The sequence below is a fragment of the Bidens hawaiensis genome, unplaced genomic scaffold, assembly GCF_021521415.1.
Source record: "Bidens hawaiensis isolate Kalapana, Puna unplaced genomic scaffold, B.hawaiensis_p1.1 tig00010256_1, whole genome shotgun sequence".
NCBI classification, from domain to species: Eukaryota; Viridiplantae; Streptophyta; class Magnoliopsida; order Asterales; family Asteraceae; genus Bidens; species Bidens hawaiensis.
The window spans coordinates 822,137-894,225 of NW_027491777.1; the positions used below are offsets into that span (position 1 = coordinate 822,137).

A 72,089-nucleotide genomic window follows, 5' to 3' on the forward strand; every position below is an offset into this window, starting at 1 on the left:
CTGATCGTCAATAATGATTAGGGTTCGGAAAATAGAAGATATAGGTCAAAATCGGTTTTTCACGTTTTTTAAGACCATCGCGTATCGCGATGGCCATAGACCCTACCTGTCACGTACCGCGACCTAAGAAAACCTCATATTTGGTTCCTCTCGTCGAGAAACCCAAAATTCATATATTATGGCTCCCGTAACTCATTTTCTAGCTCAGGATATGCTCGTTTTTTACTTCAATGTCGCATTTTGTCAACTCATCTTGTTCAGTTTTAGCATTGGCTTATGATTTCTCATCCATACTCTTCCCGAATCCTTGTAACACTTCCCAAGACATCAAATCATGCTTCGGTCTTCCCGAGATATCATTCCATGCTTGTACTGGTCTCGCATTTAGCATCTTTAACGATCAATTACCTGAAATACAAAAGCACGTATGAAGTACCAAAGTTCTAACAATATACTCAATTAAACTACATAATTAATACACTAATATATATACAAAATACCCGACCATCAATCATAAAAACTTAATTTTAAATTAATTATCCATAATTTACATAATAATAATTTATCTAACATTAAATGTCCATAATCTATAAATAATAATACATAAAAACAAGTTTACTAATTTACATAAATAAGTAAATCAAGATATCGAATTTATTTATGGTATCTCTCTACATTTTTGGTATATTATTTAAATTTGAATTTTAATTTCTAATTAATGTGCATACTAATTATTTGACTAACATTTACACGAAATATTAGCATGCTTCCTATTTAACAGGTTTTCTTTAATTGTTTGACTAACATTTGAATTTCTAATTAATGTTTATTCGTTCCTTCATTTTGTATATATAACCGAATTAACATCAATATTGTAATTTATATACTTTAATACTTTAATTATCCCATAATTTATATACTTTAATTATACATAATTTACATAATAATAAGTTCCCATAAATTTGAATTTCTAATTAATGTTCATAATAATGGTTTGACCAACATTTACATGGAATATATACCAACATTCAGATTATGTTTAAGGTAACATATTAAAATTATACTTTACAAGTATGTTATTATTTTTATTTTTGTTAAAAGATTAAAAGTTACCATTCATACCATTACAAATTCAAAATTCGTTCTAAATGTTAAAACAACTCATAACTTCAATTCTTTATTTTTGTTTACCGTAATAGTTTATAGTTTTGGTATATCATAAAAAATTAATTTGAAATTAATTTACATAATAATAACTTCTCTAAAATTAATGGTCCATAATCGGTAGATAATAATAAGTTTACTATTTTATATAAATAATTAAATGAAGGTCTCGATTTTCTCTGTAGTATTTCTCTAAATTTTTGGTATATGATTTAAATTGAATTCCTATTTAATGTCCATAATAATTGTTTGTCAAACATAATTGTTTCTATATATGTTTTTCATTATTATATTGACTATAACCGTATTTTAATAATTGCCAAAAATTATAATTCATATTATGTTAAATAATTAAAATTATACTTTACAAGTTAGTTATTACTTTTACTATTTTTTGTTCTAGATATTTCAAAACGTACTACCTTAGAAAGTTACCATTCAGACTATTATTTTTATTTTTGTTATAAAATTACAAGTTACCTTTCATACTATTACAAATTCAAATTTGTAATCAATGTTAAAACAACTCAGAACTTCAATTCTTTATTTTTGTTTACCCTAATTGTATATAGTTTTTAATTTTTTTTTCCATTTTTATAAACTCATTCCTTAATATGGTTTGACCGAAATAATACCATAATTATCTAATTATTACAATTTATATGGTTTGACTTTCTTTATTTGTTAAAAAAGTCGAATGAAGAAGTTATAAACTAAATAAATTTCCGACCGATTTAAGTATTTGACCATTCACATGAAATCATTTTTGACCATTCATATTAAATCGTTTTAAATTTTAAATAACATTTACATAGTAAATATAACTTTCTTGAAATATATCAACATGATTTAAGTACTTTTAAATTTAAGATTTGCACTCACAAATTATGTCCATATAAAAATTAACATACATTTATTTTGACTATTGTAACATTTTTAATTAAATATTCTCTTAAAACCCATTATTATGTTATTAAGAGTTACTATTAATTGTATTAAGTTTGGTTTAAGCAAAAGAAAAAACAGTGGACACATTTTGGATTTTAAAAATGCATATATATTATGTTGACATTTTGAAGTCAAAATATGACATTTTAAAATTAAAAGTTAGACCTTTTAATTCAAACATGGTGCGTTAATTTTTTTTCAAGATAGTACGTTACTAACTATATTTTTTTCAAGATGGTAATATTTAATTCAAACATGGTTTACAATAAATGTTTTAAATTGATGTGCAAATAAACATGGGTACTATCTTAGAGTAATAAATATTACAGTTATTGATGTGTAATAAATGTCCTAGATATAGTTCATCTTTTAAATCAACATTGAGATAAAAGTTTTGTTGAATCGACATTGTAGAATTGTTTTATTGATTTGGAGACTAATTTCATTTGTTTGCTTATTATTGTACTAATGATATAAGTTATAAAATATTTTAACTTTTCATTTATCCTAAATCAATATTGGAATCCAATGATCTGTTTCTTTTAATAGATTTGGATCACATAAAGCTTGCTAATGTTAAAAAGAAATGGCAAATTTGAATTTGGAAAATGAAGTTAGTGATAAATGTTTTTCAAGATGGTAATATTTAATTCAAACATGGTTTGTAATAAATGATTTAAATCTCTAGCCTGAAGTCAACAGAAAAGGTAAGACATTAAAAATAATAATGGAATATGTAACAGTTTGTCTAAATATAATATTTCATGAAATCTAAATGTGTAGACTAAAAACATTTTTTAAACTTCTTCATAGGATATGTGTATGCCTTCGTCCAACCAGTTCACTCTGATTTCAATTTCTGAAGATGTTATTCCTGACCGTCTTTCATCGCTTGACGAAAAGGTTATTTCTTTACCTATCGTTGATGCAAAACTCAAGCGCAAGTTGGATGACACTTATGATGTTCATGATGACACTTGTATGTCTGCAAACAAGACGAAGGTTGACGAAGAACCAATTGTTAATGCTAATGTTGGTGAGGGAGATACCGTTGGAATGCAAAAGATATAAGATGGACGGATTTGGAATTTTCGTAATAAATGCAACGTTTTGCATGCATTTTTACTTTATTTTTTTGGTTTGAGATTGGACGTTTTTGTGTTTATTGTCCTTTATTTGACATTATCAATTTGGTTTTATTTGTCGTGTTTGAATTTCATATGGATAGCAATGAATTTGTGTTTTCCTAATGTTATGTGTTGTTTTATATTTGTATTCTCTATTCTCCTTAGTTTATAGTTCACACCAACTACTATGTTTATTCTTTCTAATGTTAGTTTAAAAATAACATATTTTTTATAAAACTTTAAATTAGGGAATCTTCATCATCGTTATCTTACTAACATTACTACTTACATTGGTACTACCAACATGCAATTTGAATAATGATACACCCATTTTGGACATCTACATGTACGTACAATATTCATCATGACATATCTTTTCAATATAACTTATGTTGTACTCTTTTCCTAAACTTAAATACCTAAACTTATTTTTTATTACACTTTCACTCTTCAACATACAATTGTAACTTTTTAAATTTAATGTATGTATTATAAGTTAACATAATTATAATGTTATTAGCATAAATAATCGACTTTATTTAGCTTCATACCATTAAATACTACTTTACACTTTATGGTGAAAGCCACTAATAATTATCTAACAACCACACATAACAAAACACATAATTTTACAAAATTTGATGAAAGCCATTAATAATATATAGTTTAATGTTACAAAAATTTTAAAAGGAAATAATGTATTTCCTATAACTCTATGTATTAGTTACCAAATAAGTTGAAAGAAAATAAAAGTAAGTCAAAGAATATTTATTACAATACTTATACGCAACACCAACGTTTATGTACGAGATACAACTATTTGTTTATTTATTTTTTTTCAAACTTATTAACATTAATATAACTATAAGTTTATTAATCCTTTAATATTATAAAAAATAAAGTTTTTAACTTATCAATATTTAAACATCTTTACTTTACTAAAACTATTTTGATTGTAAAAATGTAACATTTAGATTTGTAAAACCAACAAAAACGCGTGTTTTTTCACCACTGACTTCCTGTTTTTTGAAACCTAACATTATCAAACTACAAATTTACAAACGAGTTATAAATTTGAGATGTCTTTTTGAACCGTTTTTACTTTAAATGGTAAACAAGCATATAACAATACTGACAATTATAAATGTTTCATAAAAAAAACTACTTAATTTTAAAAACGTCATATCATAAAAAAAATATCTCATCGTATACGAAAATATACAATCTATATTTGTAATTCATATTAAAGAATTTCTTACATATTAAAGTCTAGAAAGTAAACATAATAATATTATAATATTACTATAATAAATTTATAACCATACTATCTAATATCAACTCCTCAATTTTCAAAATCCCTTTCATCTTCTTCGACACCCGGTGTTTACACATGGTCAGCTATATGCGGCTTTATCACGAGTGAAGAGTAGAGCCGGTGTTAAAATGCTTATATTAGATAAGGAGGGTAATGTTACAAATAAAACTACAAATGCGGTTTATAAGGAACTATTTAGTTATTTATGAGATTTTAATTTTCAAGTTTTTTTATCTATCAAATAATTGTAAAACGAAAGTTACTTTGTTGTTTATGAAAAGTATTATGTATATAGTAATTGTAGAACCAATGTTATTTTGGTTGTACTTATGTTGAAGCAACTTTTTGTTTATAATACGTTATAATAACAACTATATATCATGTTATTGTCTCCTCGAGTGTTGTTGTTAAACGTTTTATATATTTTCACCCGTGTCGTACACAGGTTAATAACCTAGTAGATAAAATAAAACACACCTGACTCGGTCTCTATCTACTCCATCATAAGTATCACATTAGGTGATGTATTTTTATTTTATATTTCACTTTTCTGTTTTTTCCCCTTATTTATACCACACCACACCACACCACACCACACCACACCACATCTCATGCATCAATTATCAATATATGTTTCCATCATATTCTCAAATCTCAAATTATTCTTTCTTTTAGCTACATTTTAAAGTCAGCATTCAGCTACTATTTTAATGGCGATCAAAGTCTATGGCTCCGACTTCTCCATAGGGACTTACCGTGTACTGCTTTGCCTAGCCGAGAAGGACATAGATTTCGAGCTCGTTACCGTCCATTTAGCCTCCGGCGAACACAAAAAACCTCATATACTTGCACGAAATGTAAGAACAACTCACACACTAATTAGTAAGTAGTTTCTGCTTATACACGTTTATTCACTTTCTCCATATTTGATCTATATATGTATGTGTATGTATATGCAGCCGTTCGGCCAGATTCCTGCGTTCGAGGACGGAGATATCAAGCTCTTCGGTAATCATGGCTACAAATCTACATCACACAAATTTCGTTAACTGTTGTTAGTTGTTTATCAAATTAATTAAATTTTATGTTAAAAGAGTAATGTTTACATCGAAATATAAGACAAAAAGACAACAAACTGCGTTGCCTGTTATTTTCGAATAGCAAAACTAAGTTTTTTAAATATCTTACTATATCACAGATTTGGTGTCATAATATTATTATTCATAAAAGATGGAGGCCACTAATTAGTAGCTCCACACCCTCAGACGCTAAGCAGTTGAGCATGTTTGTGATTGAGTTTTAAAAATGCTTATTGGCTTATTGGCCATTTTGAAAAGCTAGTATTTGGGGCTTTTAAAAAACTTCTTTTTAACCCTTTCAAAAAGCTAAAATAAAAAAGATTTTTGTGATCGCCAAACACAATTTAACTTATTGGCCTTTTGAAAACACTAATAAGCCAATAAGTATTTTTCAAACACAATCCCAAACATGCTCTTAATTAATTTGTTGCAGAATCAAGGGCGATTGCACAATACATATCGCGCACATACGCTGACAAGGGGACATGTTTAATAAACATGGATCCGAAGAAGGCGGCTTTGGAAGCAGTGTGGATAGAAGTGGAGGCTCATCATTTTAATCGGGCGACAACGGCATTAATGTGGGAGCTGTGTATGAAGCAGTTTTTATTCGGACAGAATGGTGATGAGGACATTGTGAATGCTGAAGAGAAGAAGCTGGTGAGTGTGCTTGACGTGTATGAAGCGCGGTTGTCCGAGAGCAAGTATTTGGGCGGAGATAGCTTCTCGTTGGCGGATCTGTCCCACGCGCCTATGATTAAGCATCTGATGGGGACGGAGATGAAACGCGTGTTTGACGCGCAACCTCATGTCAGCGCGTGGGTTGCGGATATCTTGTCCAGGCCTGCTTGTGTGAAGGTTTTTGGTGTGCCTGTTTATTAAACGTTTAGTTTGAGTTTAAGAGAGCTTTGTGTTTGATGTTGAGCAGCCGATCACTGCTCAACTATGGAAGAAAATATTTGAAATAAAAACCACTTGAAATTGAATTGTTTTATGTGATTAGGAAATTTGTTTTAAACGTTATAAATATATAACTGGGATGTGATATTCATACATCACCTTCACGATGATTGTATACGGCTCGTATAAGGTTATACCGGCCGTATAGGTCACGCATGATCGACAAGTGTATGGAGAGGAAACACAAAACAACTTTTTTTCAGGTCCTATACGGCCTGTATAGCCCTATACGAGCCTTATAAACGAAAGGTGATGTGTGAAGATCCTATGCCTATAAATAACAATAAGATCTTTTTGTAAGACTATATGTGGTGGCCGTTAAACGCCGTTTACATCAGCAAAAGTGGACGTTAAGCACCTTTCCGATCAAAGCGATAACGGAGCTGTTAGATGCTGTGGTTTGCGAGGAAAAACTAGTCGTTAGCTAGTAAACTAAAAAAATTAATAATTTTAAGCTCTATAAATATATCAAAACTTTAACCGTTTTTTATCCATACCTTCCATTCTTCAACCATGATTCCTTCGAAGCCAAACAACTCGTTTTCTCTTCAAACCTTTCAATCGAATGACAAACGTCTAAACAAATTATACGTCATTTCAATCGGCTTTGGAACCGGTTTGTATCAAAGCAAAAACCAAACCCTCATGTTCATGTTTAATCAATACGAATTCAAGTCGCAAATTAATAGTTTAGACTCAAAAATTGATCGAGTGCTCGTGTAGAGGTCATTTACCCCACCTTGAATCAAGATTTCACTATTTACAACAATTTTAATAATATTGCTTCACATTAATTAATATGACATGAGGCGCGCACTTCTAACTTGTTTATTTGCATACTCAACTTTTGATATTAAAAATAAGACTCCCACATTTTTTAACATTAGTTGGGGCTTAATACAAGTTAATTATAATAAACGTGATTAGGTGACTTGTATTTAACTAATAAAATACATAATTTACTATACCACCTGCAGCTAAAATTAAATAATTTATAGTAGTGTGTGGCTGTTTGCCACCACTTACGAGATGTATGCCAATTTTTCTTTTATAATTAAAACCGGTGTTTTCAAAATTCGTTAAACGTTAGTTGACTGATGAGACTATAGATTAATCGAATTGTACTTTTATGTGTAATTTATAAAGCTTATATAAAGAGGTTCAGTTTTAAATGTAGAAGCATTATTTAAAAACTCATTTTTACATTAAAAAGTTCAATTTTTCATATTTTTTTTAGGCTACTAACACATATTAACCTTAACTAGCGGGGCTTGCCCCAATGGCTAGGAACATGATGGATGACCCGGATGTCTCGGGTTCGAGTCCTGATTCCGACCGGATTTTACCAGAGCATTAAAACTTGGCGTGCCTTCGGGCGGGGTAAGCCAACTGGGTTTTACCGGGATCGCCAAGCCAAACTCGGATGCCAGCGTGGATCCTGATCATGTCAACATAGTTGGCCTGAGTAGGGTGGCCGGGCTCGACGTGTTCGCATAGTGAAATAACTAAATTGTGAAAGTCACCGATGAAAAAATAAAAACACATATTAACCTTTGGGAAGGTTCCCAACAGTTCACCAGGAGACAATAAACTCTACTACAAACAGCAAGTTTGGGCTGCTCATTTGGGAGTCCCGATTTGCACGCAGACATCCATTTCCAAGCCCTAGGGTAACATCTCAAATTCTTGTTCTATATAAAATTAATTTTGAATAAGGTAAAATCATTTAAAATTGTCCAAACAAAGATGGGAAGTAATATATATGTATACAAGTGGTTATATTTTATTATATAGGTATGATGTGTTAATTATTCTATAAGATGTTAAGGATATGCTTTACTAATCGCTAGTTGTCACGTCTGGCCTTAGGGATCTAGACGTATGACAAATAGTTGGTATTGATTTTATAAATTATCAGAGCTGCGTACCTTTAGTGAAAGTTTTTCAATAAAATATTCTTTTATAAAATCAAGGGATTTAAACACCTGTTGATATAACAAAACATGCTTGTGAAAATGTAATTTACATTAATTATGGCTTCATACATTTGAGCCATCAAATTACATCTAATGACTATATCTCCAATCTTCTATTCTGTCTTTCTTGTTTTATCTAACCTTACTAATCTCATGTAATACAATTTTGTAAAATACGTCAGTGATATACTGGTGAACCGTTGACCGACTCTAAAGCATTTTCAAGCTTTTTGTTAAAACACCAAATATAGTTTTGTGTACAGCTCAGTAGGGCATGAGCTATGCTATTCCCCTAGGGCGTATCAATAATACACACATAAGTCAACAAACTCTCTAAGAGTTGTGCATATTGGAGATATGGTTTGAGACTGACGCATAACATGTCTGCTGCTTGCCAATTATAACAAATCCTGACATATGTGTATTTAACCTAAGTGTTTTATTATATCTTGTGTTATAACATTTTTAGAGGTTCTATTATCCCACCTAAACATTTTCGGACTCTTTAAGATAAAAAATATGTTAGTCTTTTCACCTTTAAGACAAACAAAATGTTTGTCTTTTCAAAGTAAATCAATTTGTTTAACACTTTAAACGTATTCACCTTTTTGTTCAGTCGGTGAATTTGTTTAAAGATTTTAAAATGGGTAAACGTATTCGCTCTCATATTTGTTTTGATGATTCTGATACCCTCGGTTTACTAATGCTTAATTTATCTAATAATGAGTATGCATAAATATCTGGATCTTCTTTTGATCTAGCTATAGACCCTTTTTGGTCTGGTTTTATAACTACAACCTTTGATAAAGCGTTCATTTGTTTTATCGTTTAAGAACTCCAAAAAAATTTAGAATTTATAGGAACTCTTAACAACTAAACATTCTTCTATTTTTATTATTATTAACATTATTTGAAAATAGTTTTATCATATTTTATTTTTATATATAGATCACAAGTTTACACATGTATAAAATTTATGTAATAACAAAATTTACATTTGTGTAAAAGAAACATAGATATGTAAAAAAAATTAATTTTCAAAATTGTAATCGTAAATAAGATATAAAAAAATGATAAGATGTAACATTTTGAAAGTACCTCATTTAAGTTTGGCCAGTTATGTCAATTCTTAAAAATAAAGGAATGAAAATAAAAATTCGGGATTTTTAGACCCATCGCGATACGCGACGGAATGATTATAGTCTCATCGCGTTACGTGGCGGGAGTTCAATAAATACAAGAAAATGGCAGTGTCGCACTACGCGATGGCCAAACTAACTGGACCATCGCGATGCCCACGTTAAATACCCGGGTACACTTGTTCAACCACATGGCAACACATGTCGCAATTATAATAATTGCGGTTTCGCGATACGCGATGGCCATAGAAAAAGCCCTATCGCGTACCTCGATGGGAGACCAAACATGCCTATAAAAAGGGAGCTACGGGCTTGTACCCATTTCATCCCAAAACACCTTCACTTTCACACATGTAACCTAGGAAATCGTGCCCCGGTCGTTCCGACAAACTGACAACTCGTTTCCTTGAAGTTCGCGCAAGATACGAAGTTCCGAAGCCCTTCTAACATCCAACTGTCTCTATTATCGAAACCCTGCCAACGATTTGCTGCTCTTTTCTTATTTATTATTCCCAAGTAATTGTTTAAGGTAGGAGTTACGTTTAAGTTATCTCAATATATAGTTATGATAGCTTAGACCTAGTCGAGGTTATAGTATTTAAACCTTGGTAGATTATTATGTTTAGAATAAGATTTTTCAAAATAAATGGCATTACTTCTATGAAAAGTAATGTTAGCAAACCTATATTTTTTGACGGGCATATAGTAACTTAAAGGGGGATATCACTAGTAGTGGGTTTCTTTCCTAAGGAATGTAAATTGTACAAATCTCAATCAACCGCGGGACTAGTTTACTTTCTTGGAGAAACTTGCAAGCGTGTTAGAACCTATTAGGCCAAAGCATGCTATATCAAACGCCATATAAACACAAAAATGTTTTTACAAAACAACCTAAATTCTATCAAGGTTAAACCAGACTTAAGATCTGCAACTTAATCAAGAAACAATGTCTAGATACAAACCTATTTTATTATAGGTTAACATCATACAGACATGAAAGGTTTTCAAACATCACTGAACTGACAACCACATGTGAAAACGTTAAACCTTTACAAACAGACATACATTTTTACTCTTGTGATAAACATGTTGTTTATTACAATGAGTCGTTTAAATATTTGCATGAGATTATATGATCTCTAAAATCATTAAAATACAAAATAGAAAATCGAAGCAACTCAGATCGATTACACATGTGTCTGGATCCAAACATAACTGACTAAGCATGTGTGCACTTAAAGTCAATCATAACCAGTTTTTATAGGCAGCAGCTTCTAGAGAACCCATGAAATTTGTGTGTAGGGCAGTGGTAAAAAACCCGGGAATGACCTGCATTCTTGCTGAAATTGTAACATAAAACTATATTTGTAATTAACGACTGCTATAAAAGGCTTTTAGAGTCAATCAACATTTCATCAGCTCATCGATGACGTATTATTCCCAACCATTGCAGGTATTTAGATGCATGTAGCTATAAGCAAGGATTAGAGTCATGATGATAGATGACCGCGATACAGCATGGCTTAATTTTGAATATTAAATCATTGTAAAACGATGAAATAGTATTTTGTAACCAAATACTCATGTATTTAATTCCCGAGTAAGTTTTCAATGTAAATTAACATATTATAAAAGTCTTCCGTTAAAATAAACCCGCAACTCTGATATATTTACAAAATATGTACCAACTGATTGTCACACTCTTAGGCCCTAAGTCGGGGTGTGGCATAAAACTACACTTAAATAACATTAACATGCAAAATCTTTTATAAAAAAACGTTACTTATTAAGGGTTCCTTAAAGTATTAAATAATTTAAAAGTTCTATAATGATAATCATCCTCTCTCTCTTTCTCTCTCTCTCTCTCTATATATATATATGTGTGTGTGTGTGTGTGTGTGTTTTGTATGTGTATTTCATATAACATGATATACATTATTTAATTATTAGGGTAAAGTTAAAATACAAAGGACAAAAAAAATGAGAAGGGTAAGAAGGAATCCAGTCTATTGATCTTAGATTTGAATGGCTGAGATTAATTTAATAAATAAAAGTTGATGGAAAGGGCATGAAGGTAATAACACACCTTTGTTGACTCTTTCCACATGCAAGACACATGTCAAATCCCCCATCATTTTAAAATGTCCATAACTTTTTCATACGACATTAATTTTTTTAAAAAAATTCACCATAATAATAAGCGTTTTTTATATTTAATATGAGTATCATATTGTTGTATAAAAATTAAAAAAAAAATAATGAGTTTTTTTAATTGTGTTTTTTTGTTGTTTATTGTGTCTTTTAGTTGAGTTTTCATATGAATTGTATTATAGTTTTTTTTTGTGTAATATGTTGTTTCCATTGTGTTTTACGTTTCAAGTCATTGTGTTATATATATTCATCATTGTGTCTTATGTTTTAGGTCATTGTGTTATACGTATTCACCATTGTGTCTTACGTTTTAGGTCATTGTGTTATACGTATTCACCATTGTGTTTTACGTTTCAAGTCATTGTGTTATATATATTCACCATTGTGTCTTACGTTTTAGGCCATTTTATTATTCGTATTCACCATTGTGTTTTACGTTTCAAGTCATTGTGTTATATATATTCACCATTGTGTCTTACGTTTTAGGTCATTGTGCTATACGTATTCACCATTGTGTCTTAGGTTTTAGGTCATTGTGTTATACGTATTCACCACTGTGTTTTACGTTTCAAGTCATATATTCACCATTGTGTCTTACGTTTCAAGTCATTGTGTTATACTTATTCACCATTGTGTCTTACGTTTTAGATCATTATGTTATATGTATTCACTATTGTGTCTTACGTTTTAGGTCATTGTGTTTTACGTATTCACCATTGTGTCTTACGTTTTAGGTCATTGTGTTATACGTATTCACCATTGTGTTTTACGTTTCAAGTTATTGTGTAACATGTATTAATCATGTGTTTTATGTATTAAATAATTTGTTGTTATTTTATCATTATTTTTACATATTATTATTACACAACGGTGTTATTAGTATTTAAAAAAACATAATGATGACTTGAAAGACACAATGACGAAAAAACACAATAATGAAAAAAGACACAATGATAAGCGAAAAAGAAACAATGGTGTGCGAAAAGACACAATGACATAATTTTTGTTTTAAATTTTATATAACAAAAAATCATACTCATATTAAAGATAAAAAAACGCCTGTTATTATGATGAATTTTTTTTAAAAAAATATCATACGAAAAGTTATAGAAGTTCTAAAATGATGGGGGTATTAACATTTGTCTTGCATGTGGAGAGAGAAAATGTGTACAATTACCTCTATACCATTTTTCTTTTGTGTAACATTCGTTACTTTTCAAACCCGAAAATCCGACCCGTTTTAAATTTTCGGTTTTATTTATAAATGTATGTATAAATTTAAATATATATTTCAAGTTTCATTTATGTACTTCTATTATGTTCATTACCCGACACGTTTGATGTTTCGATATACTCATAACGTTCGTTTATATTTTGAATAATATTCTCGACGATTTAAATCATATTTCGTTTATTCTCTACTGATTATGTACAAATAACAAAGCTCCGGAATCTAATTTTATACTTAAACGAGTCCCGAACTATTCGGGCATAATACGAAAAATACCTAAGCTTATAAACTTCTTTGTTATTGTTATAACATTCTAAAGTTCAAGGTTCAAATGTGTCACACCCCGACCAAAGGCGGAACATGCCGGGGCGTAACGTATTGATTGGACACTAGCTCAAAAGACACTAATTAAAGTGACAATAATTATTTAATTCCTTAATATCAAAACAAGTACACAATTATAATAATCAAAACAATTACATCATATTTATTGTTTGGATAAATATCCAAAGGTAAAAACTAATATCTTCAATCTTGATTAATGTAAATTACTTGTACGTGTAGCATGTATAAAAATAGAGTTTGTCAACACGAATGTTGGTGAGAATACATAAGTTTTAGTTGAGATACATATATAGATAAAAACCACAATTCATATGTAAATGATGAGTATTACAATTCTTATGAAAATGTAAACAATTAAATAGATGTGGACCCGTTCTTATTGATACGAAATCAATGTACTTCGGTAAATGTATGATCATACTAGATGAGTATAGATGAGGATGAGATACCAACCACCAAACATAAAATAAACAATTAAGCACATAGAGCATTAACATAAAGCATGCAATAATCACACAACAAACATATATTGAATTGTGTTTTGAATAAATGTGAAAATAAAAATGAGTAATTTAAATAGGGTATACATGTCACCCCCAAAATTTAAAAGATGAAAAAGAGGGATATGTAAACTCACATTTGAGATTAAAGCCAAACTTGAAATGACAACCGAAAGCACGTTAAAGAAAATGAACGATAGAACCTCACGAACTATAAATAAACAAAATATAATAACTAAAGACTAACTAATGAGATTGGAAAGTTTAAAGAATATTAAATCTAATGTATAAATAATAAGATAAAAACAAAGAAAAGATCAAAAAGGAAGATGAAATACAAAATCAGTTTTTGAACAACAAACGGTTCTGTTTTGATTAAGGTATTTAAAATATCAAACAATTTTATTATAAATCAAGACTTTCCAGTCTACTAAACTAGAATGTTTTGAACAACTTTCATTTAGAAAGGTTTTGTAAATTCGTAACATAAATAGGCCAAAACAGCCATGTAAATTAGGGGGTATGAATCTGCGCACTGTTTTTAAAATATTTATTGTGAATTCATAGGAATGAATTAAAATGCGGAAAAATAGTTTTTAGAACCATATTTCACTAAAGTATATCATAGAATTTGGTGTTGTACTTTTTCAGGTTTTAATAAATAAGATATTCCTCTTTCTTTGACAGCTATATCTAATGTGAAAACTGAAATATTGCTAAAAGCAATATTCTAACGATTTCAAAAAGGATTTTGATGAAATAAAATTATGGACTTTTTTGGATATGATTATATAACATTTATTAGTATATATCATCAAAAATCCTTGGGTCCTTTTATCAAAAAAAAATAATGATTCAAAACAAAAAATTAAAGATGTAAGAACGTTTCAAGTGTGACCTTCGTGTAATCGATCATCTCCTTGTGTTCTTTGTCTCATCCACCCTATACACCATGGTGTATGGATTATGTGGATTCCTAGACATGATTGTGTCATGGTCATATGACCATTTGATTAACTAGTATGAACAAGAATTAAGAATAAATAGAAATAAGATGAAGAAGATTTGAATAATTAAAACCCTACCTTTGAAATGGAAAACAATAATCTCTTGAACTTGTCAAAGAGTGGTGCAAGAATGAAAGGGGTGGGAGTGGGTTCTTATTTATACTAAAATAAGGAGGTTATTCTTTAGAATGTTTTAATGATTGGAGAGTGATTTGGGGGAGGAGGTTTGACCAAAATTTGAATGGTGTAGGAAAATATTTTTCATCTTTTAAAAGTAATAACTTTAGGTAAAAATAAATGTGACAAAAATAAATGTGACATAACTATATTAAAATGATGTACTTTGGTTATGCATCAATAATGTTATTATGTGATATTTGAATAAAGAAAATAATCATGAGTGTTATAATTTTTATTTATATACATATTAGTAATCATTAATATTATTAAATAACTTTATGAAAGAAAAACTATTACGTATGAAATATGTAACATATGGGTATTAACAGAATCACATCGAATATTTTAAACGAGTCGGGTTTTCGGGTCCGAAAAATGACGAATGTTATGACACACAACCGTATTCACCATGAGTTCCATGCGAGGATTTCGATAATTATGCGTGCACTCATAATTATTTAGGTCGTCGCATGAAGCACATGGTTCGTCCCGTTGTGTGGTTTGAAAACAAAGGTAAAAGAAAACTAAAAATTGATCAAGAGCAAAAGAAATGAACTAAAAATTGAATGAAAATTGATGAACATAATTAACTAGTAAAATTGTTAAAAAAAAAAGTTGACGAAATTGTTGAAGTTAACCATCGAGAGTAATAATAACAAATTGAAATAAACAGATAGAGGAAAATTTTGAAATTATAAAAGTAACTTACACATACGATGTAGAGAAAATACTTGAGATGACGATAAAATTCACGTGATAATAAATAGGTTCACACAACAAACAAATCACATGACTTATGAGTATAATAATAGATAAGGTTTGAAACCAATATTATAAAATCGATGAGATGAGGTAAGGGTACCATGAGGATGAGGTGAGTTTGGAGGGTTTGGGTAGCCATGTATTAAAATATCGAAATAAAATTTGTACATGTGACTCCTATTAGATAACTATGTACAACACATGTTCATAGTCCCAATTTCCAACACGTTTGTAGGAAATCGGTCATAGGTAGTTTATGATACAAATACAGTACTGTTAGATAACTATGCACATCACCATGCACATAGTCCCGGTAATTTACCGGTCATAGACCACTTAAATCATAATAATGAATTGTGTAATAATAAATAGTGCACTAAATGACAAAATAGGAATATATGAGTGATTGAACACCATTATAAATAACCATAATTCTCATTCATAACAAAACTGGAGATTTAATGAAGTTAATACATTAGATTTAAATGAAAAAAACTAAATAAAAGAAACGTCTTTTGCGTAGCATGTCTTCATAAAGGGTTAGGCTTAGACTTGGGAACCGTTGATATAACACACTTGTCCTTGAGTGGCTTGGTTAACTTGAGGTCGGTTGATTGGGATTTGGTTGACTTGAATTGGTTGAATGGGTTGGGCTTGAATTGCTTGGATGGGTTGAGCTTGGATTTGTTGAAGTTGATTTACTTGGGCTTGGTAAGCTTGATATTGAGTGGTTTGAGTTGGGTAGGATTGAATTTGGTTCATGTGTGCGAGTCTTGGGCATGCATTGCGAAAATGGCTAGGGTCTCCACAATTGTAACAAGCTCTAATAGTCGAGGGTGCTTGAGTAAACGGTTGAGCATAAAGTAAGGGTTGTGTAAGAGGTGAGGTAAATGGTTGCATCAAAAGTTGGTTGCGTTCACGACATGTGGTAAAGAGGTGACCAAATCGATTGCAATGGGTGCATTGTCGACACTTGAGGTTAGGCGAATGGTGAAAGTTACACGTATCACATAATGGGTGGGGTCATGTGTAGGGTTTCTTGTTAGGAGGGGCTTGTTGGGCTTGTGGTTGGGCTAAGACATAATTTTGGGAGTTGGGTTTTCTCTTGTTGTTACGGTAGTGAGATGAGTTGTTGTGGTTGTTATTCTTGGAGGACTCGGACTTATAGGATTCGGGCTTAGACTCTTTAGTGGGCTCAGGTGTGGGCTTATCATTGGGCTTCTTAGAATTCTTCCGCGTCAAGGTCCCGGCCTTAACGTGGTTCTCGGTGAGGGTACCGGCTAGGGTGATGGCATCATGGAGGGTTTGAGGGTCACGACTTAGAACAGAGTCTTGGATTTGCATAGGCAAACCCGACATGTACTTGTCGATTGCACGTTCAAGGGGAGTGACCATGTGGGGAATGAGAAGGCTCAGTTCATGGAAGCGGTCGTTGTAGATGGTATCATTTCCACTTTCTTGTTTCAAGTTCCAGAACTCTTCTTCTAACCTCCGAAGCTCATGTTTCGGGCATAACTTATTGAGCATGAGTTTCTTGAGGTCGTCGTATGGCAAGGCCATGGCAACCTCAGCGCCAAGCGTGCGCTTCTCACCATTCCACCAATTGAGGGCATTCTTCTTAAGCTTGCTCGAGGCGAAATTGGTTTTCTTGTCTTCGGGGCTTTCACATTGGAGGAATATGCTCTCCATTTCTTCGAACCATTGGAGAAGAACAGTAGCACCGTCGATGCCGTGGTATTCGGGCGGGTTGGCACTCTTGAATTGTTTGAGGGGGTAAGCAATTGGGTTCGGAGTTATGGATGATAAAGATGCATTCACAGTTTGCAATTGAGATATGATTGTTGGGAGGGCTTCCACGATTCCCTTAGCGATGCGGGATGACATGCTACGGCCTGAGTTGCCGGTGCGACGGTTACGATTGATAAGGCCGGAAGAAGACATGCTACAATGACGACACGTAAAAATTTTATTATGATTTTGGAAAAAGAAAAAAGTTATATAACTATGTGAAATTTCTAGTTTTGTGAAAATTCATGAGAGTAAAAGATAAAATTTTAATAACCTTAACTTAGAATAATGATGAAATTGATAATTTGAGGAAATATTCATTCTTAATAAAATAAAAAAATTAGGGAAAAATCTCATCATTAATTTAAGAGTGTGATCGTCACATGACCACGTTTGATACAATGAGGGTAGCAGATTCGGGTATGTTTGGTATGATATGCTTTGGCCTAATAAGTTCCACACTCTTACAGAACACTCCAGGAAGGCAACCATGTCTCGCGGTTGATTGAGATTTATGCGCATTGCGCTTCCTTAGGCTCGCAAGCCTTGGTGTCAAGTGTTCGGTAAACAAGTGCGTCCCTCTTCCAGTTACTACATATCCGTCCCAAGAATCATCCTCAAGGAGAGGGGAGCAAAAAGGCAGGATTTCTTAAGGAATTTCCATTTTTTTTAAAGTTTGAAAACAATTTTGAGAGTGAGGCATAGCCTCGGATTAAGTGTGTGCTTTTATGTACAAGAATAATATTAAATTATTAAATCGTATATAAGCTACTTCAATCAACAATATAACTCAGGGTGCAAACACGTAAAGGCATATCACGTATAGAGACCCTAAGCATGCTACTAGGCCGTTAAATCTAACCACATATCTTATAGCCTTCGGCTTATAGCCTTCGGCTCTGATACCAATCTGTCACACCCCGACCAAAGGCGGAACATGCCGGGGCGTAACGTATTGATTGGACACTAGCTTAAAAGACACTAATTAAAGTGACAATAATTATTTAATTCCTTAATATCAAAACAAGTACACAATTATAATAATCAAAACAATTACATCATATTTATTGTTTGGATAAATATCCTAAGGTAAAAACTAATATCTTCAATCTTGATTAATGTAAATTACTTGTGCGTGTTGCATGTATAAAAATAGAGTTTGTCAACACGAATGTTGGTGAGAATACATAAGTTTTAGTTGAGATACATATATAGATAAAAAACACAATTCATATGTAAATGATGAGTATTACAATTCTTATGAAAATGTAAACAATTAAATAGATGTGGACCCGTTCTTATTGATACGAAATCAATGTACTTGGGTAAATGTATGATCATACTAGATGAGGATAGATGAGGATGAGATACCAACCACCAAACATAAAATAAACAATTAAGCACATAGAGCATTAACATAGAGCATGCAATAATCACACAACAAACATATATTGAATTGTGTTTTGAATAGATGTGAAAATAAAAATGAGTAATTTAAATAGGGTATACATGTCACCCCCAAAATTTAAAAGATGAAAAAGGGGGATATGTAAACCCCCCTTTGAGATTAAAGCCAAACTTGAAATGACAACCGAAAGCACGTTAAAGAAAATGAACGATCGAACCTCACGAACTATAACTAAACAAAATATAATAACTAAAGACTAACTAATGAGATTGGAAAGTTTAAATAATATTAAATCTAATGTATAAATAATAAGATAAAAACATGGAAAAAATCAAAAAGGAAGATGAAATACAAAATCAGTTTTTGAACAACAAACGGTTCTGTTTTGATTAAGGTATTTAAAATATCAAAAAATTTTATTATAAATCAAGACTTACCAGTCTACTAAACTAGAATGTTTTGAACAACTTTCATTTAGAAAGGTTTTGCAAATTCGTAACATAAATAAGCCAAAACAGCCATGTAAATCAGGAGGTACGAATCAGCGCACTGTTTTTAAAATATTTATTGTGAATTCATAGGAATGAATTAAAATGCGTAAAAATAGTTTTTAGAACCGTATTTCATTGAAGTATATCATAGAATTTGGTGTTGTACTTTTTCAGGTTTTTATAAACAAGATATGCCTATTTCTTTGACAACTATATCTAATGGAAAACTGAAATATTGCTAAAAGCAATATTCTAACGATTTCAAAAAGGATTTTGATGAAATAAAATTATGGACTTTTTTGGATATGATTATATAACATTTATTAGTATATATCATCAAAAATCCTTGGGTCCTTTTATCAAAAAAAAATAATGATTCAAAACAAAAAATTAAAGATGTAAGAACGTTTCAAGTGTGACCTTCGTGTAATCGATCATCTCCTTGTGTTCTTTGTCTCATCCACCCTATACACCATGGTGTATGGATTATGTGGATTCCTAGACATGATTGTGTTATGGTCATATGACCATTTGATTAACTAGTATGAACAAGAATTAAGAATAAATAGAAATAAGATGAAGAAGATTTGAATAATTAAAACCCTACCTTTGAAATGGAAAAAAATAATCTCTTGAACTTGTCAAAGAGTGGTGCAAGAATGAAAGGGTTGGGAGTGGGTTCTTATTTATATTAAAATAAGGAGGTTATTCTTTAGAATGTTTTAATGATTGGAGAGTGATTTGGGGGAGGAGGTTTGACCAAAATTTGAATGGTGTAGGAAATTATTTTTCATCTTTTAAAAGTAATAACTTTAGGTAAAAATAAATGTGACAAAAATAAATGTGACATAACTATATTAAAATGATGTACTTTGGTTATGCATCAATAATGTTATTATGTGATATTTGAATAAAGAAAATAATCATGAGTGTTATAATTTTTATTTATATACATATTAGTAATCATTAATATTATTAAATAACTTTATGAAAGAAAAACTATTACGTATGAAATATGTAACATATGGGTATTAACATAATCACATCGAATTTTTCAAACGGGTCGGGTTTTCGGGTCCGAAAATTGACGAATGTTACAAAATGGTAAAGATAGTTTAATTATGATTTAAAGGAAATATGAAAGTATAGGGGCTGAATGTGTAAAATCTGAATTTTAAATTAATATTAAATAATAACCATCCCTCTCTTCCCCCTCCCTCACGTTTTTCCGGAGAGGCCAAATTCCGGCGACGGCAGAAACATTCCGGCGACATTAAAATCTCTCCAAACGCCATTTTAATCCCATTTGAATGTTATAAACTCGTTTCTCCACCATCTTAATGCTTAATCAATACCTATTATGCGTAATAACAACCCCAACGGCCGAATCCCAACCCAAACCGCCGGATATATATATTGGGGTGTAAAACTTAGTGTATAATTCGCTGTAAACATTATCTTTTAATGAATGAATTTTTATTTTCTTGCTATTTCAGGCATGTTAACCGAAAGGTTTTAGAGCACGCTCCATGTTCGGTAAGCATCTTAGTCGACCGAGGGTTTGGTGGAAGTTCACATGTGTCGGCAAGCAACGTGAACTCATTCGTGACAGTTTTATTCTTTGGTGGTCATGATGACCACGAGGCGTTAGCTTGTGGGGCCCGCATGTCTGAGCACCCAGGAATCACCTTAGTCGTGGTCCGGTTCCTACCAGACCACGACTCAGGGGACTTGGTTAGTGTAGACATCGATGGTTTATTAAAATCTCAATAACTCGTATTAAACATCCAACGGATCAATTGAGGCTATAAATACAACCTACTCGTTCATCTAAACTCGCTCACATATTCATCTCCATCTAATATACACTCTAAATCCCATAAACCGTTCGTCAAAATCCGATTCCGGCCACCCTTCGTTCACTATCATTCTGGCACCATTAAAGGTAATTGATAGGTGGGTTTTCATTGTTTTGATCTGTCTAACAAAACCCCCAACCTAAATCAATCAAATCTAGAACGAGACTGGAGAATTGAAAACATAGGGTTTTGTTGAGGAAGATGATGAACTGTTTGTATTTTATATATTTTTCTGTTTCCATTTTGTTCTCAAAACATTAAGCTGGTCCGGTGGTTAGTCTGTTGTGTTGTGTCCATAAGGACCCCCCGGGTCAATGTATCCTTTTTTAGTTTTATTTATAAAACCTTTATATTAATTATTATAAACTATATACTGATTCATAAATCATTATAAACCAAATAAAAATTATTTTAAGTTAAGTAAAATTTATTATAAACTATATTTATCATTTTTCACCCAAAACCTAACTCTTGGTCCTATTAAAATTCCGTGTAAACCCGATTGATATTATATTAAATACTAATATTTCGTTAAACTTTATAATACGTTAGCATAATTATTTTGTAAAACTAAAATTTCGTTAAGATTCATAATTCATAAACATTCTCAATCTCATAACCTAAACTAATATTAAATTCATAATTTATTAACAATTTGTTAAAATTCGTTAAAACTTAACAATAATATTAAATTATCAAAACACCATAAAATGATAAAATATACATTTAAACACTTCTAAATCCCGACAACCCAATTTATCTACTTTTTATAAGTCGTTAGTTAATATTGATTTTGTACTTTTAATTATGGTTTGTGAAGTTCAATTGCTTTGGTTTCATTTACGCGCCTTCGGTTTTATTTCAAGTTTGTCTTCAACATCAAGGTGAGTTTCTCACACCCCCTTTTTACCCTTTTTAACTATTTTGGGGGTAGCATATATATTCTATCAAAAATGCAATTTATTTTATTTATTATTTACAAACTACAATTCGCATCATGGACTTGTGTGTTAACTTGTTACTTGCTCAATTATTACGTGCATGGATTTCTTCGATAAGTATGATCATACACCCCCCTTTGCACCCATGGACCATTTGTTTCTGGTGGAAAAGGGACTCCGATCTGAGTACGTTGGTACACAATCCCAACTGGAAAAGACCTTCATTTATTCTTTACACTCATGGACCATTGTTTCTAGTGTAAAGAACCCTTATGTGTTTTCACAAGTTTTCATGGAATTGTACGGCTTTTACATATTATTTAAACTGTGTGAACTCACCAACTATTAAGTTAGTTGACAATATTTTATATATACGTTACAGGTACCTTTATTAGAGGATGAAACGGATGAAGTCACTAAAAGTTAGGTTATTTCAATAATAAATAAATAAGACATGTGTTTTACTGTTTTTCTTTGTATTGGTTTTGTTGAACAACTTGTGTACTTGGGATTTGAATGAATTAATGATATTATTGTCACTTAATAGTGTCACATGTGTTTTGGGCAATCTGTACGTCACACTCGGGCGTATTCCGTTTTAGCTGGGGTGTTACATTTTGATCCTCACTTGACACATGTCATTTATTTATGGTTTTTCACACTTCTCATTTTTGTTACCATTTGTAGAATAATTTGACCCTAATTATTATTATCTTAATACTAGATAAAAGTTCAACACTATTTATATATACCAGTTAAAGAGAGAACTTTATAAAGGAAATGAGATAAATTAGGATTCTAAGAACATTTAAAATTAAATATTATAATAATAACTAATTTTTATCCCCCGTATTACGGGGGTTGTGTAACATTTTCATGTCTAATTAGGGGTGTTCATCAGATCGGATAAGGGATTATTCGGGTTATTCGGATTTGAAAATTTTTGGACCCTATCCGAAATCCGATCCGATCCGAATTCGGAATATTCCTATCCGATCCGAATCTATCCGAATTCAATTCTGATCGGATTCGGATGTATCCGATAATCCGAAATTATCCGAATAATCCGAAATAAACATAAAAAATTTTCCTATTTTTATGTTCCTAACATGTAATAGTTTAGAATCACAATAAACATATAAACCGCAAAATACAAATTACTTTTAACACAAATTTTAAGTTTATACTTCAAATAATAGTCTAATAAATATACCAACCCGGAAAATAGCACTAAATACATGTTTTTTATTCGGATTAAACGGATATCCGAATAATCCGAACAATCCGAATTTTTTAAGTTTCCGTATCCGAATCCGATCCGAATCCGAATTAGTTATTCGGATTAATCCGATCCGAATATCCGAATAAGAATTCGGATCGGTTTATTTGGGTTTGGATTTCGGTTTTTTTCGGATTTCTTGAACACCCCTATTTCTAATATCTATATTATTTTGGATATTAATTTTATTTATTGTAAGAAAATTAATAATACACTTAGGGTTTGATGATAAAAGGGGTTCACAAATAAATGAGATGTTATAACTCTTTTAAAAGCTATGGGTTTGGTGAGACCCATGACCCGTTTATTTTTTTTTTACTATAAATTTGTTTCTTAATATAAATAATATCTTTTTTAAAAAAAAATTAGATATTAATTTTTAGCATATTCCTATTTTATAAGATTTCATATCAAATATTTGGTGAAATTAATTTTTAATATAATGAGATATTATAATCCGTTTAAGTTTATCTTGGTTTGGTGAGACTCATACCCGTGTATTCAGATCAAATGCATGAGAAGTCTTCATTTACATATAAAACAATCTTGAGAGAATGTAAGAAGCAATCAGAGAGCTTTTAAAAGGTTTCATTTATATATATATATATATATATATATATATATATATATGGTTAGTATCATTTAAGAACTCTAAAAAAGTTAAGAACTCTTAGAAACCCTTAACAACCAAACAATTTTTAAATTTTTTTTATATATTAACATTATTTAAGAGTAGTTTTATCATATTTTATATAATACTTTTTGATTACATATATTAATCACAAGTTTACATATATGTAAAATTTATGTACTAACAAATTTACATAGGTGTCAAACAAAACATAGATATCTATAAAAACTAATTTTCAAAATTGTAGTTGTAGATATAGATATAAAAAATGATAAAACTAATCTAAAAGAACGTTAACATACACAAATTGTTATAAAAAATGTTAGTTTTCAATGGTTCCTTCAAGTTCTTAAATAATTTTACAGTTCTGTAATGATACTCATCATATATATATATATATATATATATATATATATATATATATATATATATATATATATATATATATATAGTTTTTGTCCCCCGTATTACGGGGGTTGTTTTATATTATTTGTTCTAATATTTATTTATGTTTTGAATTTGTATTTCTTTTATTGTGTGAAAGTTAATAATATATTTATGATTTGATGATAAATTGTTTCACAAATAAATGAGATGTTATAACTTGTTTTAAAAACTATATGTGTTTAATGTGACCCAAGACCCGTTTATTTTTTTTACTATAAAATTGGCTTTTTAATTATAAATAATATATATATTTTTTAAAGTAAATCAGATATTAATTTTTAGTATATCCTTATTTTCTAGGATTTTTATATCAAATATTTGGTGAGATTAGTTTTTAATTTAATGAGATGTTATAAGTCATTTAAGAAATATATGGGTTTGATGCAATCCATACTCGTGTATTCGGGTCAAATACATGAGAAGTCTCCATTTAAAAATTAAGCAAATCTGGTGACTCCAAAAAAAGGGGGAGCGACTACATCGCGACAAGTAGGATTTTTATGTTTTCGTTTATATATATTATAGATAATAGATTTTGAGTACGAATCTTCCTCTTGAATTAATTAATCTTATGGGTCTTGAAAACGGGTTGGCTTGCGGGTTCGTTTAGTTCGGTCTGTCAATTGTTGGCCGTACCGTAACCCACCTATCAAGAAACTACCATGTCCTCAAGGTTTGGAATTGGGCCCGGGTCATGAAGCTCAGCGTGTAATGAGGTGAAATTGTGATGGGTTGAACATGTAACCAGGTGGTACTTTTCCAGGTAGCGAAAACATGACGCAATTGGTTAGACATTCAAACTCCGTGATGTAAGCTGTCACGATAGTCGTTTGGTGATGTTTAAATAGGACCGCCTGATGGCTGTCGAACGAATATGGTCCAAAACAAGCTAGTAAAGCCTATGTGAACGCCTCACATGTGGTGAGAAGGCTGTTATTATGCAAATATTTGTACCAACTAAGTGCGTCACCGGATAGGCTAAAAGCTACCTCGTGAGTCTTTGGGCATGTTCGATTTTGTAAAATAAAAATATTGATCGGCTTGGAAAAAAACAGACTAAGTGATTTGAACCGTCAAAAACAACGATGTAGAGTTTATAATAATGATATACGTTGAGTACAAATCTTCTTCTTGAATTAATTAATCTTCTGGGTCTTGAAAACGGGCTAGCTTGCATGTTACTTGTTTAGTTCGGGTTGTCAATTGTTGGGTCGTGTCAGTGAACATAGCATGGATTCCTACTGCAGATAAACGTGTAAATTATGAAGTAGAATTAGTGATTAGATATATGGTTGTTCATTGAATCGAATAACGAATTTTTAAGTTAATCGAATAGAATAATCCGAATAATTTATTTTTTTGTTAGTATCCATATTCGTATTCGAATAAAATTTGAATTATTCGATTCTAATTCGTATCCATATTATATGACATATTCGAACTTCGATCGATTCGTATTTGAAACTCAAATTCTAATCGAACAAACTGAATTCAAATAAATTTGATTTGATTTAAGTTCATCTATGTTAAAATTTCCATAAATCAAAACCATAATTGTAAAACACACAAATATTAGTTTAAAGTAGCTATAATGCCAAGTAATATTAAGTTCAAAACTTAAATACAAATAGTTGAGATATTTTATAGTGGACATTTATTATTTATGTTTTTTTCCCAAACAAAAGAATATATATTTACTTGAATTCGAATTTCGAATCAAATCGAATAATAAATCATAAATTCATATCAGCTTACTATATTCAAATACTTGAATTGAAATCATATTTTCAAAAACAAATTCGAATCTTAATAGTCGAATTCGAATGTTTCGAATTCGAATCAAATTCTGACACCCCATATACATAAGTAAGCCACTATAGAATGATAATATGAGTAAATTATAGTTTTCATCTTTGTAAGTTAGAGCAATGGAAATGGGTCTCACGGGTGCACCGTGAGACCCATTTGGCGCCGTGAGGGCGTGAAACAAGGGGGCGCGACCATTCCACCGCCACTTCTTTAACGTTGGTGAAGAGATCATTGTGGGCCCCATTAAACGGTAATATTTTTAAAAAATAGCCGTTGGCTATTAAATAAAAAAAAACTTTTTCCATTTCTTTTTTTTATCTATAAATACCTTCTCATTTTATGAAAACAAACACACAAAACTGCTCTTTTCCTCTCTATAATCTATAAAAATTCCATATTATTTTTTTTAAAATGTCATCACCATCTTTTTCCTCTTCGTCTTCGAGCGAAGAAAAAAAACGCTTTTATGTTTCGTGCTTTCGCAACGGGGTGTTATGAGTGGTGGCAACATCAACAAGACGAGGCGGGTTCGTCAATACGGCACGAAACCCGACGTGAACGTTTAAACCGTGACCGAGCGGCTGCGCACAAAGCACTACGAAACGACTATTTTAACACAAGATTGTAACTCTTAGTGTAATGTTTTATTTATGTTTATTAGTCTTTGAATGTATTGTAATTTTTATTAATCAATTAAATTTTTATTAGTTAATATAAAAAACAAAAGATTAAAAAAATAATAAAAAAATAATTGAGGTTTCACATACCTTGTTTCACACAGGGTATTTCCAATAAAAAATATGGTTGTGAAATGGGTATGTGAAAGCTGATATGGTACAGACATGGCATAGAGAGAAGATTTCACCCCACCCATTTTCATTGGTGTTACATGAATGATCCTTTGCGTTAATATGCCATCACGGGTTATGTCCTTTGGTGTTGGCAATTAAGTCCACATGGGAGGAAAAGTCAAACATGTTATGTCATTTGGTTAAAAGGATGTCTATTTCGGTGTTTAAGTCCACATTGGAGTAAAACATGTTGAAAACATGATAATGAATGATTCAGGTAGGTTTTGGCGTTTTGTGATGATTTATAAATGTTGATATGATCCCACCTAGAAAGGACTATAACTATTGTATTTTTAAAATAAGTATTTTTAATAATATATACCAGACCATTTATATAAAGTATAATATAATTGTTATCTTTCTTTTTCTTTTCTATTAACCTTTGAACAAATTTTTCATTACCAGCCTCTTTGAAAACCAGATCAATCAAAGAATTCATTCTAAAGAGCTTCATCAATTTTATATATTATAGTTGGGCAGTGATAACTGCTCAACATCAAACACCAAATTATTTAAAAATACAAGCATAACATACAACTCACATAGCTATCTTAAATTATCATCAAACCTAACGTTAATTAATACGCAGACACACCAAAAACCTTCACACAAGCAGGCCTAGCCAACATATCCGCAACCCACGCGCTCACATGTGGCCGCGCATTAAACACGCGTTTCATCTCCGTCCCCATCAGAAAATTAGTCATAGGCGCGTGGGACAGATCCGCCAACGAGAAACTATCTCCCCCCAAATACTTGCTCTCAGATAACCGCGCTTCGTACACGTCAAGCACGCTCCCCAGCTTCTTCTCCTCCTCATTCACGATGTCCTCATCACCGTTCTGTCCAAACAAAAACCGCTTCATACATAGCTCCCAGACTAATTTCCCCACCACCGGGTCAAATTTATGAGCCTCCACTTCCAACCATACGTCTTCCAAAGCCGCCTTCTTCGGATCCGGGTTTATAAGATCCGTCCCCTTACCAGCGTATGTACGTGATATGTACCGTGCAATCGCCCTTGATTCTACAACAATTTTAATATCTAGATTAATACAAAGTTGAATAGTGTTTCGCTTTGTGGGCTATGAATGCGATTTATGAGCCGTTAATGCTATGACTATAAGATCTAATTTTTTTCAGAACACTAAATGTTACATCTACTCTATTCTACACTAATAATAACTAAACTACGTATTTGCCCGCCCCTACCAAGTAGGCTAGCCCACATTAGCTTACGGCTAAAGGTCTATTAATGTGAAGTCAGCAGCACACTTTATTGTTTGTTGACGTTCTGTTTCGATGTACACACGACTCTTTTTCTTAATACCAAATATAGTTGAATTTTGATAAGACAACTAACAACAGATTTGAAATTAGCAGAGGGAGGTTGAGAGTGGGTAATGCGGGCGCTTGGACGGGGCACCTGTTTTTTAGAGGTAAGAAAAATTTAAAATATTCCGATATTATATATATATATTTAGAATACCCGAACTTTTATAAGAATGCTATTTTATAATATCAAAACACTTTATAGTCTGTTTGGGTAATAAATTCATTCTAATATCATGATTTTGCTAATTGTTATGCTTATTACTATAACTTTAATTGTTGTTTAAAAAAAATCGTTTACATTATTTAGTTCGTTAAGGCTTAAACGATATATTTTTTTTTCCAGCTCGGTCAGGGTACGTGAACTCTCAGGGCCGGCCCTGAAAATTAGTATGCAATAAAAAAACATTTGTGTGATGTAAATTTGAAGCCATAATTAATTACCAAAGAGCTTGAGATCGCCATCCTCGAACGCTGGAAGCTGGCCGAAAGGCTGCATTCACATACATAAATACATATACAGATCAGATATTGACAAAGTGAATATATAAAACTATATATTTGAAAAGTAATTACTATGTGAGTTGTTCTTACGTTACGTGCAAGCATATGAGGCTTTTTGTGTTCTTGTGATGCTAAATCGACGGTAATGAGCTCGAAATCGATGTCTTTCTCGGCTAGGCAAAGCAGTACACGGAGAGTGGCGGTGGAGAACATGGAGCCGTACACTTTGATTGTCATTTTGATGGTTGCTGAATGTTGATTTCGATTCAAGATGTAGCTAAAAGAAGGGATAGTTTGAGATCTGAGAAGATGGTGATAATATGGTATTGATGCATCTTGAGTGGTGGGTGTGGCTTTAAATAAGAGATAAATGAGGAAAGGTACTAGAGTGTTACGTCTATAGTGACGTGATAATAATTTAAAGTATGATTTTCTTTTCACTTTTATTTTTTGTTGGCGTGTATAATTCTAGTTCTAGAGATTTCATAAGATTATATTATGTACGAAAATAACAAAATGAATATAAGTAGCAATGGTTGTATTTAAGTGTGGCGTATGATTGAGGGTTAAATACATGTTTGGCATTAAGTTTGAAAAATGTTTATTGGTTTATTTGTGTTCAAATAAAGCAAGTAAGCAAATAGTAAGTTAGGCATAAGCTGATATACACACAAGAATTATACAGTTAGGGTTTTGAATACTAGATAATAGATAAATACTGTAAATACGCATAAGTCCCCAAAAAGGATTTAAAATAAGTAAAAAAAAGGAAGTGAAATACCCACCTTGGTAATTAAGCAAGAGATAATGAATTCGTTAAGATATAAAGATAGATCGCTCTTCGGAAGTACCGACGAGATATCCTAATAAAGAATAGTTGCGGATAATTTAATATGAATTCAACAGCGAATCTAAAACTAGATCGAGGTTCGGGATTTGATGATCGGGTGAAATCTTACGAAAGTTAATTATCATTATTTTATTATTAATTTCATTATCAAGTTTTATCGTAATAAACATGATTTAATTATATAAAATACATAAAAGTACTTGAATAAATATTTATAAATTTGTTGGATAAATTATATAAAGAGATTGTTAAAAATATTTATTTTAAACTAAAAAAATATGCTTAATGTATTTATATATATCTTTATTATTAATAAAGATTTCTTTTATATTAATGTTGTAAATAATAGATAACACATAATAAATAATAATATTTATATAAAATATGATCTTTTATAGAATACGTAAACTATAATTTTTAATACATTAATTAACACGATTATATTAAATATATACTTTAGATTAAACTATTTTTTATATATTAAAATTTTTATCAATTTTAATAATCCATTACATATACATATTTATAAATATATATAGCATATATATATATATGGTGTTTAACCAAATTTCAGAAAAATTATTGATTTATATATCAGTTTTAATAGTGTAACGTTTATTTGATATTTAATGTTAACTATATTAAATTAATTAAACCTTTTAGATTGTTAAACAATTAAAACAAAAATAAATAAAAATATGCCATGGCCGGGACTCGAACCCACGCCATCAACCACTGACATGTAACACATCCACACACACCAACCAAGTAGGCTGGTGTGCCAGATGGTCAATATCCATAAACAAAAACATATATGCAGGTATAATGAATAACTAGTTTGAACAAAACCCTAGAATTCTAAATAGTTTAATCCGTTAATGTTTCGAGTAATTAAGTTTATGGTTATTTTGCAACGATTAACGACAAGTTCAATGTGTATATATATTACCTTTAACGATGATTTGAAGGTAATTAATTGACCACGACAACGTCGGCTTTATTCATAACAAGAACACGATACAAACGTCAGTTATAATCTAATTCAGTAAAGGGGTATTGACGGCGATTATCAAGAGATCATATCTGTAACTTCAATTGAATTTTGGTGATCGATATAATGCATATTGAGAAACGGGTTAAAACGGTTTATTAATTAGGTTAATTGTATCAAAATGATCTTATTCCTAAAATTAAACGTTGGTGCAAGTTGTAGTCATAGCCCCCGACCCCTATATCTTGGGAGGGAAGCCGTGAACATTGATTGGTGGTATCGGTGTTTATTAAATTATTTTACAGTGGAATATTTTATCAGAACCGTAGTTAGGAAAAATGATCAGAGTTATAAAAACACCATGATTATTATTATAAACTGAAAATTTAATTCATTTTGATATAAATATAAACTTTATAGGGATAAACACTAATTTACAAATTACAAAACAAGTTTCTTTATTTTGGTGACTAGCCACTTATTCAAGCTGGAAGCCCATAGACATCATTCCTTTGTCTCTTAACAAGTCACCTGAAACATGTTTAAAATATTTGATCAACAAGAAATACTGGTGAGTACATTCATTTGTAAATGACACATTTTACAGTTACAACATTAAGATGTTTTTACATCTGCCTGCTTACAAATCACCGAAAGGTACTTGTCACTCGACCGTATCTATGACTGTGGTCATATTACTTATTGGCTAAAACTTGTCCAATAAGTAACGTATAATAGCCCAGTAGACAAGCCTTGTATACAAAACTCCACAATACCAGTAATAACCATCCCGTGAGTCTACAGAGACTTAATCACTGTAATGTATTTAAAATACTTTAAAAATATATTTGAAAACATTTCGACCACCTGCCATGAGTTTTAGTGGTTTTGAAATTATCATGATAGTGTCAGAAAAACAGTTGTCTCACGCAAATATGTGTGGTACAAAAACTTGAATGTCTCACCTTGCAAGTTTACAATTAAAGAATGCTTCCTGGTATTAAACACCTAGGTCAAACACAACGTAGTATATCAAGATTAGTATAAAACCAATAATCATAACGATAATCACTATATTAGAAACTTTACACGATGGCACAATGTCTTACCTTAATAGGCAGAGCTTTTGTATTCGCGTATATATAAGTTCTTTTTCGATCGAATAGGATATCGCTACAATAACTCGGGTATTATACCATCTATATAAGAAAATTTATGTAGAAAGAAAAGTTTTGGACGAGGAATGAATGTCTCAATTCCAACCTATTTAAAGGAATTTTTGAAGCTCGTCGCGATACGCGATGGCCATAAACAAAGGGCATCGCGTATCGCGAAGAATCTCGTAGCTTAGCCGAGTCAGCCCTGGCTCGCGGCGATGCGAGCCAAAGTGCGCTATCAAAGCGCCACATTGCGCCCATCGCACTTCGCCCGAGCCCGTGCGCGGTGCGCGTTCGGGTGCTTCGCACCCTCCGCTAGGACCATTGGGTGTGATTTGTCTTATAAGAACATTAACATATGAGTTTTCTTTCTTGTAAAGAACTCACTAGTTTTATAATCTGCGATGTGGGACAAGAACTTACACTCCTATTTATACCATGGTGAAAGCCTCTCCTTTTCTTTCCTCCACCAATATGGGATGGAATTTTATTCTTTTATTTCCTTTACTTTTTCCTTTAATTTATTTTGTGGTTTGTTATATTGTATATGGACATAAGAATCATCTTGCGATATCCATTTCGTTTATAAAACAAAGATTAAAAATCAATCTAACTAATGGGTTACGTTTTGGTCTAGGATACGGGTGAAGAATATGGGTCATGGGTTTGAGCATGATTATAATATAATAAATAAATTAAATATTTGATTTTACATATAGCCCCCTGAACTTTGAAGATGGAAACAAAAGGGGGTTATAGTATAGTCTAGGGTTAAAATTGCCAAACTTTAAAAGTTATATACATGTTTTATATAATTAGTTAAGTAATAATATAATAATAGTTAAGTAACTTGATAAACGACATAAAATTTCCCGAACACAGAAGCGGGTCGGGTATTAATAGATTCGAATAACCCGAGTTGTTACAGCGTTCCCATGGGAAACCATACCGCCGACTGCCACTTGACACCCGTTGTGCCACCACAAGAGCAGAACTCTCTAGCGTAACACACGGTAAGACAAAAACCCGGGTGAGCTTAGGGTTCTGACAACCTTTGCACAAATAAATCAAATCCTTTATTATCAATATCCACCAAAATGTGACACAAATGAGATTCGAACTTGAGTATCCACCGAAGAATCCAAGACTCTTACCACTAGATCACCAATGGGAGATTAACTCCCTATCTTTATTAATATTTATTCCTTTCATACCATTTTAGTAAAAAACTCCAACGTCATTGTGGTACAAATAGACCTTTTATAATAATGTTGAGTATTCATTGAGCATATTTAATAACAATAAATGTTTGATAGGTAATTATGTAAATGGCTATTTACTATGGAAGGACTTTAAAGCCTCTCTATGTTAACGTCACGTAAGAAACGAAGCTTTAAAGTCTTTCTTCATAACGTTCTGTTATGGTTTAAAGCCCATTTTCCGCCACAATACACACACACACATATCTATATCTCTGCGTGTGTGTACATGTGTATCGATCTCCTCCCCCTCCCCCCACCCCAAGGCGCCCATAACAATCCGTCTAACTTCAAAATAAAGTCTTACAATAAAAGTTTTATGCAATTGCTTCACACCCAACTACTAAGTCCAAACTCATCCGCTCTCTTCAATTTATTCTTTTATTTTCTATTTATATAACAACAAACTTTTTCATCAATAGTTATTATATTTAGTGTTAAGCTAAAAGAATTAATAATGCATTACGTTAGTGCCCGTGTATCACACGAACGGAAATTAATAAATTCGTCAGTTAAAGGTAAACATATATAATTGTTTATTTGAATAAATATAAAATTATGAATTTATGTGTAAAGATGATTTTAAGTAAATCATAATATTACTTATGTAAGGCCCCGTTACCGGTGCCTTACTTTAACGTTGGATTTAATCATAAACACAGTTCTGAATATCAGGGTTAATTAAAACTTTCGCGGAAATAATAAACTTCAACCAATATATTACATATCCATCATTCTTGTCATTAACGAACATTCAAATCATTTAAACTTAAAACATTGTCTTTTAAAACATTATAACATAACACTTCATTGAGATGCCAGTGTCTTCAAATTCATGTCATGTGCTTCCCCTCAAGCAAGTTGCCTCAATCTACTCACCTGCGTGCATACTAAAAGTCAGCTACGCTGAGTGAGTTCTAGTTAATCAAACGACATACCATACATTCACATACTGACATATGTACCCAAAGGTACATACTTCATATTTATTTACATACTTACATACATGTGTACTTTCATTATTTCCTTCATACTTACATACATACTTTCACTCATACATATACGTTTTAAAGATCATTCTGTCCTATAACCTTCGCCGATATTATTAGGGTCGGTTCCCTACGTTCGCCGATATTATTAGGGTCGGTTCCCTACATTCGCCGATACTATTAGGGTCGGTTCCCTTCATTCGCCGACATTATTAGGGTCGGTTCCCTACATTCGTGCTACTATAACATACCTGTCATTTACATACTTTCCTTGACAATATGTGCAATCTCCGAAGAGCGTTCACGTACCATCAACATTTCATTCATACATTGTTCATACATCATACATATTCATACATACGTCATTCATACATCATACATATCAATTATACCTTTAACTAACACTTGACGGCACATGCAATATCCGAAGATCGTTCACGCACCGTCAAGCAATCGTCATACATAAATCATACAAGGCATACACTTACCACCTAAGGTAAGTGTATTGGCTATCACATCGTGTATGCACACAGCCCCGAAAACATAAAAAGGAAATGGGGCTAGAAACTCACCTCAATGCGGTTGCGTTCACTGTTTACGGTTATTCCCTTCTTCAGCTGTGCACAACTAACTGTATAATAATCATACGTATCAATAAACTATCACTACACATATCTTCTTTCTAGTTTAATTATTACCCTCAACGAACGGGGGTCCGGGGGAAGCGCCCCTGGAAGCGGGGTTCTAGGGGCGACAGCCCCTAGCAGGGTCCAAGGGGCAGAGCCCCTGGCTGGGGTTAAGCTGTCTTAACACATTTTTCATTAGGATTTTGAATCGTTAAATAATTTGCTACTTAAAGTCCAAGGGCTTCTTTGTAATTAAATCATTCTTTTCTAAGTCCAATGACTGTTATTGTCATTCCGTTAAACTTCTATTTCGTTACTGGTTCATAACGAATTGGCTTATCTTAGCGAACTGGTTCCTATAACGAATTGAACCCTTTAACGAACTGGACTTCTTAACGAATCAGTCCATATAGCGAACCGGTCCAAGTAGCGAACTGGACTTTCTAATTCGTTATTTCTTTTAACGAACTAACCATCACGAATCAAGGGTAATTCGTTACCCTTTCTCTTAACGAATCAGACACGAACTAGAGCTAGTTAGTTAATCTTTCCTTAGACGAATTAGCTAGCGAATTACTTCTAATTCGTTAGTTGCTCATTAGCGAACTAGGGTTAGGTCAGGGAATGTCAAAACATTCCCTGACATCCTTAACCTCGTATTAACTTTTCCGGTGCCGCCGCCAGAAAACCACGGATTCGCCGGAAAAACGAGTTTAGACTCATTTTTCACCGTTTTTCGCCCCGTTCGATCCAGATCTGAGCTAGGGTGATCCCTGAGCTCATCTTAGGTTCGGTTTATACCCGAATCCACCCGGATCTCGTGACATAAACGGTTTAACGGTGTCGGCTCGTCGTTTCGTGACTATATCTATTGGTTAAAGCTCATACAAGATCATAGTATCATTACCTTGGATCGGGATCGGTTTCCTTGGTGATTCCGGCTAGAGAGAGAGAGAGCTTAAGTGTGTGTTTTGGGAGGTGTATGGAATGTGTGAAATGAATGATTAATGGGCATTTATGACTTATATAATTATGGATCATGGGTTTAAGCCCATGGTCCTTTCCTCTTTCTTTCATAGCCCAAGTCCATAACTCATATTCATTTAACCCAACACTAGCCCGACTCAATATAACTTGCATTTTCATTTATTACCGAAACTATAAAACGGGATGTTACAACTTAAAATAAATATAAAAGTTTGTTGTTGTAGTAAAAATATATATAAATAAGAATAAAAGGGTTTATGTGTGTGAAAAAAATAACAATGAGCTACTATCAAGTTGAGTAAATGATTATAGAATGAAAATATGAGTAAATTATAGTATTCATCTTTCTAAGGTTATATAACTTGTGTTCTTAAACTTCTTAAGTTATATGAATAATCATGTATGTTAACATGTTGCGTTTTGTACTTTGGTCTAATGGGTGTCTTTTTTTGTGTTAAAATTACCCATTATGGGGTATATTTCTTCCAACCCGTTGCCACTTAGGTGTTGTTTGTTTTTTAAGAGGTAAAATGTTTGTAGTCTGCGGATCACATCTGCAGATTTCTGTAGAAGAAGATGTGGACCAAACCTCTGCAGTCTGTAATGAGAAGACTGTTTGTTTTTTAACGTCTGCATACTTTTAAAATAAACTGAAATATTAATAAACCGTTTTTTAAGCTTAAAAAAAGTTTTTAACATCAAAATTTATACCTAAATTTTCTACAAACTTTCTTCAACAAAAAACTAATAATAATTGAACAAGTGCAACAAAAAACAAATAATAATTGAACAAGTGCCTATAAACAATACATCAAGTTATAAAAATGATTCATGTTATTGAGATATGATCTAAAAAAAATAATAAGAATTTAAAAAATGTAACAAAATTGTATATCCTTTGATAATAATTGAACAAGAAAATCTTTTTTTTTCTTGACAAAATAAATAAAGAAACCCTTAATATTAATATATGATTATAATATAAATAATATTAAAAACAATAAATATATAATAATGATTTAAAGATTACAATATGGTAAAAACCATTTTACCCGTAAGCCAACTTCAATCTAACAAAGAAAATAAAAAACCACACCCTTTATCTTCCTCTTTCAACCTCTAGGGTAACCAATCTTCAGCCGTCAAAATCCGTTGCACCACTTTGTGTTCCCCTCAACCAAAATCCATCTACCAATATGATTAATTGTAGATCCAAGTAAGACTTTTCCACCTGCAACAACAAGTTGTGGCAGGGGATGGGTTGCGACGAAAGTTCATAAGTGGCTGGCGGAGCACCGAGGATGTCTGGCGGAGGCGGAGAGCGGGTGGTGAGGGTGTCGGTTGAGGAGAAGGGTGGAAAAGAGGGTTTGTTTGAAGTTGATAGGGTTTTGGGAAATAGAACATGGAAAGATGAGATGGGAAGATGTTAGAAGATTTTGGAAGCACATGGTCCATGTCTATTTCAAGAAGAGAGCCTACATACGTTTTTTAATAAAACGTCTTTCGGAAAACAAACACACTGCATACCTAAACGTCTACGCGTGGTCTGCGCGGCGCAGACAAAAAAGATCAGAAAATGCTTTTCTAAAAAAACAAATACCCCTTTAATACGACAAACAACTTTTTTTTCTAAACATGTAAAATCTTAAATCTGGTGAACAGCCGGATCACAAGAACAACCTATGGTCATAACCTAACCTTTGCCACATTGCATTCAACTAGTGGTGGAGAAGTTGATTTTCTTTTTCTTGTTTTTGCTCTCTAAAAATTAACCCCGTATATTATTTTGAGATTCTGTTTAATGTATTATATTTTATTAACTGTTTTCTGAATAATGTAATAACACCATCTTGTTTATTTTTATTTTTAACATCTAAGTATAAATTTTATTAAAAATGTATCTATTTCAGATAAAACTTGTTTTATTAATGTGGTTTCGATCAATATTATTGGTTTGCGATAATAATTATTTTATTTCTTAATATTTGTAAATTATCATAAGTGATATTTATCAACTATAAAGGTGGTTTAGGTTAGGTTTGGTTTAGAATGATAGCGAAACGTTGAATTGTATAGGAAGAAAAATTGGTTTTTTAACTAAAGTTTGTTTAAGTGGATTGTGATAGTCGGCGCTCGACAATAGAATGTCCACTTTGGAGGAAAACATGTTATGTCCGTTGGTCTAATGAATTTCTATTTTGGTGTTGAGTCCACATTGGAGGAAACAAGTGGCAGCATATACGTTTTGGCTTTTTGAGATGATTTGTACATGTTGATAAACCTACCTAGACAAAAACTATAAAATAAAATAACTAACTGTTATCTTTCTTTTTCTGTTAACTTTTGAACAAAGAATTCATTCTATAGACTTTCACTAACACGCATTATATATATATATATATATATATATTAGTTTTTATTCCCTGTATTATGTTTTATATTATTTGTTTATAATATTTATTTATTTTTGAATTTTATCTTTTTTATTGTATGAAAGTTAATAATATACTTATGGTTTTATGATAAATTGTTTCACAAATAATTGAGATGTTATAACACGGTTTAAAAACTATATGGGTTTGATGAGACCAAAGACCCTTTTATTTTTTATTTTTACTACAGATTGATTTTTTTATCATAAATAATATATATCTTTTTTTAAATAAATCATATATTAATTTTTTGTATATCCTTACCTTATAGAATTATTATATCAAATATTTGGTGAGATTAGTTTTTAATTTAATGAGATGTTATAACATGTTTAAGAAATATCTGGGTTTGATAAGACCTATACCCTTGAATTCGGGTCAAATGCATGAGAAGTCTTCATTTAAAAATCAAACAAATGTGGTAACTCTAAAAAAGGGAAACGACCACATCGCGACACGTAAGATTTTTATGTTTTCGTTTATATATATTATAGATATTTAAGATTGTTAGGCAGTGACAGCTTCTCAACATCAAACACCAAATTACCTAACGGTATAACCACCACAAGCACAACGTACAACTGACACAGCTATCTTAAATTATCATCAAACCCGTAACATTAATACGCAGGCACCCCAAAAACCTTCACACAAGAAGGCCTAGCCAACATATCCGCAACCCAAGCGTTCACATGAGGCCGCGCCTCAAACACGCGTTTCACCTCCGTTCCCATCAGAAACTTAATAATAGGCATGTGGGACAGATCCGCCAACGAGAAGCTATCTCCGCCCAAATACTTGCTCTCGGACAACCGTGCTTCGTACACGTCAAGCATGCTCACCAGCTTCTTCTCCTCCTCATTCACGATATCCTCATCACCGTTTTGTCCAAACAAAAACCGCTTCATACATAGCTCCCAGACTAATGTCCCAACCGCCGGGTCAAATTTATGAGCCCCCACTTCCAACCATACATCTTCCACAGCCGCCTTCTTCGGATCCGAGTTTATAAGATCCGTCCCCTTACCGGCATATGTAAGTGATATGCACCGTGCAATCGCCCTTGATTCTGCAACAAATTACAAATGTTACACATACTCCACTTCACATCAATAATTCAAAACTACTCATTTACCCAGCCAGGTTTTAACCAGGTGAGGAAATGAGCCAATGTTCGGCTCGAGCACGGCTATGACGGGTGAAATTAATACATCGAAGTCCAAATGAGATAAAACTTAAAAATAAATGTGAACGAGCTTGAGCTAAATAACTAAACGAGCTTTATTTGATGACTCAGCTCATTACATGACTTTTTACCTATGCAAGCTCGAGTAACTCGCAAGCAACTCGGCTAGCCATATAGATTTAAGATTAAAATGTAAGAAACAACATTTGTGTGATGTAAAGTTGTAGACACGATTACCGAAGAGCTTGAGATCGCCGTCCTCGAATGCGGGAACCTGGCCGAACGGCTGCATTATATGCATACATATTATTAAAATAATATATGGAGAAAGTGAATAAACGTATATATATGCGGATACTAATTAGCAATTACTATGTGAGTTGTTCTTACGTTACGTGCAAGCATATGAGGCTTTTTGTGTTCTAGTGACGCTAAATCGACGGTAATGAGCTCGAAATCGATGTCTTTCTCGGCTAGGCAAAGCAGTACACGGAGAGTGGCGGTGGAGAACATGGAGCCGTACACTTTGATTGTCATTTTAATGGAAGCTTAAATGATGACTTCAATTCAAAATGTAGCTAAAAGAAGGGATAATTTGAGAATATTTGAGAAGATGGGAGTGGCTTTAAATAAGAGATAAATGAGGAAAGGTACTAGAGTGTTACGTCTATGGTGACGTGATAATAATTTAAAGCATGTGAAACATCATCATAAATGATTTTTTTTGTTTAGCGTGTGTAATTTTACAGATTTCACATTATTATATTCTCTACGAGAGTAAACGAGTATAAATAGCAATGGTTATATTTAAGCAACCCGGCCCAAAGGAAGGGCGCCGTGGCGGAGAGGTGGACGGAATCAGACTCACTCTCTCAAGAGGCTAATAATTGTTAATATATATATATATTTTATATATAATTGTGTTTAGAAACAAAGCTTACAAAATAATTCATTGGTTGGATGGAAAGATTTTTTTACAATGGAATTAAAGGTCACGGGTTGAACTCCCACAAATAGTTTTTTTTATTCCTTTATAAAAAAAACTTTCATTTATGTTTTATATGTGTTATTTTAGTAAAAAAATTGTTTGTTATTACCCTTTTGTTTTGATTCGTTTTAAGCTTTTGAAAGATAACCATATTGATAAATTGTCAAATTATGTATCACATAATTGAAATGCGATTTTAAGAGCCCGTTTGTTTCTCATCACACACTCCAAATTTTTAAGTGATTCTCGGAAACATCCCTATATTTAAGGTGCTGTTTGTTTTGAAGACAAAAACTGTCTACAATCTGATTTCATCTAATTTCATGTCTGCAATCTGAAAATATAATATTGTTTTTTATAAACTGGATATCGTTTGCATAAACTGAAAATTATTTACCTATCATACTTATCACAATAGATAGAAGTCATTTAACATTCAAGTTATACAAAAATACTATAGTAGCACCAAGTATTAATAACAAAAAAAAAGTAAAATAAACTCAAAGTACGTTATTTTGCATTAATTCTTGTGCTATTTGATCTCGAAGTTGACTCATGAATTGACAATTCGCTGAACTTCCATGTCGTGGTACTCCTGCTTCTCTAATTTCACCACCATGTTGTACATGTTCATCTCTATCTTGAAGACTTACATTTGGGTGATCATATTCATCAAAAAGCACATCGGTTTAAACCCTCTTTCCGTATAAAATTGTGAAGCGCAAAACATGCAATGGTAATATTTCATTGTGTAACCAACGAAGGGAGCCATTTTCTTTAGTATTGGAAAATCGTGCCTTCAATACACCGTAAGCACGTTCAATAACATTTCTAAGCTTTGCATGTGCATGGTTGAATTTTTCTTTGTCGGTTAATGCACGCCTTCGATGGAAATCTCCTAGCCAATACCTCACATATCTATATGGTGCCATAAATCCTCGAGTGTGTGCATACGCAGCATCACATAGATAATATTTATCTGAAAACAATTCAATATTCAAACTATATAATATAGATAATAAAGTTAAAATCATAAATATATACCCGAGGGAGGAAATGGAAATGGTGCATTTGTATTTGTTAAAGATTCGGACAATATTCTAGAATCATGTGCTATTCCTTCCCATCCGGCCACGAGAAACGTAAATATCATGTTGAAGTCACCTATGGCCAAAACGTTTTGATAACACTCGCCTTTTCCTCTTCCTCTATATAATTGTGGTTTCTCAACAGGAACAATAGCATGTATCAAAGTTCCATCAAGTGCACCAATCGCTCCCTACGTAGAATTTAATAGTTAATAGTATATGTGGAAAGAAATCACCAAAGTATTTGTATAATGTACCTTAAAAGTTTGTCGTAAACTCTTATGATGCCCCGGAATATTTGGATTAGGATTAAAAGATGTTGGTACTATAACGTCTTTAGCAAACTCCATCATTCTTGACAATACTTCATGAAAATACTTATGAATTGTTTGTTTCGAGTGTTGAAATCTACGCTTAACAACTGAAAAACGTTGATTGTGACCGAGCATCATAAAAACATAGCCAATTTTTCTTCAAGGGATACATGTCTACTATATTTTAACCAACCTTTTAGTCTAAAATGTGTGCAAAGTTGAACAAAAGAATCACGTGACATGCGTAGGAGTTCAACGCATTGTGTATTGTTCCATTGCAACAACTCTAAAGTAAAATGGTGTCCGGACATAACCGACGTGGTATCTTTTTTTCTTTTAAGACGTCTCGGCCAAAAGTATCTAAGATACAAGAATATCACAATGATGAGCAACAACTTTTGATTATAATCCATAAGAAACCTGTCAATAACAAGCAAAAAAAAGCTCAAAAACTACCATATTTATTGCCAAAAAAAAACTATTGTCGAAAATAGCCAAATATAAAACACATAATGGTTCAAATCACATAATAGTTTAGAATACAAAACACATAATGGTCCTATGGCAATGTCATCCAATACAACAAAAAATAAAACACATAATGGTTCAAATTACACCAAACACACAAAACACATAATGGTTCAAATTACACCAAACACATAATGGTTCAAAATACACCAAACACATAATGGTTCAAAATACTCATATCGCTCCCTACTTCAATATCCCCAATTTTGTCCCTGTCATCTTAATCTACCCTTTCAGCACCTCAGGGTCGATGGTAAAGTCATCCATGCTTGTCTCATGTGTGTTGACTGACCAAAAATATTAAATGCTGCCAAAAACAAAGGATCTATAGGATTTAAACCAACTAACTTTTAACTTCTCATAACATTCATCAGTTGATGGTCCCTCCATGCTTTTCACCATATGCTTATGTGCATCATGCATATCACTAGCCAAGTTATCTAGGGTAATGGAGGTTTTAGCCTTTTTCTTTGGCCTAACTTCTGAATCATTAGAGGGTTTAACACTAGGTCCCTAATTGTTGGTCGGATCTTCATCTTCATAACCTTGTTCATGAGAGTCTCCGTCATTCTCTTCTAAATTAACACTAGCTTCTATCTGAAGTGTTTAGACATGTGGGGATGATGAAACCTCAGATATATGGGTAGATGCACATTGATTACCACCATTTGCACTAAGGCCTTCAAACACAACTATGAAAAGGTCATGATGAGGCAATGGTCGTGTTTTCAATGACATCGCCCTTAGGTGACCCTGCGCCAAATTAATAGGAACTATTTATTCTCATTATTCTTATTAATACATGAAAAAATATTGAAGTTCTAAAAAAACACACCTTTTTAAAATCTTCCCATTCTTGAGGTGTTAAAGTAAACATATTTGTTTGTGGGTTGTAGAGATTTCCAGTCTTGTTTCTCAAATAGCACCATCCTACATATTTTGCTTTCAAAGTATCAAAAACATTTCTAAGCTGCTTTTGAGTCAAATTCATGCCATGCTCTTCCTTAAGTTTCTTTCCTAGCCTACCCCAAGACTCTTTACGCAAGCTTTATCCATTTCTACCTACTCTCCCTATTTCTTCAAGATATGTATCTAACATGCATTTGATAGTCTCATCCGTCCATTGTTGTCGACCATAATTATTTTCCATCTAGAATTAGATCACAAATAAAGATTCTTTAATGCTAACAACTTTTATTTTTACAAAATATTTTGCAAGATCCGGAAGATGTTATAAATAGGGGTGTTAAAGTCAGATATCCGTTCGGATAGCGAAACGAATATCCGAAAATTTGGAAATACAAAAATAAGAAAACTTATTTCAAAAATAAAGTTTCAACATTGCAAGAATCCTTTTCAATCCGAAAATTTAAACATAACAGAAATTGTTGAAGCAAAAATTAAAAGTATAAAAAGATTTAATGAAAAATTCAAAAATATATTGATCTTATTGGTGCATCACTACAATTCATAAACTTCTGGAAAGCTCATGTTTATGAGTGATGATCAAAAGTCATAACACACACATTAGAAGTGAAAAATTGATCAAAGTCTCAAAGTAAGTTATATAAACGCTAAATGGCATATTACTTAGATGATAATGAAGATAAGCAACAACTTGAATCAACCAATTCCTACTACCTCCTTAGATGTTTCACCTATTTCTATACCTCACATCACAAATTCTGACAGAGAATGAATAATGTAACGACAATGAATAGAAAGAACATTGCATAATAATAACGAAAATCCTACATTATATTCTGTAAAACAAACTGAGCCACCGAAAATCAATGCAAATCCATTGGGTTAGATCATATTCCAGTTTGACAAATTACCATTCATATCAAAATTTTGCAGATACATAAATGCATTAATATTAATATTAATATTAATATTTTTGATAGTTAAAATGAGTTGGGAATTTAGCAGAGTGAAACCCCTAAGGGTATTACCTCCTTAGGCGCGAATCAATCAATTAGTTTTGCAGGCAGGCAGATCCACATAAGAAACAATGAAACCCTAACTAATTGAAGTTTATTATAAGCAAAATTCAGATAGATCTACAGGCGGTGCTGCGCGGTGACGAATAGAGATCTGATGGACGGAAAGGTGGGGTCCGGTGATGCGGCGGCGCTGTCCGGTGATGTGACAGCGACGTCCGGTGATGCGGCGGCTGTGGTGGTCTTTAGGGTTTGAAGATAAGTATCTCCATATCCAGAGAGAATGAGATGATATGGTTTTTTCGGGTGTGAAGATGTATGAAGACTTTTGATATTTGATTATAACTTAAGACAATAAAAGCAATTTTAAGATCTTTAAAAAAAACAAACCGTCTGCAAAAGCTTATGTCTACGCGCCCGCAGACATAGGCTCCTTGCAGACCTCATAAGCAAAAACAAACACAACCTAACTTAGGGATGGGCAAATTCGGGACTGGTACTGGTACCGATTTGGTACTATCGGTACCGAATTGGTACCAATGTTTTGGGTTTCGGTACCGGTACGGTACGGGACCAGTATTTCCTAAAATTTTACCTCAAATACCAGAGAGAATGAGATGATATGGTTTTTTAGGGTGTGAAGATGTATGAAGACTTTGGATATTAGATTATAACTTAGGACAATAAAAGCAATTTTAAGATCTTTAAAGAAAACAAACCGTCTGCAAGAGCTTATGTCTGCGCGCCCGCAGACATAAGCTCCTTGCAGACCTCATAAGAAAAAACTAACACAACCTAACTTAGGGATGGGCAAATTCGGGACTGGTACCGGTACCGAAATCGGTACCGATTTGGTACTGTCGGTACCGAATCGGTACCAACGTTTTGGGTTTCGGTAATAGTACCGGTATTTCCCGAAATTTTACCTTAAATACCAGAGAGAATGAGATGATATGGTTTTTTAGGGTGTGAAGATGTATGAAGACTTTTGATATTAGATTATAACTTAAAACAATAAAAGCAATTTTAAGATCTTAAAAAAAAACAAAAACAAACCGTCTGCAAGAGCTTATGTCTGTGCAACCGCAGACATAGGCTCATTGCAGACCTCATAAGCAAAAACACAACCTAACTTAGGGATGGGCAAATTCGAGACTGGTACCGGTACCGAAATCGGTACCAATGTTTTGGGTTTCGGTACCGGTACCGGTACGGTACAGGACCGGTATTTCCCGAAATTTTACCTTAAATACCGGTACCGTCCCGGTCCCGTACCGGTACCGGTACCAAACCGAATATTTCGGTACCAAGAATTCGTTATTTTCGGGACCGGGACCGGTCGGTACCGGTACGGTCCCGATCTCATCCCTAACCTAACTTACCTTGACTGATGTTAGGATTTTTATAACAAACACAAGCACACCAGACACCAGACGTCCACAAACAATGCCTCTCCCCGCCCTGACCACTTTAGCCCCTGACCACCGTCCACCACCGGCACCGGCAGCCTCACTCAGTCACTTTCGCTGCCTCGCACAACCGCACTTTGCCAGCCACTCTGGCACTCAGCCCCTGACCAACGTAGTCCCCGTCCTCTATCAGCCATTCAGCCCGTCTTTGATCCTCGTCCTCCTGCCACTGCCTACTCTTACTCGAAGTCTCGAATCCTCCCACTTTGAAGGTAATAATTCATTGTTAAATGTTAATCATTCTTAATTGTTAAGTGTTAACTACTTAATTGTTAAGTTGTTTGTTAAATTTAGTTTTAGTTTGTTTGATTATTGGTTATAATTTGTTAGTTTGTTAGTTTCTTAGTTTTAAATTTGTTAGTTTGTAATTGCTGATTTGTAGGTATTTTGAATATGAAGAGATATTATCAAAGTTAAACATCGAACCTTGGATCATCATCTTCAAGTAGTAAACCGTCAAAAATAAATTTGGATGATCTACCATGGGAGGAAACCAATTTCATCTTATAACCCAAGTAAAAAAGATGAAATTAGACGGGCATATCTACTTAGAGGTCCATGTCAAACAACCGGGCATGATTGTCCTCTATCAAATTTTAGTGGTAAATTAAGACGCTTTAATGAGGACTGGTACACTCGTGAATTTGGAAATTGGTTGGAATATAGTGTCAAAGCGGATAAAGTGTATTGTTTGCATTAGTACTTATTTAAGGAAAGTGGACAAAATGATGCATTTCTAAGTGAAGGATTGCGATGTTGGAAAGGTGTCGGGAGAAATCTAGCAATCATGTTGGTAAATGCAATAGTTTTCACAACAAAGCACGTAAAAAGGGGAAAGACTTACTTAACCAAGCTCAGTCTATACATGTGGCCATTGATAAAGGAACATATATTTTGAAAATATTTGAGGAGTTTTTTTCCGGGGAGAGTTTCAGTTTTGGTATTTTGACTTTGTTCATTTCCTTGTTACCAAAGTCAAGATACCCGGTGAACTTGGCAAAGTAAAGACTGATTAGTCTTATTGGTTGTATTAATAAAGTAATTTCAAAAGTACTTGTTAATCGATTATAGTGTGTGATTGGGAAACTAGTCTCCGTTGAACAGTCGGCCTTCTTAGCGGATCAGAACATGCTTGGCGGTCCCCTTATTTTGAATGAAATGGTGACTTGGCAAAAAAGTCGAAGAAAAAAGGCTTGCTCTGTAAGGTGGATTTTCGAAAATGCGTATGATTCATTAAATTGGAATTTTCTAAGTTTTTGTTTTTGAACAAATGAAGTTCCCGACAAAATGGAGGAGGTGGGTGGCGGCGATACTAGCGGGGGGGGGGGGGTATCAGCGGTCTTGGTAAATGGGTCTATAACTCCCGAATTCGCTTGCTCTCGTGGTCTCCGTCAAGGGGATCAGTTATCTCCTTTTTTGTTCGTTTTAGCAATGGCGACTTTGTCGGGGATAATGAAGCGAGCGTGTAGTACTCAACTTTTTAAGGGGTTGAAATGCGGGAGGACAGGTCCGTCGGTTTCACATCTCTTGTATGCCGATGATGTGGTTTCCTAGGTGAGTGGGATAAGACAAATGCCTTAAATTTACGTTGTATTCTTCGATGCTTTTATCTCGTGTCCGGTTTGAAAATTAATCTAGCAAAATGTTGGGTTTATGGGACTCAGGTAGATCCATATGAAAGGGAGGAGATGGCCAGTTGGCTGAACTGTAGGGTGGGTGTGTTCTCGTTTAATTACCTTGGGTTAAAGGTGGGTTGTAACATGAACCCAGTAGCTTCTTGGGACCCCGGTGGTAGAACTATTTAAAAAACGGTTGTCTAATTGGAAGGATAAAAAATTGTCGATTAGCGGGCGAGTTACGGCTTTAAAAGCGGTATGGAATTCTCTTCTGACTTATTATTTTTCTCTTTTTAAGGCTCTGATTGGGGTATCGGAGAAGCTTGATAGGATAAGGCGCACATTATTTTGAGGAGGTTCGGAGGAAGATGCGAAAATTAATTGGATCGAGTAGGACAAAGTGGTCGAACATGTAAGCAAAGGCGGACTCGGTGTTGGGTCTCTACGTATAATGAACCTCGCCATGCTAGCAAAATGGTGGCGGAGGTTTAAAGTAGAGAAGGGCGGGATGTGGAGAAATATAGTTTGGTCATTTCATCATTCGGATAGTTCCTGGTCGACGATTCTAGCTAAAGTTTTCTTAGCTGGGCCTTGGAAACAAATCATTAGGATTGCACCAGAACTAGAGGAGTTTGGGATAAATATTGAAAAGGAGATAAGGTGGGAGAGGGGTAATGGCTCAAAATATGTTTATGGATTGATAGATGGTGTAACGGTTCTCCTTTTTTCTCGTGGTTCCCTCGACTTTTTGAACTTGAAATCAATAAATTCTGTAGCGTTTCGGCCCGTTTGGTTATGTATATGGAGGAGTTATGTGGAGTTTGGAGTTGGAGTAGAGAGCCAAGGGGGAGGGAGGAACTAGATGAGCTAAAGGAGTTGCTGCAAGTATGTCAAGATATTAGTTTGCGAACCGGCCGAGACCGTCTTGTTTGGGGTATGGATGGATGTTACGGGTTTTCTCCAAAGACTTAAAAGAAAGCATGGCTTCCGTTATAAGCATCACCATGAATTATTTGTTTGAGTGGAACTATTTCGTGCCTAAAAAAGTGGGGATTTTGGCTTGGAGGGTGGAAATGGAAAGAATACCGGGGCCATGCCTTGGCAAAACGTAATATTAACGTCGGTTAGGTCGTGTGTCCCATGTGTAGGGAGGAGGAGGAGTCGGCGGAACACTTGTTTTCTTCATGTAGATTTGCACACTTAATTTGGGATAAAATTGTGAGTTGGTGTAAGGTGCCTAACTTCTTCATTTTTTCAATCTGTGATCTTCTTGAAGCGCATCAATATTTGAGTTTGCCTATCCAAAAAGCAAAGGTGTTTCATGCCATTTGCTTAACAACAATATGGTGTATTTGGAAAGCTATAAACGAGTTGGTGTTTGAAGGAAATGAGGCTAATCTAAGAGGAGTAATACGAGAAATAAAGGCTTTAAGTTTTCTATGGATTTGGAATAGATCAAAACATACAAGCATAACTTGGGAGAAATGAGACAATTTCAACTTTGGTCTATTGTCAGGGTTATGGATGGTTTGGGTTGTTTTTTTTTATTTTTTATGTCTGAGTTTTATCGATTGTTTTTTTTTTTTTATCTGGGCTAGCTTCTTGTTGGTCTTCGCTTTCTTTCTTTTAATATATTTCTTGATTGATCGTTCAAAAAAAGTATAAGTCCACTTTGGAGTAAAACTTGTTTTGTCCGATGGCCTAATGGATGTCTATGTTGGTGTTATGTTTTCATTGGAGGAAAAAGAAATTCTATTTTGGTGTTATGTTTACATTGAAGGCAAAAAATGTGGTGATGATTTTTATATACAATCTTTAATTCTTGTATTACGGGGCTGTTTACATTTTTTCTTTTTTAATATTTGTATAACTTTTTAGATTTTAATTTTATTTATTGTAAGAAAGTTAAACATAACTAGAAAAAAACTATACATATTGTATTTTAAAAATATTAAATATACATAAATGAAACTTTTAAAAATTCACTGGTTGCTCACCACCTGCTCTCAAGCCTTAAGAATATTTTATTTATAAATTAGTGTATCTCATGCATTTGACCCGAATTCACTTGTATAGGTTTCACCAAATCCAAATAGCCCTTAAACATGTTATAATATTTCATTATATTAAAAATCAATCTCACCAAAAATATGATATATATGAAAATTCTATAAAATAGAGATATATTAAAAATTAATATCTGATTTTTTTTAAAAAAATATATTGTTTATAATTAATAAACAATTTTATAATAAAAAAATAAGTGGGTCATGTGTCTTATTAAACCCAAATAGCTTTTAAACGAGTTATAATATCTCATTTATATGTGATATTGTTTCATTATCAAACCTCGAATTGTATTATTAACTTTCTTACAATGAATACAATTAAAATAAAAAAAGATATACATATTAGAAAAAAAAATTGTAAAACAACCCCCGGTAATACGAGGATACAAGCTATTAAAAGTTTAATGTCAGACCATTTATATATGGATTAAAATAATCCAACATTTAATGTGTTGGCCAATAATAATCTCACCTAAGTTATTTCCCTCTGGCAGTCCCACATTTTCCATGTTTTTTGTTTTATGATCCCCCGTTAAAAATAATTAACGGGGTTAACTTTTTGCTGATGTGGCTAGATGAGTTGGCATTTGAAAATCCTACATGGCTTTTCAGATCGCACACACACACCCGAAAACACATGGTTGTTACGATGTCGTTTTCCACCTAACCGTTTAACACTAGAATATCCTCTAACCACCATCTGACAACTCTACCGTCTTCAACCTCTATCCTGACCTTCACCAGCCGCTCACTTACCTCTCTCCGGTTATCAATACATCGTCCGGCGGTGGTTGCGTCAGCTTCCAACGCCGTAGTAGTCGAGAAACCGGCGGTTTCGAATTAGGGTTCAGATGACATCAGATCGTCTTCTTCGAATTAGGGTTCACATGACATCAGTTTGTTGATCGTCTTCTTCGACATAGGGTTTAAAAGATATCAAATTTGAAATAGGTGTTTCATAATAGGTGGTTTGGGTGTTTGAGGGTTTGAGAAAGTAGAGGAAGTCCAGACGAGAAGCAATGCAACGACGACGCTAAAGAAGAAAATGAAGGCGTCGGAAGTGATTGAGAACGACGACGAAACCACCATACGCCGCCGTTGTTTCTTACCGGCTGAGATGAAAATTGTGACAAAAAACCTCCGGTGACTTCATTAGGTTTGCGTCGGTGGAGGTTCGGCAAGGTTAAGGTGAAGTAGGATTTTTAAATGCCTATAAAGAAAAAAAAATCCATATGTAGGATCTTTAAATGCCAACTCATCAAGCCACATCAGCCAAAAACTAACCCCGTTAATTATTTTTAACGAGAGATCATAAAACAAAAAACATGAAAAAAGTGGGACTACCAGAGGGAGGGAAATAATTCAGGTGAGATTATTATTGGCCAACACATTAAAGGTGAAATTATTTTAATCCAATAATCCTTTATATAAAGTACTAGTTTTTATCTCCCGTATTAAGAAATTGTTTTACATTATTCGTTTCTAATATTTATATTTTATATGTTTTTTTGGATTTAATTTTATTTATCATAGGAAGGTTAATAGTATACTTAGGATATGATCATGAAAGAGTTTCACAATTAAATGGATATTATAATCGGTTTAAAAACTATTTGAGTTTGGCGAGACCCATGACCCACTTATTTCTTTTTACTATACAATTGTGTTTTAATTACAAATAAATATTTAAAAAAATCATCGGATACTGATTTTCAGTATATCCCATTTTATAAGATTTTTATATTAGATATTTGGTAAGATTAATTTTTAGTTTAGTGATGTGTTATAACCCGTTTAAGGGCTATCTGAGTTTGGTGAGACTCATACCTGTGAATTTAGGTCAAATGCATGAGAAACCTCTATTTACAAATAAAATAATTAGGTAGCTTTAGAGAATATATGAAAATTTCGTTTATATATATTTAAGATTAAGATAATATAATTGTTATGTTATCCGTTCTTTTCTTTTCTATTTTATTTACTTTGGAACAAATTTCCCATTAGTGACCTCTCTAAAATCCATATCGATCAAAGAATTATATAAACTATTAAATTGTAACTTGCCGTTTACTCACAGATTGACACTGTAGACAAGGGGTATATTAGACAATAGCCGATTAAGATTCTAACCTTTCTGTTTTCAGTTGCACAGATTATTTTGGTTGTGGATAGAGCTTTAAAGCAAATGGTATCGGTAGCGTACCGGTACCAATTCGATACCAACTTTTTAAGATTTTGGAGTTGGTACGGTATCGATATTTTACCAAATTTTCGCCTTTGGTATTGATGCCGAACCGGTACCGTACCAAGCATTTTCGGTACCGGTGTTGATCTCATCCCTACTCTAAAGCAGGTTTAGCTTCATCGACTTTCGTACTGTCTCGGATCGGCTTTGGGTAAGTCAGTTGTTAACTCATGTTTACATATTTGGAAATTTTACTTATAAAATTTGTAGCCATTGCAATGATAAGGAGTTTGATTGTAGGGCTAATGTGGTTCCAAAGTTGCAAACATTCCTAAAGTTGAACTATAAGCATTGAAACAGATAACTGCAAACTTTGATATCAGCATGAGGAGGTAAATATTATTTATTTTATCTAATAAACACTTAAAATATAGTGATTGCCAAATTCTTTTATCAGCCCGTTTTTATTGCAATTGGACAAGAAGTCAACTGCTTCAACATCCAAATTGGGTTAGTATTACAAATGTAAGCTGTTATATTTAAACAAGTCAAAGTCAAGCAGAATGGAATAGAAACTACCCTTATTTTGGAGGAAAGATGAAGTTAGTTGAGATACATGGACCCGAACACGACCCACACATTTGGAAGTTGATCCCAACACGACCCGTTTAATCGTTGAGTTTTCGTTTGATGTGCTAATGTCTGTTTCATATTTTCAGTATATATCGAAATTTTTTAATTTTACCTATTCAAACCCATTGTTAAATTTAAAATTTTATAAGTAGTTAGGTTGTCGTTAAACACATTTGCATCTAATTAGAGTATTATACTAACTAAGGGTCAAGTTATTTTACAAAGGGTAACAAAAATGAGAAGTGTGAGAAGCCATAAATAATTGACATGTGTCAAGTGTGGACCAAAAGGAAAAGGGTATAGAGGTAATTGTACATATTTGGCACATGTTAATACCCCCATCATTTTAGAACGTCTACAACTTTTTCGTATGATATATTTTTTAAAAAAAAAAATTCATCATAATAACAAGCGTTTTTTTATCTTTAATATGAGTATGATTTTGTTATATGAAATTTAAAACAAAAATCACGTCATTGTGTTTTTTCGCACACCATTGTGTCTTTTCGCTTATAATTGTGTCTTTTTTCGTCATTGTGTCTTTTCACACACCATTGTGTCTTTTCGCTTATAATTGTGTCTTTTTTCGCAGACCATTGTGTCTTTTCGCACACCATTGTGTTTTTTCGCTTATCATTGTGTCTTTTTTCGTCATTGTGTCATTTCGCACATCATTGTGTCTTTTTCGCTTATCATTGTGTCTTTTTTCTTCATTGTGTCTTTTCGCTTATAATTGTGTCTTTTTTCGTCATTGTGTCTTTTCACACACCATTGTGTCTTTTCGCACACCATTGTGACTTTTCGCTTATCATTGTGTCTTTTTCGTCTTTGTTTTTTTTCTTCATTGTGTCTTTTCGCACACCATTGTGTCTTTTCGTTTATCATTGTGTCTTTTTTCGTCATTGTGTCTTATTTCTTCATTGTGTCTTTTCGCACACAATTGTGTCTTTTCGCTTATCATTGTGTCTTTTTTCGTCATTGTGTTTTTTTTCTTCATTGTGTCTTTTCGCACACCATTGTATCTTTTCGTTTATCATTGTGTCTTTTTTCGTCATTGTGTCTTATTTCTTCATTGTGTCTTTTCGCACACCATTGTGTCTTTTCGCTTATCACTGTGTCTTTTTTCGTCATTGTGTCTTTTCGCACACCATTGTGTCTTTTCTCGCCATTGTGTCTTTTCGCACACCATTGTGTCTTTTTTCACCATTAATACATGTTACACAATAACTTGAAACGTAAAGCACAACGGTGAATACGTATAAAACAATGACCTAAAACGTAAGACATAATGGCGAATACGTATAACACAATGGCCTAAAACGTAACACACAATGGTGAATATATATAACACAATGACTTGAAATGTAAAACACAATGGAAACGACATATTACACAATGACACAATGAACAACAAAAAAACACAATTAAAAAACCCATTAATTTTTTTTTATTTTTATATAACAATATGGTACTCATATTAAAGATAAAAAACGCTTATTATTATGGTGAATTTTTTTTAAAAAAATAATGTCGTATGAAAAAGGTATGGACATTTTAAAATGATGGGGGGATTGACATGTGGAGAGAGAAAGTCAACAAATGTGGGTTATTACCTTAATGCCCTTTTCATCAATTTTTATTTATTAAATTAATCTCAGTCATTCAAATCTAAGATCAATTGACTGAATTTCTTCTCACCCTTCTCATTTTTGTTGTCCTTTGTATTTTAACTTTACCCTACTAGCTAATAAGCACTTACCGTTATAAAATGGATTTTGTAGTTTTGAAGATGTGGACATTCGTTAGTAGTAATATGAACTTGATCTTCGTTAATGAATTCATTATGTACGTATGTAAAACTATGCCCATTTTAACATTTTATGAGTAAACCGTGATCCGGCGCAACTCGCATTAGTAATTTTTTTTTAACAAATTAGCAGCTATAACCCACACGTTGTTTTGGTATGGAATCGCATGGGTAATCACACATACATAAACAACTCAAACCAGCGTCGCAAAGCACGGAAAATGTGTATGTTCTCATGAAGTTACGGTTCCTTTGTTAGTGTGTGCATTGGTTGTTTTCTTTTTGCCCCCTACTCTAATCGTAAAACACTCATAGTAAAAAACATGGATCCGCGCAGCGAAGCGCGGGTAAAGTTACTAGTTCATTATTATAGTTGGGCAGTGATCACTGCTCAACATCAAACACCAAATTATCTAAAAGTACAAGCACAATATACAATTCACATAGCTATCTTAAATTATCTTCAAACCTAATGTTAATTAATATGCAACCACACCAAAAACCTTCACACAAGCCGGCCTAGCAAACATATCCGCAACCCACGCGCTGACATGAGGCCGCGCGTTGAACACGCGTTTCATCTCTGTCCCCATCAGAAACTTAATCATAGGCGCGTGGGTCAGATCCGCCAACGAGTAGCCATCTCCGCTCAAATACTTGCTCTCGGACAACCGCGCTTCGTACAGGTCAAGCACGCTCTCCAGCTTCTCCTCCTCCGCATTCACAATGTCCTCATCACCTTTCTGTCCGAACAAAAACCGCTTCATACATAGCTCCCAGGCTAATGTCAACACCGCCGGTTCAAATTTATGAGCCTCCGCTTCCATCCATACTGCTTCCAAAGCCGCCTTCTTCGGATCCGGGTTTATAAGATCCGTCCCCTTACCAGCGTATGCAAGTAATATGTATCGTGCAATCGCCCTTGATTCTGCAACATAATACAAATGTTACGCATGCTCTGCTTTACACCAATAATTTTAAACTACTCATTTGACCAGGTGAGTAAATGAGCACAGCCCGAGCTATACTTTGCTTGAGCTCTGCTTCTTTTGGCTTACCAGAGGTCAAGCTCCGCTGTGACGTGTGTAATTAATACATAGAAGTAGAAAGAAGTTAAAACTTAAAAATACATACGGCTTGACGAGTGTAAACGAGTCTCCCATACAAGGCTCGAGCTTGAGCTCAATAACTAAATGAGTTTTATCAGGGCCGGCTCAACGTCCTCAGGGGCCTAAAACTAACTAAAATGTTGAGGCATTTTTGTTGTCTTTTCTTTAAGCGTATAGCGCTAGAGTGTATACAAGAATTATTGAATATGGATGATATGCCGTGATAATGGAAATGAAGCAATCATTCTTAGCTTGTGGCTCATCATTGAGTTACTAATTTGAAACGAACTATACTTTCAAATCTCATAATACATAACTCTTATTTAAGATGGAAGCCCTATAAATCTGGAGGCCTAAAACCATTGTGTTGGTGCATGATGCCAGTAGTTCATTATCTCGTGTTTAGTTTGTGTCTGTAATCGTTTAAGTTGTTAGTTCTGTTGGAACGTGTTATGTTTAGTATGTTAGCAAACATGTGTGGTAAGCGAAGTTAGGAGCGAAGTTAGGACAACTTCGCCTAGAGACTAGGCGAAGTTGTCATGCTATATATTCACCAACTTCGGCTCATTCATTAAGTTTTTGGAGGACGGCTGTTTTGTGACACCTTAGTGTTACGTGTTTGGGTTCTTGATTACTATCTTTGCAATATAACTAGTATTCTATTATATACTTGTGTGTTGCGTGTGATTTACGTGTTCATCGTCTTAGCCCTCGTATCGTATACGTAGGGGATTCCGCACCCTCGTGTTACGAGATACTCCTGTTTAGATCCGGCTGGGAACCTAGACATTGCCTCATTTATCTTATCCACGAGACGACCCTGAGTTTCATCTGAGGCTTAGGCTCGGCTTCAACTCGAAAAAACACAGCTCATTTCAAACTTTTTGTTGATGCAAGCTCAAATAGCTCGCAAGCAACTCGGCTAGTTTTGCATCCCTAGTTTGAACTTGGATCTCCCTTTTAAAGGGAGCTGTCTCTACCGAGTGGGCTAGCCACATAGATTTAAGATTAACACGTAACAAAAAGCATTTGTGTGATGTAAATTTGAAGCCATAATTACCAAAGAGTTTGAGATAGCCGTCCTCGAATGCGGGAATCTGGCCGAACGGCTGCATTATATACATTACATATCAAATTAGTAAATATATTTGGAAGCTAATTAGTAATTACTAAGTGAGTTGTTCTTACGTTAAGTGCAAGCATATGAGGTTTTTTGTGTTCTTCGGATGCTAAATCGACGGTAATGAGCTCGAAATCGATGTCTTTCTCGGCTAGGCAAAGCAGTACACGGAGAGTGGCGAAGGAGAACATGGAACCGTACACTTTAATCACCATTTTAATGGTTGATTCCAAAATGCAGCTAGGAGAAAAGTAATGTGAGATGTGATAGAGAATTAGGCGTGGGTGTAGGTTTAAATAAGAGATACATGAGTAAGTACTAGTGTGTTACGTCCAACGAGGCGTGATAATAATTTATTACTCTGTACGGGAATAATAAACCACACATGGTTAGCAATGGTTGTATTTAAGATTTTAAATGTGGGGTATGACAGTCAAGTGTGTCAGAGAAAGAAATTGGATTTTAGAACTCTAAATTGAGTTGAATTCACAGAATTGGAAATCTGGAAACAAAACTTATATAGGTTAAACAAAACCTCTAAAAACTAACTTTTAATTCTCTTCAAAATTCTTCCAACTTTTCTTATTACTTTAAATAAATAATGGACCTTATACAGGTTAAACAAAACCTCTCATACTAGAACTAGGAAACCATATTTAAAAATAAATATAAACTTAAAATATAAGATATATTTGTTTTAATCTCCTCCTTATCCTCCTTTTGCGAATGACCTAACCACCCTTCAGTTTTATCTTTAACGAACAAGAATTGTAATTATCATTCACCCTCTTAATCTTGATTCGTTCTTTTCAGATCTTCAATTCCGAACAATTTATCATCTCTTCAAACTTTAACTTCGGTAGCGTTTTTGTTAAAATCTATGTCTTTTGTTTCTCTCCACTAATGTGCTCAACTTGGACTTCACCACGTTCAATACATTCACGAATGAAATGTCTAATATCGTTATGCTTACTTATCCCATAAAACACGAGATTCTTCATCAAATCAATAGCGGATCTATTATCCACATGTAACGTCGCCACATTTTCTTCATGCCTGGTCAACTCGCTTAACAATCCCCTTAGCCATATAGCTTGACAAGCTGCGGTTGCTGTTGCCATGTACTCAAATTCACACGACGGAAAGGCTATGGTTTGTTGTTTTTGTGAGAGCCATGAGATCAATACACCACATAATAATCCAGTGATGCTTCGTCCATCTGTTTGATCCATACGTTAACTACTATCATAAAAATCAACCAACTCTCTACTACCACATCCATACGTTAAACCATATCCACTTGTGGCTTGTACGCATCGTAATATATACTTCAGAATATGCATATGGGATTGTTCGGTTCTTGCATAAACCTAGTAGCAACTCCAACTGAGTAACTCAAATCGAGCCTCGTGTGTGTCAAATACCTTAAGCTACCGATTATTCTTCGATATTCGGTTGCATTAACGAGTTATCTTTCTTCATCTTTCGTTACTTGCAACCATGTTCCATAGGAAATCGAATCAGGTTGCACTCGCTTAAATCTACACTCATTAAATTTTATTAGCATAAGCTTATTGTTTCAACTTTATCTCATGCTTCTTTTGTGTTACTTCAATGCCCAAATAATAAGATAACATTCCGAGATCTTGCATCTCGAACTCACTCTTCATTTGACTTTTAAATTTCTCAATCTCGGCTTGACTCGAACCAGTCACGATAAGACCATCGACATATACACCAACAATGAGAATGCCGGTTCTCATATTCCGCTTGTACACCGCTTGTTCTCTCGGACATCGAATAAAATCCAAACCTTTCAACATTTTGTTGAGTTTTTCATTCCAAGCTAGTGGGGCTTGACGAAGACCGTTTAAAGCCTTTTGTAACTTATAAAGCGTATCGTGTTTCCCGTGAACTTCAAAACCATCAGGTTGCTTCACATATACTTCTTCCTTCAACTCACCATTTAAGAACGTCGATTTAACATCCAAATGGTAAACGAACCAACCATAATTTGCTGAAATTGCTAAAATCAAACGTATGGTTTCCATTTTCGCTACCGGCGCAAAAACCTCATCAAAGTCTACCCCATGCTCTTGCACGTACCCCTTCGCTACTAATCTGGCTTTGTACTTTGTTATTGACCCATCTGTATCACGTTTGGTTTTAAACACCCACTTCAAACCGATCGCCTTATGACCCACTAGTAGGTTACAAAAGTCCCACGTATTGTTTTGTTCGACTGAGACTAATTCTGATCTCATTGCTTCTCTCCATATTTTAGAATTCTTTTCCTCTTCAAATGTAGACGGTTCTTCATCTAGGAGTAGCCATTTTCCTTCACTCAACATTACATAATCTTCTAATCTTTTGATAGGGACCGATTGACGACCATTTATTCGTAGCTCAGGTTCGGGATTTTCTTCCGGTTGGTCTTTAAATTCAGGAACGTTAAAGTATGTTGGGTCTTTGTTTTCAACTGGAATTTCTTGTTGAACTTCTTCTTGGGCCGACTCGATTATAAATTCAACCCTTTCGGGTCCGGTTCTGACTTGAAATGAGTTGGTATGTCGAGACCGGTCAAACTCTTGACTTTATCTGAAATGGACATCCCGACTCACATAAATACGGTTTTGAGCCGGGTCATACAATCTATAAGCTTTTGATCCCGGTTCGGTTCCGAGATGTACAACCTCCATACTCCAATCATCTAATTGTTGTAGGTTGACGGTTGGTATCTTCATGTACGTTAAGCACCCAAACGCTCGCAAGTGTGTTATGTTGGATTTCGGCCCTTCAAGGGGGTTACCGTCTTCAATGCTTTAGTTGGTACCCGATTCAACACATAAACCGAGTGTCTCACCGTTTCTCCCCGTAAATTTTGCCAAAGGTCCATAGCTTTCATCTTACTTATTGCATTTAGGACCATTTGGTTTCGCCTTTCGACTACACCATTTTGTTGAGGAGAGTAAGGAGCCGTAAACATTCTTTTTATTCCTTCTTGATCACAATATTTGGTGAAAAGTTTGTTGAGAAACTCGTCATCTCGATCACTTCTTAGAGATTTAACCTTTAATGAATGATCTAACTCTACTTCCTATTTAAACTTTTTGAGAATACCCCAAGCATCATTCTTATTTTTAATGGTATAAACCCACATGTACTTTGTATGATCATCTACAAGAAGCATAAAATACCAGTTTCCTCCTAAGGTAGGAGGCGAGATTGGTCCACATAAATCGGTGTAAACCAACGCGAATGGTTTCATGGCGCGGAACATGGTGGTTTTAGGAAACAAGTTTCTACTATGTTTGCCTAGCATAGATACATTGCAAACATGCTCACCATGCAAAGTTTGAATATCACCACGTACCATATTTTTAGACTTCAAAAAATTAACATGACCAAGTCTAGCGTGTCATAGCCATCATTGGTCTTTAATGGAAGCTAAAAGACATACTTGGGTTCCAATTCTGAACTCAATCTTATAAAGACAGTTTGGACATCTCAGGAGTCTCATTAGCAAGCGATCTCCTTCCTCCTATAGCCACAAGTTGTCGTTTGCTATCCAAACCTTACACCTTTCTTTGGTTAACTAACCAATGCTCACTATGTTGCCACATAAGTTGGGTATGTAATAAATGTCATTCATAACCTGCTGCTCACAATCCTTGTAATAAAAAATAATGGAACCTCTCCCTTTAATATTTACTTTGGACCCATCTCCAAATTTCACCAAGTCACTCACTTGATGATCAATTTGGGCAAAGTGGGCTTCACAATCGGTCATGTAATTAGACGCCCCATTATATAAATACCAAATTGAATCGTTTACCGAGTCGTTTGCATAACGGATTGGATGAACCTACTCATCATTTAACATAACATGTTCTTTAACAACTTCAACAAAGGCCATCATAAGAGTTGGCGGCTTAGCCTCGGCTTGGTTCAGATTCGCCTCTTGAGTCGGTGGTCTCGGACACTCCCATGCAAAGTGGCCCAAAACATTGCAATTATAACACCGAACACCGCTTTTATCTCTACCATGAATTTGAGTATGATGATTATTACCTTGATTGCCATCTCTGGCTTGATTGTTCGTTTTTGGTTGGTTACCGTCTCTTCGGTTATCATAGTTTTGATTAAACCGACCCATTCCTCTACTCGAACCTCTACCACCACATCTTCCACGGCCCCGTTGGTCATAACCAAAGGAGCCACGTCCATGAGCATAATTTTTTCGGTAATGATCGGTGCCCCTTCTTCCTTGATTATCGTTTTTGGCATACAATAATTTTCCCATCTCGACCGATGCTTCCTTGCCTTTGATTCTCTCCTCAAAAGCCTTTAACCTTGCTATACAATCTTCAAAAACCATAGTGTTAAGATCGGCCCACTGTTCGATAGTAGCAACAATAGCAATAAAACGATCTGGAACGCTATCGAGCAGTTTTTTCACGAGTTCATGTTCTTCCATCGGACTGCCCAAACTATCAAACTGCGAGGTGTATTCCGTTATCTTCCCGACAAAGTCTTTAACGGATTCTTTTTCTCCTATCTTCAATTGATTAAAATCTTGCTTTAACAATCGTAAGCGAGCTTATTGCACTCGATCAGCACTAAGAATTCTAACCCGTAGTGATTCCTAAATCTCCTGAGCATCACGGGTTCTTGTAACTTGCATCAACACGTATTCTGGTAAGTCTAGAAAAATAATAGTCCTAGTTATCTTGTTCTTTCGCTCGTCTAGGGCTTCTTCAGACTCCACCTCCCATAATCTTTGAGCATCAAGGATCAATTCCATAATTACAACCCACATGTTGTAGTTTATTTTGTTAACTTCGGACACTGCAACGAAGTTGAACTTGGTTCCCTTGCTTGCACAACGAAGTTGAACCTTTTCTTTTTAACCTACCATTTTTAAAAAGTCCCATCTAATAAATTTCATAATCGTCGATCACTTTCATCCACAGATATCACGGGGTGAAGATGATTAAAGAGATGCATGTTGTCCATGTGGTTCTCCAACATCAAAACATACTTCATGGACATTTGCAAACCCTGGGAGAAGATTCTGGGTTGCAAGTTTGATTGTTCTATTCCCCCATTTTTTTACCTAATTCCAATTTCTTTAACCTAATTATTTTGAAAACAATTAACAAAGATCAAATTGTGGGTTTGTTTGTTGGGTGGATCCTCCTATGTCTCAAAAAGCTGTTGAAATTATGCCTGGACTCTTGTGTTCTATCAACAATTATCAATTACCATGTTTAAAATCAAAGGATGAAATTTGCTTTAGTTTTTAGTTTGGTACCTTGATGTTGTTTGTTAAAATTATGACTTGATAGTAGTTTATTTCGATGTATTTCATACAAAATATGACCTAAAATGTTGTAAACATCATTAATTTTGTTTCAAGGTACTAAGATGTTATTGAAATTTGGTTGTGATTTACAATATAAGTTTTTAGGAAATTGAATGCTTACAAAAAAAAATTTTGAACCAACAAAAAGTACAGAGCAATAAAAGCTCAGCAAGAAATGTGTAAAGGTTTATAACCATAACACAACTAATAATACAAAACCTCCTAATCACCGCGTATCATCCACAAATTAGTGTTCATTGTGCAATGAGGTTGAAGAATCGTTCAAGGGACGAAGTTGAAGAATCGGTTGTTTGGTTTCATCGAAGCATCGACGTGGTTGTTTTTAGGGTTCATAATTTTGGAGACAAATTGGGAAACTTAATGTTTACAATTCAGATAATTAAAGTGGTAGGCTAAAGAGACCCCAAAGAAAAGGCCCTTAAGTGAAGGGCACATGTTAATTAACTAACAGATGTGTGCATGAAATTAACAAGTTGGACTAAAACTGATAGTCAAATGATATACTATAAAAGCCTAAAAATAAACTATTGAACTAAAATTGATAATTTTAATATATCACAGGGACTAAAACTGATCTTCTCTCAATCGAATAACTAAAAAACAAATGTGAGTACAAAAAAATTAGTTGAGAAGTTGTACAATTGACCAGGCAAGTATTATACATCTATAATATATATAAACGAAGACATAAAAATCCTACGTGTCGCGATGTGGTCGCTTCCCTTTTTTTTGGAGTCACCAGATTTGTTTGATTTTTAAATGAAGGCTTCTCATGCATTTGACCCGAATTCATGGGTATGGGTCTTACCAAACCCAGATATTCCTTAAACGGGTTATAACATCTCATTAAATTAAAAATTATTCTCACCAAATTATTTATGTGAAAATCCTATAAAATAGGATATAATAAAAAATAGTATCTTATTTATTTTAAAAAAGATATATATATCTTATCAAACCATAAGTATATTATTAACTTTCATAAATATTATTTATAATTAAAAAACCAATTTCACAGTAAAAGAAATAAACGGGTCTTGGGTCTCATCAAAACCATTTAGCTTTTATACCGGGTTATAACAACTCATTTATTTGTAAAACAATTTATCATTAAACCATAAGTATATTATTAACTTTCATACAATAAAAAATATAAATTAAAAAGATAAATAAATATTAGAACAAACAATATAAAACAACCCTCGTAATACGGGAGATAATTATTGATGAAAATCCTATAAAATAGGATATACTAAAAATTATTATATATTTTAAAAAAAAAGTATTATTCAAAATTAAGAAACAATTTTATAGTAAAAAAAATAAGCGGGTCTTGGTTCTTACCGAACCCAGATAACTTTTAAACCGGGTTATAACATCTTAGTTATTTGTGAAACCTTTTTATCATCAAACTCTAAGTATATTATAAATTTAATTACAATAAATAAAATTAAACCCAAAAAAAGTATATAAATATTTAAAACGAGAAATGTAAAACAGCCCCCGTAATACGGGGGATAAAAACTAGTTTAAACATAAATTTTAACGTCCAATCACTCTAAGAATCACATGTATTACGTACTACGGTACTAGTGAACACTTGATACCGAAGGTGTGAATTTATCAACTATTAATTTGCCAATTCTAGATGAAAAATCTTATTATTAATATCGTGGCCTTCACAACTATCTTTATAATTGCGCCACTTCAAATAGTGGTAAGCTCTAATCAGTACGAGTATACAACACCATGCCAACTTATTGAAGACATTACACGTATGTTGATTGTGGAACAATAATCACACATATTCCTTGCAGTTGGGCATTACTGGTTATTAAAGTTTTTTCTGTGTAGTAAACATACTTAAGTTTAAAATCACGTAGGATGAATAATGGTCCTAAGATTCAAAAATCGTAAATCATGCGTTGACAAGGCCAATTACTATTACTAATTACAATTACTAATAGATATAAATGACAACTTTGGTGCCGCAAGTGCCCTATTGAACCACCTGGGGGCACCTTAGTGGTCGTAGAAATTTTGTTTTGTTTTTTTAGATCCAACCGTAACAAACATATAGTCAACCGAAAGATATAATTATTTTGTTTTTTTTCTTTTGTGTTTCAGTTCTGTACCACAACGAACAAGATAGAAAGCAACCAAATTTGCATAAGCTCCCTACTTTTATTTTAGTTACAGTATCGTAACGAACGTAACGAAAAAGGACACAATGCCAAATTTGTTGTTGGTTTAGTTACGATACGTAAAAACGTGACGGAGACCAACCAAATTTGCGTCGACTCACCGTCTCAACGCCAGGGATTCACAACGCTCGGGTGTTACCAACGCTCGACTTTTACCGCCTCAACATCCGTGATTGACAACGCTTGAGTTTTACCATCGCTCGGGTTTTACCGACATGCTCGGCGCGTTGCGCCGGGTGAGCACTAGTTTTTAACTAAAACACTTTCACATATACCAAATACGATAGGTGGGTGAGTATTAAGGTTTTTACAGTTGTGGAATTCCTACTAGGTGGGTCATGGGTGAGTCGGGTTCTCATGTTCTGTCCTGAAGGGTGATTTATATGCCTGTGTGATCCCTGGTGTTCGAATCTTAGCTGATTGGAAAAAAAATTGATTAATTAATATTTCATTTAGATCCAGGAACCTTAATCTTTAAAATTATATATGCAATGGAACTTTAAGGCTATGTGTACTGGGCGTGGGTTCAGGCGACAAATGGGCGAAATTGGGCGCAAACACCGCCCCCCAAGCGATATGTGGGCGAATTGGGGCGGGGGCGGGCTGTTTTATCGCCTGAAAGAAGAAGAAATATTATTATTATATTATATGTATGTGTGTGTATATATGTATATATGTTGTGTGTGTATATATATGTATATGTATATGTATATGTATACAGGGGTGGATCTACGTTTTTGATTGTGGGTTCACGGGAACCCACTGAGTTTCGGTTTTAATATAGAATGCATATATAAAATATGAAAGTGAACTCATATGTAAATTGTGAGTGAATCCATAGACAAAGTGGTACAATGGTGTAGTGGTAAACACCTTAGATTCTTAGTGAGGTTGCTTGGGTTCGATTCTCTCCTACAACAACCCTTCAGTTTTTTTGTTCTTTTTTCTATAATAAACTGGTTACTTAATTAGAGGCAACCCTTTATATATTCTGCTTGAAGAACTTAATCTTTCATCATAGGTAGTATATAACCTGCTAAGGTAAATTATGAACCTTTACATTTTTTTAATTAATAATTGATACCGACTTAATAACAAAAATCAGCATTTTAACCTATAAAAGTATCCAATGAAACGCGCCGCAAAGCCAAGTAGTTATGAATACTAAGAGAGATTATGTTTTTTTTTATTTCGAGTAAGGATGTTTGTTTTTTGTTATTGTGTATTTTTGTTATGTGGTAACCCTTAACCGACCCAACCCGAATTGTCGAACCACTCCGAACCGTCGAGCTAGCCCGAACAGTGAACCCATTGGAATAAATTCCTAGATCCGTCACTGTATGTATATGTATATATGTTGTGATATATATATATATATATATATATATATAGATATATATGTTTTGTGTGTATATATATATATGTATATGTATATGTATATATGTTGTGTGTGTGTATATATATGTATATGCAAAATGAATCCTAGAAACAACCCGAACCAACTGAACCACCCATTCTCTCCTTTCGGTCAACACCATGGTTCGCAAAACCAACCGAACGTGAACTTACAATGGAACCCGATGAACCTAAACCAACCGAGCTATCCGTTTCAATTTCCCGACTCGAACCTAAACATGTACGCCAACCGAGCTATATGTTTTTTTTATATTTTTTGTTATGTTTTTTTTTGTATTTCTTTTAATTTTAATGCATTTTTATTTTATTATTTAAATAAATTAGTTTTTATTTGATTAGTTTAATTATAAAAAAAAAAGGAAAAATGATCTAAAGAACTTTGAGTGCGTACAAGAAACTTATAACCAAAAAGTTCCCCAAGTCGTTAGGGAATGAAATAATAAAGAATATACACGCAACGTTATTATATTACCAATCTAACTTCTTTTTATCTTATATCTTACGTGGATCATTAACGGGCCACACGTCAACCTCAAAGGCCAGGAATAATTGACATCAATCTACTCGCAATGGGTAGAGAACTAAGTTTACATAAAAGCATATGTAACGGTAACTTACCATAATAATACATTATATGACATGACATTTTTATCATAAATGGGTATTATCCAAAAAGTAAGGACGGCAGTTAATTAGTTAATACTTAATACTCTCTCCGTCTCTCTTTAAGTGTCATGGTTTGAAAAACACAAAGTTAAGGAAGATCGAATTATTTGTTTATTTCTTACCAAATGATAATAATGCTCTTGAAAATTGAATCCATCAATATTGTTTATTAGTGTTAATTATGTGTGTTTAAAAGTAAACTTGTAAACTGACTAAAAAATATTAAAAGCAGACATTATAATTATACAAATAAAAAAAAGAAATATGAACATTAGTGTGATAAAGGGAGTAAGATTTTTCAAATTAAAATCAATCGAGTGTGACTCCAAGACAGCTGAAATAAGTCCTTCTAGAAACTTTACGCTTTTGTAAAAATAAATGTTTTTTTTTACTCTTTAGTCCATAGCAAGACCTGTTTTTAACAAACGTGTTCATATACGACCGACCTTCTAGAAACCGTTTCATCATCTTTTAGGAATAAATGTTTTTTAAATCGATGTTTAAAAAATAATATGTATTTTAAACGTAAATAATATTGTAAATAATATTTTCAGGATCATCTTTCCAATAAATAATTGTCATTTATTTTCATTTTTCAGAACGATGATTTTCTTGTATTTAAACTATCGCACTTTTCAAATTTTAAGATTCTCAATGCCTTAATCTGGCCAGACTATGGTGTCTTAGTCGGGCTCACGCTGTCTTCAGAGTTTAGCTTGGGCGTTCCCTCGGGAAACCATACCGCCGACTGGCACTTGACAGCCGTTATATCACCACAAGAGTAGAACTCTCTGGCGTAACACACGGTGAGACGAAAACCCGGGTGGGCTCGGGGTTCGAACTGACAACCTTTGTACAAAGCCTAGTTCAAATCCTTCATTGCCAATATTCACCCAAATATGAAACAAGCGAGATTCAAACTTGAGTATCCACTACGGATTTCAAACCTCCTACCAGTAAATCACAAGTGAGTGATCAATAATAATTTAGGCAAATTTGAATAAAATAATAATTTAATTTTGTATTGTCTTACTCATAAGTTATTAGAATTAAATCCTTATTTTTTAAAGTGAGTTTCAACTTCTAATTCGAATTAGATCTCAACTAAATGGGAAAATTTCATTAGATCTCAACTAAATGGGAAAAATTCTTGACATGTTCTATTAATGAAAATATATTTTAATTTTGTTATTATAAATAAAATTTTCAGAAAGGTCCTCTATAAATACGTTTTTGAAGACATGTTTGGTCTCAACGCGTCTTTCACAACATGTTTGGTCTTAATAAGTCTTTCACGACTTGTTTGGCCACCAAACGCTTCTTTCCCGATGTGTTTTGCCTCTTTTGTTTTTGTTTTTTTTAATATTACATCATTATAAGTTTATAACTAATTTTACTCATATTTGGTTTTTCTTTTATAACATTTAATATATCTTATATAATTTCGAATATCCCGTTGAGACGTGTTTTTGTTATTTGCAAGTTGTCATACATTTTACTCAAAACCGAGTCGTGTCAAACTTATATCGAAGTGTTCAATAAATGTTTAATAAAATTTGATCAAGCTCGGTTTTAAATAAAATTTATGCCAACACGTTGAAAAAAATAAGAACGTCTCAACGGTATAATCGGAACTTTATACATTAAAAATTATTAAAGAAACAATTATGAGTCAAATTATATATATATATATATATATATATATATATATATATATATATATATATATATATATAATTTGGAAAGTCTACACAAGACACACAAGTAATGTTCATTTCAATCTGCATCTTTTGTATGTACATTGTGCTAATATATTTATAAGTTAAAGACCGTATCAACATAAGCTCTATTGGACCGCACCTTTTCAAGCATTCTGAAAGCATAACACGCGTGCATCCATCTGTTTGCCTCCACTTTCCCCATACTAGTTATTATAATAATGTAATATTAAAAAAACAATTAAGTGGCCAAGCATGTCATGAAAGAAGCGTTGAATGCTAACAGGTCGTGAAAGACACGCTTGGTGGCCAAACAGGTCGCGAAAGAAGACGGTTTGATGCTAAACTTGTCGTGAAAGACGCTTGACACCAAACATGTCGTCAAAGACATGTTTATTTGAGATGTTTCTTTAAACTTTTTTATGGGGACAAAAATGGAATCCCTCTCCATTAATAGGACATTTTGAAAATTTTCCCGTAATTAATTTTGAAAATGGTTTAGTGATATAGTCTCTACCCTTTCAGAATGAAGTTGGTGGGTTTAAATCCTTGAAAATAAAAGGTTATTGGAATTTTTAGATTTTTGTGACAATAAATTTGTTGTTAAAAAAATTGTAAACTTATAAGAAATCGGATTGATTTAAATAAACCCACTTGTAAGAAAAAATGAGTAACGTATAAACAAAATAAATACATACATGCATACATACATATATATACATATATATATATAGGTTTAAGTTCAATAAAGAAATCAAATTATTGCAAAAAATGAGAGAAATGAATATGATCCACTAGTTTTATTTTTGTTTTAAATATTTAAAAATAAATAAAAAAAGATGTAAATGCAACAATAAATGCACTCTCTCTCTCCAATTAATACAACTAATATAACAATAATAAATCTCTCTAATTAATATATCTAACTAATTTAACTATAATAATTAAAAAGATAAAAACACTACTTTAGTTTTAAGGAACTCAATTGCAAGTGACATGTGGACTAACTATATGATGAATCCAAACGATGAAATAGATATGTCAAAGTAGTTTAACAATAGTACATTATAGTATTTCGTATTGATTTTGTATTGACTATTATGGTTTCAATTATTTGGTAATTTGGTTCTTTTTTAACTATTTGTGTGTGCATATATTAATTCTATTTAGCATAAGCAACTATTTACATATATAAATAGTCGAATTATATTTATGTTACCATGCAGATAGTTATGATGAGCAAACACAAACCAACTGGAAAGAAGGAAACACTAAAGTGGACGGAAAATATGGATAACGCATTCATACAAGCTATGATAACGCAAAAGGATTGAAGAAACGTGGATCGACTCACTGGTAGACGATCTACTTTCCTCGGGTGTGATTATGCTATTTCACCGATGGTTTTCTTGGATCTGAGTTCTTCCACCTACAAAATGAACAGCACCGTCAACTTACCCCTCAGAAAGGGACAGAGGGGTCCTCTTTGGGGTAACCCTCCGGTGTGAGAATAAGTGTTTGTAGGAGAAGATAATAATATCAGAGTAAGGAAATTTGGAGTGTATTGCTTAATAGCTGAATACTCTGTAATTGGATGTGATTGTATGTAACTGAATGATTGAGTGTAATTGAATGTGTCTTCCTTGTGGAGTTGATGTGGTATTTATAGTGCTAGGGTTTCCACTGATTGGGCTCAGCCTTGTTGGCCTCCTCCAATTGATTTGCGCCACGTGTCCTTGGGGACACCTGGTGCTTTTTCATTGGTTATAATCACGTGGTAGCACATGGGTTATGCTGAGTTGTCCACCTTTCATTTGGCAGCTGTCAACATCAGCATATTCTTATTCCTTAAAAAGATACCTTCTGGAAGGTCGTCTGACGTGCACAATCAAGGTTGCCCTAATCCTGATTTGGATAAGGACGAGGTTGATTATGTGCATGTGTGATACGCGCCTATCCTGAGGATGCGCGAGGTCTTCTCTTTATTCTCACGCGCAGATGTGATATGCACAAGCATGTGATATGCGCCACGCGCGGATGCGCCACGCGCAGATGTGATATGCGTGAGCATATGTGATGCGTGAGCATATGTGATGCCTGAGCATATGTGATATGCGTGAGCATATGTGATGCTTGAGCATGTGATATGCGTGAGCATATGTGATGCCTGAGCATGTGATGCATGAGCATATGTTATATGCGCCATGCGCATAGGTTTTGGCTTTGTGCCTTCATAATGTCTTGATTTCAAGACTCTTGTCTATATCTTGTGGGTTGACCCGCCTCGCTCGGTGTTGAGGCGGGTACATACCTCTTCAAGCCCCCCCAGTCTAATGTGTGTCTTGTCTCGCGCGAGCAAGGTAAGATAGATATTAGACTTAATAGTTTGCTATTTTAATAGGGTTTTGTCCTTTTCTTCTTATTACTCGTCGTTGCGCGAAATTCTATCCTTTTGGTTGAAACGAATCGTCTATGTACGTGATGGAGACGTGTCAGACCTTTCGTGTGCTCGAGGTGCTACAGTTGCCTTTCATGTCCCCTCACATAGTGTCAGGAACACGTGTCGCGCTCGCATTGGTTCGTACCTGCGAGTGGTGGCGCGTGAACTCTGGTGGCAGTTGTATCGTATCTTTTCGTGTCCCCTCACACAGTGTCAGGGACACGTGTCGCGCTCGCGTTGGCTTACACCTGCGAGTGGTAGCGCGTGGAGTCCGATCAGTACCAAAATTTCTCTCTCCTAGGTCTATAAAAGCCAACCCTTAGAGTTTTTATTCTTCATCTTCTTGTTTATTCCGATTAGCTGTCTTCTGCTTCCAGGTCTCTGTTCTTCATATCATCCTTTGTTCGTTGTCACAGTTGTATGTCTGATAGCTCAGACAACACAATCTCCCCCATCCATTGCCGTAGAAAATCGTTAGTAATGTCTACATTGAAGAAGACCGGCAAGGGGAAGAAGGCTGCTGAGGCCTCATCGGAGGAGGTAGGGAGGACCAAGGCCGTGAAGAGGTGGAATGAAATCCCCTGCAAACTGAGGCAGGCTGATCTTGACAGCCTTATCGCCTCTCAGGGTTTTCTCCCTGTGTTTGGCTGCATGTTGCCTGGGGCCGGGCAAACGGCGGCGGACCCGCCTACCGGCTATATATCCCTTTACTGCCATTTTTTCACCCACTGCAACCTTCGTCTCCCGATGACAAGGTTTTTGGGTGCGGTGCTTAGGTTCTATGGGATTCATATATCCCAAGTCCATCCGTTTGGACTCGTGCGCATGACTCACTTTGAGTTCATGTGCAAATCTCATTGCTTTACTTCCGCGCGAATATAATTCGTTTTGCTGATATCATTTGACTTGTTTTGTGCAGTCACCAAGGAGTATATCCACGCCGCCTATGATGAGCATATGGAGGGTGGCTCCGTCACGCTCGGCGTTGGGGAGGTTAGTTTCCCCGATCGCTTTGATGACATGTTCATCCCTGTTGATCTGGGATTTCTTTTTGACAGCGATGCGCCTGGTAAGCCTTTGTACTTATGCATTTGCCTTTATAATACCAAATTTGGCTAACACTTCTGTTGCACGTATTGTAGATGCGCTTGAAAACTACGAGCTGGAGCTCGCGGAAGAGGAGGAGGAAGAGGAGGCGCCCCAACTAAAGCGTAAAGCTAAGGGGAAAACTGGCGCAGGGGCCAGTAAGAAACAGAGGAAAGATGATGCCCCTGTTGTTCAGGATCCTCCTGCTCAGGCGAATGGACCTGAGAAAACCCAGGTGTTTACCACCAAGGTTTCCTTGTCTTCCCTGCCTCAAAAAGTGGGCAGACCTCCTGTCCACTTGAGGTATGGTGGCGCTACCTCCTCCTTTCGCGCTGCGGAAAAGGGAAGCGGTGTTGCTCCTTCGACAGGTATACTTTGCTTATCTTTTATGGTTCTATGAGCGCGATTCTGATAGAGTTACTAATGAATCTTTGCTCACTCAAATGTTTGTAGAGCCGGCGACGTTGGTGGATCAACCCCAGGCGCAACAAGGTGCCGCGCCTGCGCCGGAGGTCGCTTCGAAGTCCCTTGTTTTACCCTCGAAAAAGGGTAGAATGGATTTCATGGCGATGTTTGACTCGCGAACGGAATTACGCCAAGGTA

The 72,089-nt window shown here is 33.8% G+C and overlaps 2 protein-coding genes across 7 annotated transcripts; one reads left to right on the forward strand and one right to left on the reverse strand.

Moving 5' to 3' along the window:
* Positions 1 to 5,249: 5,249 nt before the first annotated feature.
* Positions 5,250 to 6,552, forward strand: LOC143534659 (glutathione S-transferase APIC-like). The gene is made up of 3 exons (XM_077029095.1): positions 5,250 to 5,411; positions 5,514 to 5,562; positions 6,067 to 6,552. Exons 1-3 carry the CDS (start codon positions 5,265 to 5,267, stop codon positions 6,513 to 6,515), a joined length of 645 nt encoding a protein of 214 aa, XP_076885210.1. The 5' UTR covers positions 5,250 to 5,264; the 3' UTR covers positions 6,516 to 6,552.
* A 21,334-nt stretch (positions 6,553 to 27,886) lies between these two features.
* LOC143534679 (glutathione S-transferase-like) lies at positions 27,887 to 56,815 on the reverse strand. Of its 6 annotated transcripts, none has more exons than XM_077029119.1 (3): positions 29,315 to 29,550; positions 29,165 to 29,213; positions 27,887 to 28,415 (listed from the first exon to the last, which is right to left on the reverse strand). In XM_077029119.1, the coding sequence occupies exons 1-3, from the start codon at positions 29,459 to 29,461 to the stop codon at positions 27,967 to 27,969; spliced, it is 645 nt and encodes a 214-aa protein (XP_076885234.1). In that variant the 5' UTR covers positions 29,462 to 29,550; the 3' UTR covers positions 27,887 to 27,966. The 6 variants fall into 6 exon arrangements, with proteins under 6 accessions (XP_076885234.1, XP_076885228.1, XP_076885230.1 ...); XM_077029113.1 differs by lacking the exons at positions 29,165 to 29,213; positions 29,315 to 29,550 and adding exons at positions 39,939 to 39,987; positions 56,639 to 56,811 and having other exon boundaries at positions 27,888 to 28,415; XM_077029115.1 differs by lacking the exons at positions 29,165 to 29,213; positions 29,315 to 29,550 and adding exons at positions 39,939 to 39,987; positions 40,092 to 40,273 and having other exon boundaries at positions 27,888 to 28,415.
* Positions 56,816 to 72,089: the final 15,274 nt, after the last annotated feature.

What these genes read in the sequence shown, in the direction of transcription:
- LOC143534659 (XM_077029095.1), top strand. Translation starts at nt 5,265, where the DNA reads ATGGCGATCAAAGTCTATGGCTCCGACTTCTCCATAGGGACTTACCGT. An exon ending in CTCATATACTTGCACGAAAT is followed by an intron (nt 5,412 to 5,513) that starts GTAAGAACAACT and finishes ATGTATATGCAG; the next exon opens with CCGTTCGGCCAGATTCCTGC. An exon ending in CGGAGATATCAAGCTCTTCG is followed by an intron (nt 5,563 to 6,066) that starts GTAATCATGGCT and finishes AATTTGTTGCAG; the next exon opens with AATCAAGGGCGATTGCACAA.
- LOC143534679 (XM_077029119.1), bottom strand. Translation starts at nt 29,461, where the DNA reads ATGACAATCAAAGTGTACGGCTCCATGTTCTCCACCGCCACTCTCCGT. An exon ending in CTCATATGCTTGCACGTAAC is followed by an intron (nt 29,214 to 29,314) that starts GTAAGAACAACT and finishes ATGTGAATGCAG; the next exon opens with CCTTTCGGCCAGCTTCCAGC. An exon ending in TGGCGATCTCAAGCTCTTTG is followed by an intron (nt 28,416 to 29,164) that starts GTAATTAATTAT and finishes AAATTGTTGTAG; the next exon opens with AATCAAGGGCGATTGCACGG.